The 71,087-nt window shown below is 36.6% G+C and overlaps 5 protein-coding genes and 1 long non-coding RNA gene across 10 annotated transcripts; all 6 read left to right on the top strand.

The window, feature by feature from the left end:
- Positions 1-27,265: 27,265 nt before the first annotated feature.
- Positions 27,266-35,537, top strand: LOC110774676 (glycerophosphodiester phosphodiesterase GDPDL3). Its single transcript, XM_021979234.2, has 9 exons — positions 27,266-27,861; positions 29,204-29,497; positions 30,318-30,433; positions 30,563-31,064; positions 31,662-31,700; positions 31,813-32,097; positions 33,483-33,625; positions 34,339-34,819; positions 34,922-35,537. Exons 1-9 carry the CDS (start codon positions 27,762-27,764, stop codon positions 35,209-35,211), a joined length of 2,250 nt encoding a protein of 749 aa, XP_021834926.2. The 5' UTR covers positions 27,266-27,761; the 3' UTR covers positions 35,212-35,537.
- Positions 35,538-37,236: 1,699 nt separating this feature from the next.
- LOC110774673 (glycerophosphodiester phosphodiesterase GDPDL3) lies at positions 37,237-45,119 on the top strand. 2 transcript variants are annotated; one of them, XM_056841298.1, is made up of 10 exons: positions 37,237-37,459; positions 40,004-40,297; positions 40,965-41,077; positions 41,239-41,740; positions 41,909-41,947; positions 42,206-42,484; positions 43,157-43,299; positions 44,067-44,547; positions 44,625-44,963; positions 44,999-45,119. In XM_056841298.1, the coding sequence occupies exons 1-9, from the start codon at positions 37,345-37,347 to the stop codon at positions 44,930-44,932; spliced, it is 2,274 nt and encodes a 757-aa protein (XP_056697276.1). In that variant the 5' UTR covers positions 37,237-37,344; the 3' UTR covers positions 44,933-44,963; positions 44,999-45,119. The 2 variants fall into 2 exon arrangements, with proteins under 2 accessions (XP_056697276.1, XP_056697275.1); XM_056841297.1 differs by having other exon boundaries at positions 44,625-45,119.
- Positions 45,120-46,401: 1,282 nt separating this feature from the next.
- LOC130459571 (polygalacturonase-like) lies at positions 46,402-49,229 on the top strand. The gene is made up of 4 exons (XM_056827022.1): positions 46,402-46,651; positions 47,183-47,455; positions 48,114-48,623; positions 48,738-49,229. The coding sequence occupies exons 1-4, from the start codon at positions 46,511-46,513 to the stop codon at positions 48,960-48,962; spliced, it is 1,149 nt and encodes a 382-aa protein (XP_056683000.1). The 5' UTR covers positions 46,402-46,510; the 3' UTR covers positions 48,963-49,229.
- Positions 49,230-50,763: 1,534 nt separating this feature from the next.
- LOC130472088 (exopolygalacturonase-like) lies at positions 50,764-54,107 on the top strand. Its single transcript, XM_056842514.1, has 4 exons — positions 50,764-50,898; positions 52,143-52,442; positions 53,230-53,742; positions 53,880-54,107. The coding sequence occupies exons 1-4, from the start codon at positions 50,764-50,766 to the stop codon at positions 54,105-54,107; spliced, it is 1,176 nt and encodes a 391-aa protein (XP_056698492.1).
- Positions 54,108-59,503: 5,396 nt separating this feature from the next.
- LOC130459854 (uncharacterized) lies at positions 59,504-61,900 on the top strand. Its single transcript, XR_008919548.1, has 3 exons — positions 59,504-60,165; positions 60,545-60,608; positions 61,358-61,900. It is a non-coding gene; the product is annotated as an uncharacterized lncRNA (long non-coding RNA).
- An 842-nt stretch (positions 61,901-62,742) lies between these two features.
- On the top strand, positions 62,743-70,353 carry LOC110774678 (uncharacterized protein At4g26450). 4 transcript variants are annotated; one of them, XR_008931934.1, is made up of 6 exons: positions 62,743-63,126; positions 63,544-65,157; positions 65,364-65,550; positions 66,495-66,573; positions 67,116-67,208; positions 69,876-70,353. XR_008931934.1 is itself a non-coding variant. In XM_021979237.2 (6 exons), the coding sequence occupies exons 1-5, from the start codon at positions 63,122-63,124 to the stop codon at positions 67,169-67,171; spliced, it is 1,917 nt and encodes a 638-aa protein (XP_021834929.1). In that variant the 5' UTR covers positions 62,743-63,121; the 3' UTR covers positions 67,172-67,208; positions 69,876-70,353. The 4 variants fall into 4 exon arrangements, 2 of the variants coding, with proteins under 2 accessions (XP_021834929.1, XP_021834928.1); XR_008931933.1 differs by having other exon boundaries at positions 67,113-67,208; XM_021979237.2 differs by having other exon boundaries at positions 66,495-66,549.
- Positions 70,354-71,087: the final 734 nt, after the last annotated feature.

Genomic DNA, 71,087 nt, shown 5'->3' with positions numbered 1-71,087 from the left:
AATACAAATAAATTTAAAAATCAATCAAGTATATGTGATTAAGACTGTATAATTTTTTTTTACTATAGTACTCTATAATATTGTGGAGATGTTTTAGTATTAGATGATTACGCATATGCTTAAGAACGAGTCATAATAATCGATTATACACCGGAGGGGGAGTCATGAAGCAGGGATAAATTTTACTCTGTACCTCCCGAGACAGGGATTGAAAGTGGTGGGTATGGTTCCTATCGTGGATGGAGGGGATGAAGATGAGAATTGTAGGCGGGTATGAATGTGCGGGCCTCGCCTCGCCTCAAAGTCATCTCTAATTAAGTGAATAACTAGATTTTGTCCGTTCTACGCACGGGCTATATTTTAGGAAACTCAATTAAAAAAACTGGTAAATTGACATACCAAAATGATAAAGGTGTAAATGTATAATACTTCACTAAAAACTTTCACTAATAATTTTGATAGTACGTAGACATACTAAAATTCCCAAATATATTGGGTGGAAGCATTACTTTTATGGAATATATTATGAGCTACCCAAGACCACAAATACATTCTTAGTTTTAGAGTATACGAAATATCTTTTTATCCAAGGGGTTTTAAAAAAAATGAGAATAAGATAAGTATGTTAGTACGGAGTAACTAAGTTAAGCATATGTATTCTTTGAATTAAACCAAAGAAATCAACAAATCTTCAATATGCTAAGAAATTCACCATTGTTGTTTTTTGGATTAAAAACTATGTTTCAGTTGCCAATTATACATGAAGTTCCGCACTCTATCCTTTGCATCACAATCAAGAAAAATACCCAAAAGGAAAATGACCTAAGAATTAAGAGTTGTGATCAAGAACGACACATGATATGTCAAAATTCTGGAAAATATCAAAGACTAAACCATTTTTTAAAAACTCGAAATTATGCTTATAGAGTTGGGGGTGTGGTAGTAGTAGATGTCATACAGATTTCAAAATAAAAATGCATCCATGTTTGTCGGTTTTTAAGTCGTTTGTAAAAGAACTTGAAATATGATGACGCTTGAGGCAAGTCAGGTAACGGGATGCAAAGAACATGCACCGTTGATTTAAATGGGCTAAAAAAATGAATATAATGATAACTTTAACTAATACCCACCTCATTGGAAGAAATATTTTTCCATAAAACAATGGGGTGGACATGAATTAGAAGTTCATAACATAATTTTAACTTCCACCCACCTATAGAAAAATAATAAAATTCTTCAAAATGAAGATATTTAGCAAAATAAGTCAGGGAGTAATATCGGTCTATAAAAAATTGTAAACATGTAGGTTTAATAAATAATCAAATTCATTAACCAGAGAATCATAACCATCTGAAACGTTTCTCATTCTTGATTCACCATAACCGCCAATGTATTAATTAATGTCTCTAATTAAATTGTTCTAAACGGTGGTAAACTAAAATTGGAAAGGGACGGATGAAATGTTGAGGTGACTTATTATGTTTTAAATGAAGAATTGATTATGTATTATTGTCCACATGTCTTCTAAGAGGTCATGATTATGTGTCTGCCACGTGTCTTCAAAATGGTGTTGCTTACGTTTCGTAAAAAGGAAGTTGGTTTTCTTTTTTAAATACTAGGTATTGATTAAATGGTGTAGTTAGATGTTAAGAGGCCGGGTAATGAAGTTAATGAGGCGACTATGCGAGTATTAACTGGGTATTACTGCATGTCGATGTGAAGGGTGTATGGGATCATTAAGTTTATTCTTAACACAAGAGGTGAATGAGAAAGAAAATATATTTATTTATGTAGCCTTATTTGTTTTAACTGTTTTAATAAATATGACACCAAACGAGAAATAACAAATTTATCCATCATTAATTATAATTTGGAGGATAGTAAGCTCTATTTTGAAGATAATTGTCTACCATATTTCATATAAGTTTATGTTTAGATTATAAATCGTGCATTGCGCGGGTATTATACTAGTTGTTGTCTAATATTGTTGAGCTCTTTATCCTTTATCATTGTAGGCTACATCTATTTCCAGTTGCCATGTACTCCTTCAGAAATACAAAACACGCATGTTAATAATTATTGTTCCGGTGTTGAAGTGGATGAAACAATGGGCTTCGAATGAAGGCCCTTTCGTGTGTGTTGAAGATCTTGCTAGCTCGAATGTGTCGTGTCCAAGTTAACCTGCACAATGAACAAGTTACTAGCCTCGGGGGTGTTTCCGAGGAAAGCCCCTCCGATGCCTAAGTAAGAACAATGCTCGGATTCTAGAGAGAAGTTCTCTAGAAGAGTAGTCTTAAGGCGTAAAAATGGACGTACCTTGGTATGTGAGCCCTGGCGGCTTATTTATAGTGTTTGTACAATAAATGCCCTTAGGTTATTTATTGCAAGTGGGCCTTGGGCCTTGGTTGGCGGCTGAATAGCCTTTTGGACTGTAGTGGGTTTGATGTTGTTGTTGTGAGCCCTTGGGCTTTGGACTTAATGGCCCAATTGGTATTCAATTGGGAGCCCAAACAACATGCCCCCCAGACCCGGCCCATTTAGAATTAAATGGGTGGGTTTCCAGCTGTGAGAAGCCCAAAGGTTCTCTCTTTTTTCGAAGAGAAGATGATGCGAGTTCGTGGATGAGTGACAAGTGTGGAGAGCGGAAGTTGGGCGGTTTTTAGGACGTGGCCTATAAATACCGCATCTTTTTCCTCATTTCAAACTTTATTCACTCAAACGTTTTCCATATCTTCAAAATTCCGGCGATTTCTTTGGGTGTTTTCTTCAGATCTTTGCATATTCATCGTGAATTTGCTTCGGGACTTTACTTCGTTCGTTTCATCGGCGTTTTTCGCTTCCGGAAAGGTAATTTGTTTTCCGTTTTTGCTTCCTTCTTTTTCTACTCCTTTCTGTGTATCTTCGGCGTTCTTTGTTTCGCCATGGCTGGGGGAAGATGGAAGAAGAAATCCGATGTGGTGTCCTCCTCTAGTGATAAGGAGGATAGGGTTGCTCCCGGGGTTGGTGCTGGAGAGGACTCGGGGAACGAGGCCCGTGCTGAGTCGAGCCAAGGGGCTGGCGTGACGGGTCGTTTTCCTATTCGCTCGCTCTTTCCGAGGCGATGGGAGGAGGTTGATCCTTTGGGGAGGCTTGCTAGCCTCTACGAGGACAAGTCCGAGATTGCTGGCCCGGATGGAGTGGCAGTTGATGGGAAATGGCTAGTGGATGCCAAGAAAGGGAGGTATCATCGGCTTGCCAAGGATTTATATGGAATTCAGCATGCCTTTGGCTACTGGTGCGAGCTCCCGAAGCAGAAAAATGCGAGGGTGACTCGTACTCCTCCGGAGTATGTTCATGTGTATCTCCACCACTTCGACTACGGGCCTCGGTTCCCCTTTGATCCGTTCATCGCCCGTGTGCTGGAGGAGTACAACGTCTCGTTGTGTCAGTTGACCCCGAACTCCATGCTCCATATTGTGGGGTATCGCTGGATGTGCGATTATCTCGGCTACGAGCCGTCGGTCGAGGTTTTCAAAGAGATGCATGAGCTCGTGAGGAACGCGAATGCCGAGGCTGGTTGGTGGGCCATCAACAATAAGAACAAACGGAAAGACGAGGATATTTATATGACCGCTTTTCCGTATGTATCTTCGGTCCATGGGTGGAAAGAACGATGGCTGTTGGTCCGTGTTCCCGTTGATCCGAGGCATCCTCAGTATTTCTCGCCGCCGAAGTGGTTCGTGAAGCCGGATCCCTCGATGTCGCGGGTTGGCCCTGTTGATCGAGAGAATTCCGATCACGCCATGCAGCTGGAGTGGTTTAAAGCCAAGACGGCTCGGGAGCCGATGTATTGGCTTCCGAACCTGCACTATATCACACGGGAGGTCATCCTCGCTGCTGCTGGTCTCAGTAGGATATATGACAGGGGTGAGGTTTTCTTTGCTGAGATCGTGCTTCAGTTGGGGTGTTGGCCTCCCCTTTCTTTACTTCTTTGAATCTCATCTTTTCTATCTCTTTTTTTTGTGTAGATCAAGGCGAGAAAGCTGTTGACCCAGCAGTGCTCGGCTACCAGCTCAACGGAGAAGGGGTTCTTGTTCGCTGCCCTCCCTACGATTTCAAAGCGCAGAATCCTCGGCAGCCGAAGCTCGAGAATCACAAGTTCTCGGATCACGCTCTTGCACATCTGGAAGACGTTCGAGCCGACCCTTGGGATTCTCAGAACCCTGGAGAGGCTGTTCCGAGGCGGACAGTGCTTCCTGAATTGGTAACTACCTCTGATCCGGTAACGCTGATTAGTTCGTTCATTTTGTTTAGAATTACGTTCTGTGGACTCTTGTGGTCTCGATTTTGACCCTGTCTTCGGTGTCTGTTTTTCTTAGGGACCAGAGGTAACAGCCGTTGCGCCTGTCATTTCCTCTGCTTCGTGTCCTCCTTCTTTCGCCGCTCCCGAAGTAAGCGATCTTACATTCGTATTCTGTTTGCCCTCTTTGGTGTTTCGGTCGCTTCTCATGCGCCCTTTCTTTTTGTAGGAGTCGAAGAAGCTAAAGAAGAGGAAGGCTTCGGAGAAAGAGGCTTCTCCTAAGAAGCACAGAAGGGAGAGGTCTCCTTCGAGGTTGAAGAAGAAGTTTGCTTCTTCGTCGAAGGTAACCCCTAGTCCCGAAGTTCTCGAGTTTTTGAGCCGTCGTCCTTATCTGACTGAGGAAAGAATTCGGCAGGTTGTTGCCGCAGATCCCAGTCTAGCTGAGGCGGGCGAACGCTACCTTGCTCGGCAGAGGGAAGAGATGGGTCCACCGCCGAGCCTTAAGAGTAAGCTTCCGCTCCCTGGCCAGAAGCTGAAAAGCGTGACGATTCTGGTACAGGACGAGCCTGTGAACCAGCCCATGGGCGAAGAGTTTACTACACCTTCGCCTCTGAAGCCTGAGTTTACTCCAGTGGGGGGGACTGTCGCTGATGTCACTCCTATGGTGGAGAGGTTTGAGATGGATCCCCCTTTTGGTTCTGCTGAGGCTGCTGGGTCCGAGGACGCTACTGCGGATGGACAGGGGGATGATCTGCAAGATCCCCCGAAGGTGGTTGTCGACCTTACCTCTTCGGGTATTGAGGAAGGTGGTCCTTCGGAAATCAAGGGCGCTGATTTCGCGGTTCCCGAAGGTGGGGAGCTCGGCCCACAACGCGGACTGAAAAGGAAGTTCCGCGAGACTTTGTGCTCCACATCTACTTCGGTGTTGGAGCGTCTGGCCTACCCTTCCTTCGACGTGCCGATCAGGAGGGTTCCTCGGAAGGTGAGGGACACCATGGCTCGGTTTGCTCGTGCTTCTGTTCTGGGTGAAGACCCCGAGGCACACCCCGAGTCCATGATTGGCCCTAGCGCCGCCAGGGAGAACATGCTTCGGGGCATCCCTGACTGGCGTGTCCCTGGGCAGGAGGCGAACCACCCTACTCAAATGGCTCAGTTCCATTTGAACGAGGTAAGCATTATTTCTTTCTTGTGAATTTTTGCTTTTATTCTTCTTTTGTATTCACTGTTCTTTTTTAATCCTCGTAGGCGCACTTCTGGTCTTCCTTCGCTGCGGAATGTCAGTACTTTGACGAAGTGAAGCTGGCCAGATTTGAGGAGCGCTACGATCATGATGTTCCTCTTCTGGATGAGAAGGCGAACACTCTCCTTGCCGAGCTTGAAGAAACAAAGGGCTTGGTTGCCGAGTTTACTCGGGAACAGACGGGCACACTCGAGCTGCTCGGCAAGGGGATTAATGATCTGAAGTCGAAGATGGAGGCTGATGCTCGGGAGCACGAGGCCTTGAGGACGTAGAAAGCCGAGGAGAAGGCTCGCTTTGAGGCTGCGCTGCGGAACAAGGATGCTGTCATCCTGAACCTTCGCGAGAGTGCTCAGAAGTTCACGGCTGCTCTTGAACGGATTCCCGTGCTTGAGCATGAAGCTGATGAACTTAAGGCCAAGGTTCGCCAGCTCGAAGCGGAGAAGGCCTTGCTGTACACTGCCGACCAGTGTCGAGACCAATATTGGGAGGGGATCCTTGGTGCTCGTCGGATGTTCGCCAAGCATATGCCTGACTTCAAGTGGACTGAGCATGTGCCTCAGTGGCTCGAGGCCGAGGACAACTTGGTGGAGTGTCAGGCTGACAGAGACGACGCTGCCAAGGAGCGCAAAGAAGCTGCTAAGGCACAGCAAGCTCGGAAGGTTGCCTCGAAAGGTGATACTACTGCTGGCGCCTCTTCGCCGTCTTCTCCTCAGGGACGTGTTGGTAATGTCCCTTAGGAACTCGGGCAGTCGTCTTCCTCAGAGTCGGTCGGTTCCAGTTGAGGGCCTCCGAACTTGCGCTTTATTATCTCCCTTTTTGCCTTGGTGCTGCGTTGTACTTTAATAATTTCTTTTTGCTTTCCCTTAGTACTTCGGTAGGCCGATGTTTTGTCTGTTGATGGCTGCCGAATTTAGCTTTTTCTTTTGGTCATTTTGTTTTCAATTTTTGAGGACTCCTCGGGCTGTGCCGAGCTTTAGTTGGTATGATTGTACTTGTCCCCCCAAATATTGAATGAAAAATGACTTTGTTGTTTCGTATATTACCGAAGTTTCTGTTTTTTTTGCTTTTGAATCCACCGTTTTGCTAAGTTGTTTCCTCGTTTGCGAGTTCTCCCAATCCGTAGATTTTCTAAGACTCGTTTCGAGTTTTGCTTAGGCTCTGCGGGTGGATTCGGTAGCTTTGGACTTTAGTCTTTGATTTCTTCAGATTCGAGGATCTATTGAAAGGCTACTCTGAGCTTTTTAACACCTGCTTACGTATTTAGAGTCTGCTTTCGAGCTCTTCGGATCCGTGGATCTGTTTAAGAGTCTTCTTTTGAGCTCTTTAACACATGTAGACGTGTTTAGAGTCTGCTTCTGAGCTCTTCAGATCCGTGGATCTGTCGAGTCTGCTTTTGAGCTCTTTTAATGTTAGTAGACATGCTTAGAGTTTGCTTCTGAGCTCTTCAGATCCGTGGATTTGTCGAGTCTGCTTTTGAGCTCTTTTAATGTCTACTTCTGTTCTTCCGACTTCTTGTGGTTCGGAAACCTGGGAAAGAAGTCGCAAGTCTGACTCTTAGTTATGAGTTTCGGGGATCGGTGGATCTGAGCCGAGCTCTTTATAACTGTGTTCGAGAGACTTTGTTGCGAACGGAATATCCCTGGGTATCGCGAATCCGAGGATTTCGGGCGGTACCTTGCGGGTTGTTTTGAGTTAGCTATTTTTTTGGGCTTTTTGACCCCAAGAAATGGCTACTTCGGGTTGATTTTAGCCTCGGATTGATCAGATCCGAAGTTGCATGCATGCGTATAAGAACATAGTGATAGAAAAATAAAGAAGACATAGGGATATGTTTAATGAAACACATGGTGCCAGTGGCTTTCCTCTTCTCATTAAACGACTTACTTAGAGTAAAAAAGGAGGGGTGAGATCATACAAAATATTTCTTGAGAACATCGGCATTCCAATGGTTCTTCAAGATTGTTCCATCTAACTGTTTAAGCATAAAGGTGCCAGTCCTCTTTTCAGAGTGGATGATGTATGGTCCTTCCCATGTTGCCGAGAGTTTCCCGTGGAATTTTCCCTTCTGAACTGCAGCAGCATTTCTGAGCACTAGGTCACCGGCCTTTAGAGGTCTGGCATTGACTCTTCGGTTGTAGTGCTTGCTGACTCTTTGCTGGTAGGCTGCGTTGAGAGTTCTGGCTTCGTCCCGAGCCTCATCTAGTAGATTCAAGGATTCGGACAGAAGTTGATTGTTGCTTTCCCCATGGATTCCATCATACTTGTTGTATGCTTGGACCCTTAGGCTTTCTGTTCCGATTTCTACAGGGATGACAGCTTCGGAACCGTAAACCAAGTGGAAGGGTGTCTTGAAGGAAATAATGCCCTTGGTCCAAGTATGCATTCTATGTTAAGTCTAATAAGTGCGGTTCAGTATTAATTAACAAGTTAATAATTCAGTGAGATCAAGTGAGCTGAATGCCTAGCTAGAGGCCGCTTCAGTTCAAGTGGAATTAATGATATTAATCCACAACTTACTCTTGACTGAACCCGTAGGGTCACACAAATAGTACGTAAACGGATCAAGTATTTAATGGCATTAAATACTCCATCTATGGATATTCGGAATCGACGGATCTTGGTTTCAGTGGGAGCTGAGATCGTCACAGGCAAGAAATGAATACTCCGGAAACGATGATATTGCCGGAAACGGAAATATGGATCGTATCGGAAATATAAATATTATCCAAGTCGTAGATGTTGCCGGAAGCGGAAACATGGTACGTATCGGAAAATATTATCGGAAATGGAAATATTGCCGGAATCGGAAATATTGCCGGAAACGGAAATATTGTCAGAATCGGAAATATTATCGGAATCGGAAAATAATTCCGGAAACGGAAATATTAAATATTTGTTCGAAACGGAAATTAATTCCGGAATCGGAAATGTTAAATATTGTTCGTATCGGAAATGAATTCCGGAATCGGGAAATTAATCGGAAGTGTATCGTACGAATTAGCATCGGACGAGGCCTGCCAGACGAAGGCCCAGCACGAAGCCGGGCCATCGCCCAGCAAGCCAGCGCGCCACAACGCACCAGCCAAGGCTGCGCCAGGCCCACCGCAAGGCAGGCCCAGCGCGCGCCAAGGCTGCGGCAGCGTGTGGGCCTCGTGGCAATGGGCTGCGAGCTCGCGGGCTGCGCGCGCGCGCATGGCGCCCCTCGTGGGCTGCTGTGCGTGCGTGTGTGTGTTTGTGTGCTATACGAATCCTAAAGATATCAGGTTTCAACATATGATTAAATTCCTAAACCTAAAAGGATGAATTAATTAAATAAGAATTCTATTAGGATTCTAGTTTAATTAATTCGTATCCTAATAGGATTCCAGTTCCTTTTCCATACCTCTATAAATAGGTGCCTAGGGTCATAATTTATAGATACAATTCAAGTATTCAAAGTGATTTTTGAGAGCAAAAATTCAGTCATACAATTGCCTACAATAGCCGAAAATTCTAAGTACCTTAAGGGCGATCCTAGTGGTCAAGCTTAAGGCGGATCCGGACGTGCTGTGGACTATCTACGGAGGGACGACATTTGGAGTCCTAAAGACTTGTTCTTGTTCGGTTCGGGCGCAGCTAGGGAAGGCACGCAACAAAGTGTATGCATCTAAACTATGCTAAATGATTATGTGTAAATAATATGCTTTCCTGGATTTATGGTTTTTCCGCATGATTTATGTTTTGTCATATGAATCATAACCTTACAGTGGTATCACGAGCCTCTTATTATTTTCATAATCTAAATTTCATAAACATGGTTAAATATTACAAATTTGCAAGATTCGAAGCCTAACTATGACTTTTGGGAGGTTTTAGTTTTTCGAATGCAAAATTTCGTAAATTTAAGATGTTAAATTAAATATTTGCGATTCTTGTTGATAAATCTTGAATTTTTGATTGACCTACTGTATATGTTTAACAAGTTTGAATGCCTAGCCTTGTTAATTATGCAATCTAATTTGTAATTATGATTAATTTGTTGAAAATTGGAATAATTTAGAATTAATTTGATTTTCATAATTAGTTATAATTTAATTAGATACCTATGATTAAAAACCACCATAAAAATTGTAAATTTATGTTAAATTTTTATGACCTAGACTTGAATCCATGTTAATCGGAAATCAAATAAATAATAAATTTTCGATTTTTCGCCCTAAAATTATGAAATTAATATTATTTATTAATTTGTCATTAATTTTGAATATAAATTTTTAATTTTTATGCGATTCGCTCATATAACTTGCACGCACAAAGCAATGGACGCTACGTGTTACCCTTAAGGGGTGTTGTATAGTGCGGGCATGCGACGACGAGCAAGGGAGCTCGTCGCCCATGCGGTACGAATGCAGCGAGCAAGGGCATGGTGCACGAGCACAAGGCAGCAGCCCTGCCTTGTGTCGTGGGCTGTGAGCAATGGGCGTGTGGGCAGGGGCGAAAGCAAGGCACAACAGTCGCGTGTGGGCAGCAAGCGTGCTGCGCCACAGCGCGCACTGCCTCGCGCAAGCATGCGGAGCCTCGCGCGCAACGAGCGCAAGCTCGCGTGCCACGAGCGCTACGCACAGCGTCGATGCCTCGCGCGCAGCGAGCGCCAGCTCGCATACTGCTGCCTCGTGCGATGAGCGCAAGCTCGCGTGCGGGAAAGGCAGGCGCGCAGCGAGCGATGGCTAGCATGGATCGAGCGCTGGCGAGCGAGCGCAGCGAGCGATGGCTCGCGTGCATCGAGCGCTGGCGCCCGCAGCGAGCACCAGCTCGCGTGATGCCTTGCGATGGTGAGCAGCAGCGATGCGACGCAGCGCATGGGCTGCGCGCACATGGCCAGCGATGGTTGTGTGCGTGTGGCCCATGGGCGTGCGTTGCGTGGGATTGTTGCGTTGCGATTAGATCGTTTTGAAATTTTAATTTGAAATTTTCAGTTTACGTAATTTTAATTAATTTTAAAATTAATAATTTAAATTATTTTCTTGGATTTTAATTTTGAATATTGTAATTATAATAAATTTTATTTATTCTAATTATTTTACTAAAATTAAAATCATGAATTAATTTAAATACGACTGAAATTAAATTAAACTTTTTGGATTCAATTATAAATTTATATGAGCTTTAAATTTTAATTAAATTTGTATGTTTCCGGTTAGACTAGAAATACATTTTTATGTTTAAAATTAGTAAAGCATATGAATTTATTGGTTTAAGTGGGAGCCCTTTTTAGTCATAAACTCTTGATTAGGTCTACAAATCCTTAAGGTTAAAACAACTTGATTAGAATTAATAAGGACTGAATAATTTGTAGATTATTGGTTCCCTTGATTAATTGCTGCAAATGTTTATGTGATGCATAATGTGTTTTACTAACCAGCTATGTGGGCCATTCATGATAATGAATGGGTGAATGGTATATATTGTATATGTACTGTTTTGCAGGTTATGAAGTGACTAGTATGGCCCAAATAGGATAGAAAATATGGTCTGCGTACCATTAATTTGAATGTAATTGGTCTAAAGTACCAAAGTTGTTTTTCAATTCAAATATGGTCTGCGTACCATCAAATAGTTGTAATTAGTTTTAATTATAGCTTATCCTATTTGAAGAAAATGGTGCCTCCCACGGAGATTTTCAAGACGGACTTTGAATTTAAAGCTTCAAGATGAAGTCGGGCCATACTAGATCACATTTATCTTATGCATATTTTAAGTTATTTATTGCTTTTAAATATGTCTTAAAATGCATGAGATCAAAGCTTGATTATGTTGCATGATTAAGGATTTTAGTTCACTTAAAATCTAACCAACATAGTAAGAGCCTTAAGTTCCAAACTTAAAAATTGAGTTAAAAGGTGCCATGCCAAAATATACACTTGCTTGGATATCCTTTACATCAATCTAGTAATAGTTTTCGCTCAGCGAGGTGTTACTTATTGGTCCTAAAGGGGCAAGGTACACAAATAATTGTGAGTACATGTTAGTTTTGGTGAAACTCAACGATATAAGTAAGGAGTCCTTTTATGTCGTGGCAAAATCGATAGGTTTACCTAATAAGTTCTTAGACGTACCTATCAACCAAGAATAGTTTCTAGACTATTAGCAAAAGGCTTTTGCTTACCTAAAATGTTTTAGAATTGAGTCGACAAACTGTGCTTAATTCTTCAATGGTTTTAGGATCTTGGAATCATTTTATTCGCACCTGCCGGAACAATAAATTCGAATAAAATGCTAATAACTTGTTTTAATTGCATGATTGCTTTAATTTTCAAGTTATTACTCATGATAAATGTTTAGACTTTGCATGCTTCAATGTATGTTTTAATTATTGTTTATAATTAAATATCTTGCACCGCAGTAAATCCTTTTAGAAAGGTAACAGTAAATTTCCTCGATTGGTAGTGAATCCAAGAACGATTCACGGAAATGAGAGAAAATGAGCAATTTAAAATGTACGTTTCTTTTAGCGACTTTTATGGTTGTTTTCGAATATCGAAATCGAATGGCAAACCAATTGGTGCTTGTGAATTCAAAATACAATGTAGTTTTGAGATCATAAAGCATTGAGTTTAACAATCAGCTTTACCAATGGTTAACAACCTAAAATCCTTTTTCCATTTAATTCTCGAATGAGTCTAGTTCTTAGACATTCGAATAGATCGATGCTTAGAGAACTTTAGAAGCTTCTGGTAAGATCATCTAGTTGAAACAGAATATTCAACATAAATGGTAAGAACTTTGATAAAATGACATTGGACATGTCTAACAAAGTATAAAAGTCAACACTAGAGAATTCAATTCTTAAGACTATAAGAAAGGGTACAAGAAATAGGAAAACAAAGGAACAAATGAAAGGAATTTACGATTCCGGTTCTACCTATAAGTTTATGTTTAAAGAGAAGTGACCTAGAAATCAAACTTCCTTGGTATCATATACCGCTTGAGGTTCTTACTTCGGTAATAACTCAAACAATGGAAGCTAGGCTACACTAATGGCCTACAAATGGGAAATGAAGCATGGCAATGCTACATTAGTTGTAGGGTCATCTAGTTTGTTTTAAGTCCTTTCAAAGGCTGGAACTTAATGGCTATTTTGTTCCATAATCAGCATACCTAAATTTCTGTTTTCAAACACAGAAAGACTCACATTCAAGAAAAACAAAAACAATATTTGTTTGTTTATTTGAATGAAATGGTCAATTACGGGTTGAGTCAATATGTTTGATTAAAACAAACAACTCTTTAACAATAAAAACTTTACTACGTTCAAATCAACCCCTTGATTTGAGTTCCACTAATCTTTGGCATTGTTGCTTAGACCATATCAACAAGTTAACATTCAAAAGCTCTATTTTGATGGACTTTTGAAAGTTGATTGATTTCAAGATCAATTTAAGACAACTAGTCTTACTTGTTGAAAGTAACAATAGATTTGAACTATTGTTAGAACGCCTAGACAATAGAGTTCAAAGCTAAAGAAAGATTTTATGACTTTATTATTTCACATGGATTTGAGTAAATATAGGTTTATATACTCAAATGTGATATAAGTTGAATCTGTTTGGCTAGTTCAAAGATTCAGAAGTATAAAATCCACTTGGCAAGAAATCATAAAGATCTAGGTTAGATCATGTTGATGATTACTTAAGTCAAGAATGATCATCAATGATTGTGTGAAATAAAATTCACAATCTAGCTCCATAAGATATGGCATATCTAAGTTGGAATGATCGAAGTCGATTAGTACTTGATTCGATCAATGATGAATCATAAAGACTTTTCCTATAATTTCTAAAACAAAATGCTCAACTACCACCAAACTAAACCAAATTCGTCAAAGCTATTGAAAAGTAATTTCAGAATATCTTTTCATAATATATCTAAAGAGTTCTTAAACTCAGTGGGAGCTTAGTGTTTGTTATTCAACAAACTAAGGCCCAAGTATAGATATATGTTTCATTGTGATTTATTCAAATGAGACACAAGGGTATTGTTTCTACCACGAATTTTTGAGAACATAATGTTTGTTTGCTCGAAATAATGTCCTTTTGGAGATTCGTTTCCAAAATGACAAGTGGGAGAAAATAGACCTCGAAAGTCTTCGAGGCGAACAACAAACATAAACGGACATTCCGGAGGCTTTTCGAAGTTCTTTAGAAAATCCGAACACGTATTCTTTAAGGACTTTAGAAGTGGCTTTAAAGAATAGACATCTCTTAGAAGACTTTACAAGTGCTTCAAGGAGAACAGAATATTCAAAGGACTTTCAAGTAGCTATTGATATTCTATTGTTTGATGTTCTATACCCAAGTAGGCATAGAGTTCAGGTCACTGAATCTATGCGATTCTTCTATTAGATAGTGAAGAAACCTACAACTTGCAGTCAAACTATTATCATGTAGGTTAATGAGTTTGTGACCTGTAAGAAAGCTATGACGAAACCCAGATTCCCTAAAATGGTTAGAGGCCATATATAGACTCAAATTTTTTAAATGGCTAGAGGCCATAAAACATACTCAATGTTTTGATGACAAAATTAAAATTTTGTTGATTTGCAAGAATAGTTTCACACCTATTGGTTGCAAGTTTGTTTTAAGGATAAAAACCATCAAACATGAAATTGTGTTCACACACAAAGCTAGATTAGTTGCTAAAGGTTACAAGCAAATTCACGGCGTGGATTATGTTGAAACCTCATGCATAATCGTAATGTTCAAGTCTATAATTCAAGCAATGATTGCATATTGGTAAATATGGCAATGGGATGACAAAACGTATTCCTCAATCAAATGTTGGAATAAACTATGTACATGGTATGTCATAGGATTTGTGGATCCAAATAAATGCTTGAAAAGGAATGCTAACTTATGAAATCTAAGTACAGATTTAAGCAAGCAATTGGGAATTGGAACTGTATTTTAGTGAAGCTAATAAGCATTTTAGTTTCATAAAATATACATGATTCTTATAGATGTATAAGAAGTTTAGTGGGAGTACGTAAAACTTATTTGGTCCTATGTGTATCACACATATCTCTCTATTGTGAAATAACATTCAAATGCTAATGACTTAGGTTTGAAATTATTCATCAATGATGGACCAAGGCGAAACTTAGTACATACTGGGTATTAAGATCTATTTACAAAGATCTTATGATATTTTTTAGTAATGGAATTTACTAAATTAAACACGAAAGACTCCATTGGAGATATTCGATCCATATGAATAAATCTAAGTAATGAATGTTTGAACTATGTATAAGCATTTACTAAGTTAAACATCAAAGAATCTAATGAGATTCTTCACCTATATTATATGTCAAAGAATTTAGTTGGATTCAGTATCTACTGTAACTGAATGAGCTAAACTTACATGAATAAAATTCAATTGGGAATTATTCTGCAAAAGAATTTATCATGTATGATATAATATGAGGATCGCCAAAAACGTATCGTATGACTTTAGGCATGACGAACATATACCAATCTCTATTGATCTAAGTGAAGATCAACTAGATTGAGATCAAGAATACTTATGGTACTTGAAAAGGTACATAGGAATAGTTCTTGATTCAAGGAAATAAAGATATGCTAAATATTGATGCTACATGCATAAACACTGGCAAAGGATCAAGCAAGACCCTTTGGAGTTAACCATTGATAAGGACGAGCTATAGAGCATCGTGTTTTGAAATGACAACATGGATTGGAGACCATGAGTTGTTGCGAGGGATATTAAAATATTAATTTCTATGTTCTAAGATACAGCTGGAAAGTATTCCACATATCTGTGAACTGCTTGGATAAGTAGATCCAAACAAAGCATCACTAGCAACCTATACAGTTGAAGTAAAAGTAATTATTGCCTAAGAAGCAATAAAATATAGTTGTTTATATGAGTTCTTCATTGAACTTGGGAAGATCACATGTCTGTTGACTTAATGGTTCTTCATTGCAAAATGCGTAGAACCACTAATGTAGCAAGAAAGACTAGATCACAAAATAAACATACTCAAAAGTTCTTATCATCATATCTCGAAGAACATTCGATGAAAAGGATGTTAAGATTGGCAAAGCGTGATAACTAAACCTATGCAACAAGTGAGAAGCAACACTCACGTTGTAGCACTGGAAATCAAGCATAGCTTTGAATTCCATGAACTGTTTGAGGCCCATGGTTGTAAACATTGGGGTTGAACATTTATCATATATGAAATGTATTTTCATATTCCATTTAATCTTGGTTTAGTATTAAATGATGAGTCCCTTCAATTTGACGATATATTCAAGATAGACTGTCAGGACCAGTCCTGTGACTAAGAAATGTCTATCAAGTGAACTTGAATGTCAAAGGTTGAAAATGGTCCCTGGTCGGAGTTTTCTATAAAATTGGACGCATAGAAAACGTTAGACGATTAGAATGCAAGATGACTAGTAGTTCTGTTTCTTGAACTATGTGGACATGGCAATGTCATAATCATTTGCATAGATACTTACTTTGGGAAGACTAGTATCGGACAAGACCTATGAAACTTTACTGTAAGAGATGAAAATCTGTCATAAGTAAATTTCATTAAAATTATTAGACACTAAATCCTCAATACCTGAGTGATTTGAGATTACTTGTTTGAGAACTGGTTGCTTTGACGTTGACCAACCGTCGCACCGTAAAAGGAGGCTATAAAGGCAACGCTCAGGTAATCACCTATCAAACGAAGTCTAATCTCAAGATCGCAAGATTGGGATTGTCCTCCCATAAATCGGGATGAGATGCTTAAAAGTTGTACAAGGCCACTCGGAGAGCTAGAAACTGTGAAATGCATGGCCGTGCTCGGATGAATCATAGGCTATGATTATCTGTTTATTTGATCAGTTGAACTCTGAAACCGAGGAACACCTCTGGACATAATAAGGATGACAACTCTTACCTTATGTTCAAGAGCAAGCATCGAGCGACAAAGGAATTAGGAAATGCACACTTGTCCCTAAGGACAAGTGGGAGACTGAAGGAAATAATGCCCTTGGTCCAAGTATGCATTCTATGTTAAGTCTAATAAATGCGGTTCAGTATTAATTAACAAGTTAATAATTCAGTGAGATCAAGTGAGCTGAATGCCTAGCTAGAGGCCGCTTCAGTTCAAGTGGAATTAATGATATTAATCCACAGCTTACTCTTGACTGAACCCGTAGGGTCACACAAATAGTACGTAAACGGATCAAGTATTTAATGGCATTAAATACTCCATCTATGGATATTCGGAATCGACGGATCTTGGTTTCAGTGGGAGCTGAGATCGTCACAGGCAAGAAATGAATACTCCGGAAACGATGATATTGCCGGAAACGGAAATATGGATCGTATCGGAAATATAAATATTATCCAAGTCGTAGATGTTGCCGGAAACGGAAACATGGTACGTATCGGAAAATATTATCGGAAATGGAAATATTGCCGGAATCGGAAATATTGCCGGAAACGGAAATATTGTCAGAATCGGAAATATTATCGGAATCGGAAAATAATTCCGGAAACGGAAATATTAAATATTTGTTCGAAACGGAAATTGATTCCGGAATCGGAAATGTTAAATATTGTTCGTATCGGAAATGAATTCCGGAACCGGGAATTTAATCGGAAGCGTATCGTACGAATAAGCATCGGACGAGGCCTGCCGGACGAGGGCCCAGCACGAAGCCAGGCCATCGCCCAGCAAGCCACACGCATCCAACAACACGCCAATGCCTCGACCAGGCCCAGCGCAAGGCCAGTCCCAGCCAAGGCTGGCACGCGCGCACAAATGGGCTGCGGGCAGTGGGCCTGTGCGCCGTGCGCACAGCGTGGGCCGCAAGGCTTGCGCATGGGCGTGCGATGCTCGTGCGGTGCGTGTGTACGTGCTATACGAATCCTAAAGCTATCGGAATTCGTGCATAGATTAAATCCTAACCCTAAAAGATTAAATTAATTATTTAGAGTTCTAATAGGATTCTAATTAATTAATTAGTATTCTAACAGGATTCGAAATCCTTTCCAAGGTTCTATAAATATATGCCTAGGGTCATAAATTTACACATAAGTTTTCAAGTATTCAAAGCTAAGATTTTTAAGCACAAAAATCAGCCATAACTCTTGCCCATTTAGCCGAAAATAAGTAGCACCTTAAGGGCGATTCTAGTTGGTCAATCTTAAGGCGGATCCGGACGTGCTGTGGACTATCTACGGAGGGACGACACTTGGAGTCCTAAAGACTTGTTCTTGTTCGGTTCGGGCGCAGCTAGGGAAGGCACGCAACAAAGAGTATGCATCTAAACTATGCTAAATGATTATGTGTAAATAATATGTTTTCCTGGCTTTATGGTTTTTCCGCATGATTTATGAATTGTCATATGTATCATAACCTAACAGTTTGGATAGTGCTTCTGCTTGTGCGTTCTGACCTCGGGGGATGAGTATGACTTCGAAGGATCTTAACTTTGACGTTAAGGATTTGATTTTTGCTAGGTAAGCTGTCATGCTTGGCCATTTGGCCTCATACTCCCCTCGGATCTGGTTGGCTACGAGCTGAGAATCAGTCTTGAGACAAACATGTTCGGCTTCCAGAGATAAGCACAACTCTATTCCTGCGATTGCGGCCTCATATTCGGCCTCATTGTTGGTTGCTTTGAAACCGAACTTTAGAGAGTACTCTATGCTCTTTCCCACTGGGGGTATCAGTACTACTCCGGCTCCCGAGCCGTTCACAGTGGAAGATCCGTCAGTGTAGACCTCCCATGTCTTTTTGGTGTCATCTAGTATTTCCTGATATGAGCATTCGGCCAAGAAGTCTGCGAGCGCTTGCGCTTTGATGGCCGTCCTTGGCTGATACTTGATCCCGAACTCAGATAGCTCGAAAGCCCATGCAACCAATCTTCCCGATCTCTCTATTTTGTCTAGCCCTTTTTCCAGTGGTTGGTCAGTTAGCACCACTATTTGATGGGAATCGAAATAGGGTCTCAGTTTCCGAGCTGCTACCACCACCGCGTATGCTACTTTCTCAATGAGTGGGTACCGAGTTTCGGCGTCTGTCAAGGTTCGGCTGGTAAAATAGATTGGCTGTTGTTTCTTTTCCTCCTCCCGGAGGATCACTGCGCTTACGGTTCCGGGGCTAACCGCGACGTATAAGTACAGAGTTTCCCCCTCTTTTGGTCTGGCTAGCGTCGGCAGTTGAGCTAAGTGAGCCCTGAGTTGCTGGAATGCGTCTTTTTGCTCTTGTTCCCATGTCAACTCGGGGTCCACCTTCCTCGGGACGCCTTTCTTTTTGATGGGTTCTGCTTCTCCTCCTGGGAGGGTCTTAGGTTTGAGAGCTTTGAAGAAGGGTGCCCCTTTATCCGAAGCTTTCGATATGAATCTCGACAGTGCGGCTAACCTGCCTGTTAGCCTTTGCACGTCTCTCTTTGTCTTCGGCTCGGGTAAATCTAGCGCGGCCTGGACCTTGTCCGGGTTCGCGTCTATTCCCCTTTCGCTCACCATGAATCCGAGGAACTTCCCTGACTTTACCCCGAAGACACATTTCTTCTGGTTCAATTTCATGTTGTATTTCCTCAGGTTGGCGAAGGTCTCAGCCAAGTCTTTGATGTGATCTTCTTCTTTCACGCTTTTTACTATGGAATCGTCCACATAAACCTCGACGTTCCTTCCCTTTTGATCGGCGAAGACGTGATCAACTAGTCTTTGGTAGGTGGCTCCGGCATTTTTCAATCCGAAGGGCATCATTCTGTAGTTGAACACTCCCGCGCTTGTGATGAAGGCGGTCTTCGCCCTATCGTCGGGGTGCATGAACACTTGGTGGTACCCTGAAAAGGCGTCCATGAAGCTCAGCAATGCATGGCCACTGGTTGAGTCCACTAGCTGATCTATCCTAGGGAGGGGATAACAATCTTTTGGGCAGGCTCGGTTCAGATCTGTGAAATCGACGCACATGCGCCATGAGCCATTCGCTTTCTTGACCATGACCACATTGGCCAACCACTTGGGGTACATGCATGGCTCGATGAAGCCTGCCTCTTGCAGTTTCTTTACCTCCTCGGCGATAGCTTTGTTTTTCTCCGAGGAGTAGTTTCTTTTCTTCTGTTTGATTGGCCGAGCTTCGGGACTGACATCCAGCTTGTGACAGATCATCTTCGGATCTATCCCTGGCATGTCAGCTGCCGACCACACGAAGATGTCTTTGTGATCCCTCAGCAACTGGATCAACTCTATTCGAAGTCCCGAGCCTAGGCCTCCGCCTATTCGGACACTTCTGTCTGAATCATCCTCTAGGGGAATGTCTTCCATTTCTTGGTCTGGTTCAGGGGAAAGGGTCTCTGGTCGAGCATCAACCTCTGCGGGCTTTACCAGACTACTCGGCTCTGCCTTTCTCCTCTTAACCTCTTTTTCTCCACTTGGGGGAGGGCCCTTCTCATCTTCGTCTTCAGGACTGTCTCCTAGCTTCGGCTTTCGGATGGTCGTGTGACAGGTTGATCTTGCCACCTCTTGGTCGCCTTTTATCCGCTCGGCGAAGCCTGCATCCGAGACGTACATCATCATCTGATGGTATGTGGATGGGACTGCCTGTATTTTGTGGATCATGGTTCGTCCCATGATGACGTTATACACTGAGTCGCAGTCCATCACCAGGAATTCTTCTCGGACGTTTCTCGCCGCCAGGCCTTGGCCGATTGTGACGGGTAGGGTGATCTTTCCTCGGGGGATAGCTGCGGATCTGTTGAATCCGATCAATGGGTAGCTGACCTTGGTCAGTGACTCTTCTCCCTCTTCGAGGATGAGCTGCTCGAAACAGTTCCTGAAGATGATATTGACGGCGCTTCCTCCATCGACTAGTACTCTGTGGACATTGTGGTTGTTGAGATCCATTTCGATCACCAACGGGTCGTCATGTTTGTACTGGGTCCCGAGGCAGTCATCAGCAGTGAAGGTCATGTTCGGGCCGGTAGGCGGGTTCTCCCCAACACTGCTGAAGTTGACTCGGTGGGAGAGAGCTCTTAAATGTTTCTTGCTGGCGTGGCCGGACCTTTGTCCTCCGAACACCACGAGAATTGGTTTCTTCTTTTGCCCCTCGGTCTCATGGACTCTTCTCTGGGCTTGCTCTTGTAGCTTTCCAGACGTTGCTTTCTCTTTTTCTTCCCTCTCCGTTCTACGGTCGAGCAAGTATTGCTTTAGGTAGGCTCGGCGGATGAGGTCCTCGATGTTGTCCTTCAGCGAGTTGCATTCCTCAGTGGTATGGCCGAAGTCATCGTGGAACTCACACCACTTGTTCTTGTACCTACGGAGGGGGTTGGATCTGAGCTTGTCTGGTAGTTTCCACTTTTCATCATCTTTGTGGAGATTGAAAATTTCTCTTCGGGGTATGGCGAGTGGATTGTAGTTGGTGTATTTGGGTTGAAATTCACCCTTTTTCCCATCCTTCTTTGGGCTCGCCTCTCTCGCACCCACCTTCTCTTTCCCCTTTCTCGAGTTGCCCTCGGGCTTACTCTGATTTGCTTTGTTTACTTTCGGATCTGAGGATCCTCTTAGCCTTGCTGCGGCCTTGTTGAACTCTTCTGTTCTGATGAACGCATCTGCCATTTGGAGCACGTCCGCTATCTTGGAGGGGTTTTTCATTGTCAGTTTGTCTCGGAATTTTCCCTCCCGTAGCGCGTGCTTCAAGGCGAAGATTGCCACGTCTGGCTGCAGGTTCGGAATGTTGGTGGATTCCTTCATGAATCTGGCCATGAAGTCTCGCAGGCTCTCGTCCCTCTCTTGCTGTATAGAAGTTAACTCGACAGTGGTGGAAAAATAAAGGTGGAAAAATAAAAGCAGAAAATTCTTTAATTGGTGTAGTTTTTTTTTTAAAAAGAAAAAGCTGAAGAGAAAACCAATGAATTTAAAGAAAAAAAAATTGAAAAGAAAAAGAATGAAACAAATATGTTGATTGTTTTAGATTTTTTTTATAAAAGAGTGAAGAGACAACCAATGAATTTATTAGAAAAAACAAATTAAAAAGAAAATGAAAAGACAAATAAGTTGAAAATGAACCAAAATTGATAGCAATGACGGCCTTGGAACCCGTGATCCATGGGTGTTACAATTTAAGACACTAAATCCTACACCGACCATTGAAACACAATCATTTTTTGTGTATGTTTTGTTAAGATTATAAACATAAACGTTGTTTTTTCTTTTGGTACATTTTCAAGTTTTTTTTTCTTTTTTTTCCTCCTGGGGTGGCACGTTCCCTTCTGGTTCCAACCAGAGGCGGATGTACGTTGTACTTAGCGTAGACAAGTGTCTACCATATCCCTCTTTAAAAACAATTTGATGCGTACAATGACAAAGTTTAATTCAAGTTCGAAATTTGGCGTTGACACTTTTGTTATTATGTACTAGTCTTATATGCACGCAAAGCGTGCGAGGTAATAAAAAAAATTTAAAATTGGGTTATTACAATTAATCACCACAAATAATAAGCAAGAAAAAAATGTTTTACAAAGTTCGATCATCTAAAGTTTTTTTTCCTATGAAGTATATAAATGAACTCCTATTAAAACATTTCAATGAAGTTTTCAACATTTATGAATGGTCCTAATTATCGTATTTTTTTTAACATAGTAATTAGGGGTATGCATATTATGAAAGTATTGGTATATAAATTAGTATCTCGATTAAATTTTCCTTCTCTACATCCAAGAGTGTATTCTCGCATATGATATGTTTTCTTCAATTTAGCATTACAAAATGTGAACATTAAATCTAAAACATAAAATTAAGAATTACAATTCAAACAACCAAGTATATGCTCCGTATTATTTTAGATGAATAAACAACTATATACATTTCATAATCAACTTGTGAAAGAATTTAGAGCAAGTTGCGCGCTACGATGGTGTGTTTTTTTCTCGAATTTAGAGGGTTTACAGTAAATAGGGTGGTAAATAATTTGATTTGGCAACTGTAATAATTTTGTAATATTTTTGGTGGTATTATTGACATATTTTACTGAGTTTATGAAGAAAGTGAGAGATTACAGGCATATTTACATTTTACACAACTTTTGATTTCTTTCCTTACTTATACTTTTGCTGGAGATATGATTAGTTTCTTTGTTGACATTCGATAAATACTATGCGTGATTTACTCTTATTTCTTGGTATGTAATACGTTTTTACTGCCTTTTTTGCTTGTACTTTTGCTAAAGAAATGATTTTTTTTTTGTTGACTTTTGAGAAATTCTATGCGTGATTTATTGTAATTGATGTAAATGTTATGTCAATCAATTTCCATATTTAGTCAACGTCAATATTTAGTTAACGTCCATATTATTCTGTATCATTAGTAAACGTCAATATTTAGTTAACGTCCATATTTCATTAATGATCTTGCAATATATATAAAATACATGGAGAATAATATGAGAATGATATGACAGTTGTTATGCCCATCAATTACGTCAATTACGCTAACTAATACTACAACATTTACATCAATTACATCAGTTTTGAAAATTAATCATTAATATGCTTTTTTAATCAATTACTAAGCAGCTGTTTAAATCAACAAATAATAACCTTTTGTAATTGAATTAAATTATTCTTATGTAGAGGATAGTTTAGTCTAATCCTAAGAGGACACCAAAAGTGAATTTACCATAATAACCTCATCCCTTCACTTATATAATAGAGATTTCTATATTTTTTCACCCTATCCTTTAATGGGCTCTATGCCTTTAGGCTCTAGCTAGTTCAAAGACCTATAGTCGTCAACTACGTTGTTTTTCCAATCCACTATTCATAATTAAAACACCTTTATAAGTCTTCCTTTTAGAGTCATTTGTTTTTTATTTATTATGCAACACCAAAAACTTTAAGAGTCCCGTTTTATAACATGAGCAACACGTACTTATAACTGCTATGAGATATTCCACAAAGCATAGCGTGTCTCTTATTGTGACTAGGCTCGTAAACCATACGTGTTGGAATCTCTATGCATCACCTATCTTTCGTAATTATTTATTTAAAAATTTTCTTCTTAAAAGTCAAACGAATTACTTTCGTAATTATTTATTTAAAAATTTATCTTTGACTTGTGAGTACCAAATATGTTGTTTGGAACCAGATAAAAATGAAATCACGTTACCAAACAACATAGATTGGTACCACATGAGAAAATACAACTACTTTTCTTGTACCAAACTATGTGGTTTCGTACTAAATGAAGATGCAGAATATTAGTATACCATTGAAATATTAATATTAGTATATCGAGTATAGAACAAGACTTCCTCCCGTTTTTGCAGCCTACGCCTCTTGTCTATATTTCTTTGCTACTTTTCTTGAAATCCTCTTATTTTAATCTTTAAAAGTCTTGCACGTACAAGGTGAACAATAAATTTATTATACATTGGGATAACTTTTACCAAGTTTTTTTTTGTAACTTTAAATAAGTTTTGATTAATTTTTATATTATGAAAAAAATTAATGGATAAACATTTTAAAGGGTCAAATGGTTACATTTATACTCTCTCTATCAAGGAATACTCGTCCCGGTTTGACCGGCACATAATTTAAGGCAATTTAATTGACTTTTTATTTAATTAGGTGGTACTCCCTCCGTCCCTTAATATTCTTTACATTTTGTATTATGCACACGATTTAACGATAAATTAATGTGCATTGAAATTTCTCTATTTTTTTTAATTCAAACAAGGTAAATTGCATTTATTTATAATGTTTTCACTTTTATCAAAAACTGACATTGGTAAAATGGGAAAGATTTAATGCCCCAATGAAAATTTGTGAGAGATTAAATGTCCAAATGAATTTAATTGGTTAAAATAATCTTTGGCCGAGCACAATTTTTGATAGATTATTAAAGCATATAAAAGAAAATATAAAGAACAAAATAGGACACCCGAAATGGAATAAGTAAAGAACAAAAAGAGATGGAGGGAGTTGTTGATAGTTAGGGATGTCAATGGGGCGGGACGGATACGGATGTAGGTCCCTCCATCCCCATCCCCACCTAAAATTTCCATCCCCATCCTCGCCCCATCACCCATGGCGGGTACAAAATTCATCCCCATTCCCGCCCCAACAGGTACGAACTAAAATACATCCCCGCTCCACCACCGCTTGGGTATCCATTCCCGACTCATCCCCGCCCCATATCCGTGCTAACACCCACCTAGTTTTTTCTTATTTAGCAAACATTATGGAAAAAGTAACTTCCATAACAAAAAATCGGAACAAACAAAATTAAAAGTTTCTCCTTAATTCATATTATGACATACTACAAATAAATCCAAACGAATCAAAAAAATTATTCAACTTTTTATCTTCTTTAAAATTTTCAATTCACACAGAAAATTATACTCGACTAGGGTTGACGAGCATCAAGCGGGGCAAGTGGGGATGGAGCGGGGCGGGCGGGGATGGGGCGGGTCCAACACAAAATCCACACTCGCCCCATCACCCATGACGGATATGATTTTTATACCCATCCCCGCTCCATCACCCGCCAAATATCTCCGCCTACTTGGGACTGATGCGGGGCGGGTCTCCCATATAACCCGTCCCACTGACATCCCTATTGAATATTGATAGTAAAATATTTTTATAATATAGTTAGTGGTTGTATGGAATTGGAATTAAACATACCTAAGCTAATTAAACAATACTCTCCCCAATAGATTAGGTATGTTCAATTCAAATCCACGTTGATCTCTCTACTTTTGAGTTTTAGGTATGTTCAATTCCAATCCTTGTTGATCTCTCTATTTTTGAGTTTTAGGTATGTTCAATGTATTTTAAAAGTTACTCCCTTAGCCGCCTTTTTTTTATTTTTTTACGTTTGGTATTATGTACGTGATTTAACAAATAATATATGTGAATAATTTTTTTTTATTTTTTTTACTTAAATAATGCAAATTATATTTATTAATACTAATGTTTTTACTTTTATCCAAAATTTGACATTGGGAAAATGAGAAGGACTTAAAGTCCAAATACGAAAGTGTGAGAGATTTAATAGCCTAATGAATTTGATTGGTTTAAGTAATTACTCCAATTGGCACGATTTTTGATATATAGAATATTAGGAACTTTTATATTATAATATAAAAGAAAATATTACAAGTGTATAAATTAAAGTGGGACACTAAAAACTGAAAACATAAAGAATAATGGCTCCTTTTGGTAAGGCGTAAAACGTTTTCATTGTAAAACAAATTTCGATAGAAAACATTTTTTAAGGGAAAACGCATTTCCAAACTAATTTTCCTTTGTTTGGTACCTTAAAGGAAAATGGGAGAAGATGGTGAAGATTGAGGGGAAGAAAGGAGAGGGAGGTAAGGAGGAAAGAAGGAAAAGAGTTTTCCACCTTTGAGAGAGTCATGGAAAATTGTTTTTCAATCCTTACCCAACCAAACAATGTAAAATGATTAAAAAGGGGAAAATCATATTTTAATGAAAACGTTTTACGCCCTACCAAACGGAGCCAAAAAGGGACGGAGGGAATAGTTGAAAACAAAAATGACCATTCATAAAAATATCGATATATAGTGTCTTAATTAAAAGTAGAGCATATTACAAGCACCCGGGTGCACGGTGCACCCTCTCACATTTTCTCCTTACATATGTGGAGAAAATGTGGTAGGAAACTAGGAACCACCAATGAACATAAAAATATCGTTGGATGCACGGTGCACCCGAGTGCATCTAATAATTTTCAAATTAAAAGTATTAACCCATTTATAAGTGTAATATTTTTTATTTTAAGAGAATAGTGAGGCTCAAATTTGCATGTACGTGAAACATATTTTCAAATAATATTATGATACCGAGTTTGAAACAAATTAGTGTAATTACAATGTAACCTTTGGGGAAGGCCATGATGGATAGAGGCTTGTCATTTACTCATGTGGATGCAATTTATGAAATATTTGCATGCTCGTCTTGACTCGATCACATGCAGCTAGCTAAGTTGGATTATTGATGACTCCATATTATAATAAAGTTGTATAAAGAATATTCATAACATGAAGTTGATTTATAGAACGACAAAGTATTAATATCAGTTGACATCTTAATTAAGTCATTGTTGTTGTTATGTACACCTATGTTATGTTGTTGTTATGTACACCTATGCAAAGTGAAGCTAATTTTATCAACTTGAATGGGCTGAAGGCTGAGAGAGAGAAAATTCGATAAAGTTTTGATCGATTAATAGATTAAAAATATTAGATATACCTCGTCTAATATTTCGTATATTTTAACCAGTATTATATTGGAGATATCATATAAGTGAATATTGTCACTTAAAATGGTGAAATTTGGGTTAATGATATACTCGTACAAAATATATATCGCAAGTAGTTGCCAATTTTTAGCAAACTTAATCCTTGTAGAGAACAAAATCTGAACATTCCTAGGCTTATTAATCTTGTACTTCATATCAATCCAACTTAATCTTTTAGGGAATAACCACTCATCTCAATTCATAATGTTAGTATATACCGATATACAGAGTATGTAAGAGAAGAAAAAAAAGATAAGTAGAAAATTAGACCTTTATGAGCTCATCAACCCTTATTCAAATTTAATTATCGATCTTTCTTTGAATTTCTTAAATAAGTAAAATCAAAGTGATTAATTTACTTGGTATTTATCTATAAATTTACTTATATATGCGCACCATACTCTCGTATAGTCGTATGTACATCTAAATTGCAATTTTCCTATCCTAATCACGTTATTGCAAGTTCCCTAATCAAGCGGCTTAGCCGTTGAGAAGCCGCCTCTTTTTTTCCTTTCTTCTTTCCCACTATCACATCTCAGCATGGTTGTCTGTGAGTGACAACCTGACTTCCCACAATCATTTTATGAATTTGATCAACCCAAATCTTCACAGTATCGATTTTAATTTTCCTAATTTATAATTCAACACGTAAATCTACAACACTTAAAATCCACTAAAAACCCCACCAACCTGTAAAGTTCCCGATTCTTCACACTCCCTTCTCTCTCTCTCTCTCTCTGTCTGTCTCTCTTTCTCTCTCCTCTTTGGAAGTTGGGAGCTGTATTTTTGTCACCGTTTTTATTCTCAGCTACTTTTCGACAAAATCCGCCGAATACCCACTTCAAGTTAGTGATTAAATCCCGAAATATCGGCCGCCGGCGTTATAATATATCGCCGGGAATTTTTCCGGCAATGGGAAGTTCTAATCATATTAGTGTTGTTGTGATTACTTTAGCTGTTCTACTTCAACTCTCTGTATTTGCTTCTGCCCAGAAATGGCTCACACTTGATGGTACTCTTTTCTATTTTCTCTCTCCTACTTCTCAGCATTTCTGCTTGATGTTTAGTTCTTTTGCATGTTTTAGGAATTTGGGGTTAGTTAATGATTTGATTTTGTGAACTGGGTTGTAGTTATTTTTTGTGATTGTTTACCGATGAAGTTTAATTTTCTGGGTAGATTTGGATTTATTTTAGGATTTTATTGTGTTCATTTTGGTGATTTTGTGACTGAAGTATGTGAGATCTGAAGTGGGAGTTATAACTACTTTTGCTGAATTTTCTGGTTAATTAATCAATGGAATTTTTATGTGGGGTTGAAGATAACACTTGGTAGAGTACTAGATTCAAGATTTGATAATTTGTTGGGATTTTAATATTGGGTGCCATTGTTGCCAACATTGCAATTAATACAAGGTCTTCAAAAGTTAGATTGCGGATCATGTTTTAATTGACAATATTCAATTTAGAGGATTAGCATTTGACAATCATCACTTCATTCCTATGGAGTATGGACTATGTTAGGCTCGGCTAGAAGTGTTTAAATGTGGTCATCTCATGTAAAAATCGCATGATTTTGAGTGTCTTGAATGTCGTACCTGATTACATATGTCCAAGTGTCGACTATCGGACATAAACCCTTGAGGTGAAATGAAGTGCCGGAATAATATAATCTATGGATTATGTCTTATTTGTTGATTTTAGATCCTTCTATATTTGATGCCTGCTCAAGTATATTAGCCTTTTGTCTGAGACGTAAAAAAGGCCTACTCTAGTTGCAGTGAAGCGATGATTATTAATATTTGCAATTTTGGAGTTCTAATTCAGTAATGTTCTAATTTAAATGTTTGCCTTGTGTGCTAAACTGCTAACTGGCTTCAGTCTTTTGCCTTATTTGATGTGGTCAAACCGTCAAAATCATGTTTGGTTAATGGCTTAGCTTAGCTGAAAAGCTTGTATTTAATCTAAAATCAGATTGGTAATCGGAGCAGTCTTTTCTCACTGGCTATTAACTGTTTCGCCCTATTGTTGGTTATGTTGCATATTACCAGACATCTTTGTAAATAGCTAGTACTACCATACAAACAACTAGCACTACTAGATCTTCTAACAATCCCAATTAACCAGCCAACAACATTACCGAACAAGGTCCTTGACTAACCAAATTTGACTAGGTAATATCCATGAAGTTTTTCTTTCATCTTCTTGTATGTCATGTACTTCAGTGCTATTTTTTATCCACGTATGTGCTACAAGTTCAATTTGATTCACATATGATGCATTCTTATCTATTTATTCATGTTAAATGTTTAGCATTACATATTTCTAATCTAATGGGGAAAGAAAACGTTTTTCAGGCTCAGCACCACTGGTTATAGCACGCAATGGATTCTCAGGGTTGTTCCCTCCTGCTAGTTCTTATGCATACAATTTGGCAATGATGACTAGTGTGCCCGATTTGGTCTTATGGTGTGATGTTCAGCTAACAAAGGATGGAGCTGGTATATGCTTCCGAGATATCAGGCTGGACAATTCCTCTTCCATTTCTGTAGCGTATCCAAAGAGAGGGAATTCATATACTCTTAATGGTGTTGCCACACAAGGGTATTTTCCCGTTGATTTTACTCTCAAGGAACTATCACCAGTCACTTGTAAGCTTTCAAAATCTGTTTCTCATGTGTTTCTTGCACTACTTTCCATGTTAGTTCTCTGAAACTTGTTAAGGATTTCCATTTCCATGAGAGACCTTGCTGTCTGCTGTAGCATGCAGTCCCCAGTGCCCAGTTCCCTTTAGAGACAGTACAAGCTAGAAGTCATATTTGACACTCTTTGTCAAACCTTTTCCACTTTAACCTTTATTTTCTATCGTTATATCATTATAAAACTATGTTAATATATTCTTGTATAAGTATCTTACCACTAAAATGCTGCTTGGAATTTGCTAATAACGCAAATACGTTTAGATCACCAAAAGGCAATTATGAACCTAGTGATGATATTTTCACGTCATAGCTCAATGTATAGTTCAGCAAGTTTATGGTCAAAGTTAATGAATTTTGATAAGGGAGGTTAAATTTGCCTACTGCTCTCAGAAGGAGGTAGTATAAGTTTTCAGCACAAATGCACAATATATTTGGTAGGGCCTCTAAGGGCCAAGGACTGAGCTGTTCTGGAATCTGGATATCAAGTTCAAGGAGAAAGGAATAGTGCATGGCTTCTAAATATGGAAACTACACTGTAAAGCTTTTTCAAATTTTTGTTTTGAACTTTTATGTTTCATTTTCTCCTGAAGCACAAATGATATTGTCCTTCGTTTATAGGATGGGAGTTGTGCCTAAGTGGACTCCCCACTTCCATTCATGCATGAGATATATTGTACTGAGGATATATGTGGAGCAGTTCTAGAGTACATTATTTCATTCCATTTCTGTAAACTTGTTTGACAATGATTTCTCTTCTGATATGCTGCAGTAAATCAAGGAATTTACACTCGGAGCCCTGATTTTGATGGTAGTATGTTCGAAATTCAGACTGTAGAGGATGTGTTTATGCAAAACAAACCTGCAGGTTTCTGGTTAAATATTCAGGTATAGCCTGCTTTTAGCAATATAGATATTGATTGTTACATTTTAGATGTTGTCACTAATTGGTCTCATGTAATGTGTCGTTTGACTTGCTTTTAAATATATATCTTTAAGGTTTAATTTTCTGTGCAGAATGATGCTTTCTACAGCCAGCACAAACTGAGCATGAGGAGCTTTGTTATTGGTGCTTCCAAGAGAGTGATAATTAGTCATATTTCATCTTCTGAGATCAGCTTTTTGCGAGGACTTGCTAGGCCATTTGCATCTACCAAAACAAAATTGGTTTTCCAGTTTCTTGACATGGATGCAACAGAACCTTCGACCAACCAGACTTATGGTTCTCTTTTGAAGAATCTTACTATGATTAAGGCATTTGCTGCGGGAATCCTTGTCCCAAAGGCTTACATATGGCCTGTTGATGCAAATTCATATCTGAAACCTCATACTCCTCTGGTGGCAGATGCTCATAAAGTTGGGCTTGAAGTTTTTGCTACAGATTTTGCCAATGATGCTACTTTTGCATACAACTATAGTTACAACCCAGTTGAAGAGTATCTTTCTTTCATCGACAATGGGGACTTCTCTGTGGATGGTTTGCTATCTGACTTCCCGATAACACCATCAGAAGCCAGAGGTAAGCTGTAATTTCGGTCTACTATGCATAATATTTAGGTGTCCTATGCAAAATTAGTAAACTAATTATCCAATAACTGTTATAAGAATAATATTATAGGAGTGTTGCCATAATAAATTAACTGCAAGCATATTAGAAGGTGAGGAGAATTGTATATTGCACAATTTTCCTTTATAGCTGGGTTATGTGAAGATCCCCTCAACAAAACAAACAAAAAGCTGGGTTATGTGAAGATGTTATTCGGAGTAGCTTGTTTTCTGTTTCAAATATGTTTACTTTTTTTCTATTGTTGATAATGGGTGATTAGTGTGGTTCTCACTGTGTACTTCCTCCCTTGGGGTGACAATAACACCACATAAATTCCTAAACCTAATAGCATTAGGAAACTCTACGTAATACAAACACCGAAATTATATCTACATTATAATTCCTAATAACAACTGAAAAGGGATTTTTCACATAAAAAGATTAATGAAGCTTTTACATCTTGAGTTTCCCTATGTAATTCATCTTAATTCCCATGTATTAAAATTTCTTAAGTGTGTGTACCTGATAATTATGTGTGTATGTATGCTAACATTGTGTCAACTCTTGCAGATTGTTTTGCCCATCTAGGCACAAATACATCAGTACAAGGTCTGTGGTTTCCCCCTCACAGGCCTTAACTATTTTTCGTGCTCTGACGTTAATCATCAAAGCATTAACACCGCCAACATTTTGTTTCTGTTCTTGTCTTTTCATCTTTCAGCCAAGCCCTTGGTTATATCGCATCATGGGGCGAGTGGAAACTTCCCTGGTTGTACTGATGTAGCATACGAACAAGCTATTAAAGATGGAGCAGACGTGATTGATTGCACGGTTCAAATGTCGAAGGACGGGATACCTTTCTGTACGAGTACTGTTAATCTCATGAATAGCACGTTGGTCGGTCAAACACAATTCAGGAGTCAAATAGCAACGGTTAAAGATTTCGGGCCAGCTCCTGGAATATATTCGTTCAGTCTGAATTGGGCTGATATTCAAGGCTTGACTCGTAAGTGGTATTGAATAATTGGGCTTCTATCTTGCTTTTCTACCACATGTTTGCTTTATCTTCCTCTGATATCGTTGGTCTCTATGATAAGCTGCTTCCCTGTGACAAAGTTAGAGATGTACAACCATTTTAATTTGGCATTGTAATGAACTAATGACGACTTAAAGGAGTTGTCTGTATCCTAAAATAAATATTCGTAAGGTGTTCTCAAAAACCATTCTGATTATCACTTGTTGCTACATTTAGTTATTTGACTGATTTCTCCTAGTTATTTTGATAAACTATTTATCACTGTGGCATGTTTGCATGTGATTAGTGCTTTCTGGAAAACTTTCTAGAATTTTTGCAACATATGGGAAAAAGGTTGGTTATTTCGAAATGGTTCTGGTAGTCAACCAATTTTCTTTTACCTCTCCGATGTGAGAATCTATGCTCTTTTATAGACCTTATGCTTGAACAATTAAGACGGATGAGACAATATGCTGCTATCCTAACCATCTAATTTCTTTAGTGGACAATTGGACATAGACTCTGCTGAACTTCGTTATTTCTGTTTCTTGGTTATTGAGCTATTTGGAAGGAAGACTGATAACTACATTATGCAGTATGTTACTTTTACCATGAGTTCAATCATCTGGATCATGAAATTAGAATAAGGCTGTTCTGTTGCAGGAAGGTTGTTTCTGTAACGGGCTTTGAACTTGCTTCAGCAATGCAAGTTTTAATCACTCTGCAACATTCGTTATAGACTGTTGCTTTGCTGATTAACAACTTTAACCCTTTTATTGAAAATGTTCAACGCATTGATAAAATAAAATTCGTATTATTATAATAGACGGGAAAATCAAGGAGAAAACAGAAGCCCACTAACATAGCCCAAATGATGTTGCATCTGAAAACCGATTGACAATAGGAGGAGTAGCCCACTTAGGTTATAAAAAAGTAGCTCTTTGCTTCATCTTCTGACGTGGGACACAATACTCACACTTACTTTTTAACACATATACTGTGACATAAGATTTATAGTCATACTTTTAGTCGCTATAAATGTTTAGAACTTTTTATTTCTATGCAAAATTACAATATATTGTTCTAATATGTAGGAGTATATTTTCAGCTATTTCGTATAATATTCCTGTCTTCAAATCTCTTGAATAAAGTGAACCATTTTCAATTTGTCAACTCATGCTGCGACCACGAAGCTTGTTCCATGACATGCTGCTTTGGCGACACTGCTGACTTTTTTTTTCCTGTGATATAAATGCTTGCCAGATGCCCATTGTTTCCCCTCATTCTTTATCTGCTGATTGATTTTAGAAACTTGTAGCAGTCTAACACTATAGCAGTGCATTGACATCTCTGTAATTTCTTTTCCCTGCTTGCAGCTGTGTTATCGAACCCGTACACTGATTATTTCCTGTACAGAGATCCTAATAACAAACATGCTGGGAAAATTGTATCCTTGGAGGACTTCTTGAACATTGCCAAAAATGCTACATCACTATATGGTGTGTTGATCAGGATTGAGGTAAGTGTATTTGAATTTTGAACGCCTGTATCGCGTTCATTCTTTAATTAAGTTGTGGCTACTATTCCACTTCTAGTTCTTTTCAGCAAAATTCTTGGTTTTTCAATCTCATATCTTTCTGTGTGTGACATCTGGCAGTAGAATGCATAGCATGCTGCGAGGCTCCCAATGGGTGTTTTAACTAATAATGGATGTAGTTAGCTACTGGAACACGAAATAAAAACAAATGTAATGCAGTTCTAACAAATTGTTAAAAGCGAAAGTGCAACATATTCGATTCTAAGCAGCGTCACACTGGTGTGACTTAAGAGTTAAGACATATTTTTCTTTAGTATGGATCATCTGACTATCTGTATTGTCACGGCACAAAGAAGCTTAATACAGATATTACTTTGTCTGTCACAGAACTACAGAAGAGTATTTTTTTTTTTTACTAAGTGGAGGCAATGGGGTAATGATAATGATGATGATGGAGGCATTGGAAATTATTGTGGGTTTGTTGATTATCATGATAGTATGGTAGTTAAGCTATTTCATTACTGTCTTTGGAAGTGTAATTCATTTCTGACAACTTAAAATAAAAACAATGAAAGTGTCTTTGGGACAAAGGTAGGGCATGTGAGTTGTTTTTGTCGCTGCTCTTTCGTACAACACTGAAAATATACCAAGTTTGAAATGAGGTCTAATCCTTTGTTTTCTTGATGGTGATCTAGAATGCAAATTACCTTGCTCTAAACGCGGGCCTCAGTATAACTGATGCGGTTACTGATGCCTTGGCAAAAGCTGGGTACAATGGCACGACAGCCAAAAAGGTTATGATTCAGTCCACCAATAGCTCGGTCCTGAAGGCGATGAAGGGGAAGAAATATGAACTTGTTTACGAAGTGGATGAGTCTATTAGAGGAGCTCCAAGAGATGCCATCACCTTAATGAAGACATTTGCTGATTCTGTAGTTGTCAACAAGCAGTCCATCTTGCCAACAAGTGGGGGATTCCTCACTGCTGCAACTGATGTTGTAAAGCAGTTAAAGTCAGTGAAGCTTCCCGTGTATGTTCAAATTCTCAGAAATGAATTTGTCAGCCAAGCATACGACTTTTTCTCTGACCCAATTGTCGAGATCAATTCATATGTTGTTGAAGGTGGAGTTGACGGCATCGTTACAGACTTTCCAAAAACTGCATCTGACTACAAGAGTAAGTTTTAACAGTTTCTTGTTTACTGTAGTTCCTGTGAGAACAGCAGGAATGATCCATATTGGTTAGTTCTGGTGATTAAATTAATGTAAATATTTGCAGAAAATCTGTGTTTAAAGATGAAAAACACACCGGCATACATGAGCCCCGTTCAGGCTGGTCAACTGACGCAACTGATAACCCCGGGTTTCCTGCCTCCGGCTGAGGCTCCTAATCCACTCCTGAATGTTGCTGATCTGCAAGAGTCACCTCTGCCGGCTCCTGTGGAGAATACCTCGGCTCCAGCAACAGCAGAAACCCCGAGAACATCACGAAACAGCCAGCATCAGATTTCAGCTTCGGTAATATTATCTTTCTTGGCTATCATTGTAGCTGCTGCACTGCTGTTTTGATAGGAGTTCATATACAAGGCACTGACTTGATTGTTTAAGGAGTTTGGTGCTGCAGATCGATGTTCATCATAATCCAAGTTTTTCCTCGTAGCTAAATAATGTGATTTTGTTTCTATCCTTACGGAAGCGTTTAGGTTATGTCCATTCTTAATCATTTCTAGGAGTTGCAAAATGAAGTACATACCATCTCAGATACTCAAAAATTCACTCACTCCTTGTATCTTCCTATTTTCATTTGTATTGCTGTAAGTCTAGTCTGTAAGATAAATTAAGTGATACTGTAGTTATTCTTTGAGTATGATTCTCTCTATTGATTCTCTCTTTCATTGTTGCTTTCTACATTGGCTTGTTCATTCACACCATTTTATTTTCCTCAGAGAGATGGTGTTTTTGTTTACAGATGATGTATCTGTAATTCTGCAGTAGTTGAAGTCCAGCCTTTCATTTAGGCTAAGGCTCATAACTTAGAAATCCTATCAAATCAATCAACCAATCAATCATCGCCAACACAATCATTCATTCTTAATTAAATTACTCATACTTCACATAAGCCAGCGAAGGTATCTCTAATGATTACACAAGTCGGTCCAAGACACTTCCAATCTCCCTCATACACTCAAATCGCATGATGTCTTTACGTAGTGATTAAGACAGATGATTTGTGCGCAATTCCTCCATTTGTAATTTGTCACACCAAAAAAAAAAAAAATAATAGCCCCTTGCCTCCCCCCTAAACAAATCGTTATCCTCACTCCTCAATGCATTAAGGACATGTAGATTGGTAGAAGCTGGCTGAACTTCAAATGATCAACAAAGATTGAAAAATAAGATCCAAGCATGCCATTAACTGCCTATGTAAACGGAATAATTCTAGTCATTCTACCATGTGTTTTTAGTGTTAACTATGACTATTACTTTTGGACTGAATTGAAAAGTAGACTCTACTTAGAGCATCAATTATAAGGGTCACTCTTATTTATCCACTCTTAATCTCTCTCTTTATCCACCTCATCACCCTCTCTTAATAAGAGTTACCTATCAAAAAATCCAAGAAATAACTACTCCGTATCTCTTAGTTACTCCCTCTTAAACAACTTTTACATGTATTTATTTTTATTTTTTGTAACAAAAATGTCAAAAAATGGTTTAATATTCCCACAATCATCCACCTCATCCCACTCTTATTTATAAGAGTTACCTCTTATTTAGAGGATGTCTTAATCAACCTCTAAATAAGAGCCTCTAAATAAGAGGTAGCTAAGAGTTAGCTCTTTTTTATTAAGAGATAACTCTTAAAATTTCTCTCTCTGTAAGAGTGGGCTAAGAGTCCACTACAATTGATGCTCTTATATGTCATTACAATTGGTAAAGCTGACAGTATCTGAATACACAAGTCTACCCCAAATTATACAATATTGAGTCGATTTTAACTAAAAATGAAACTAAAATGATGGAACAAATTACTCAACTTGAAAATTAAAGTCTATTTACAATTGATTAGTCAGTGTATCATTATAATAATCGACAACACTTGAATATGACCCAAAATCAAGTTTAATCGACAAAGTTTCCTAAAAGAATAAGAAGTTGAATCGACTAAAACTAAGTGTGATTCTATTCATTCATTCAAAGGGCACAATTGTCACCTCAGCCAGTAGCACTTTTCATTCTCTTAATTCATTAAGATTTTGTTTGGTATGCTCACCAGTTGGCTTATAAGTTACAAGTTGTCAATGCCGGCTGCAGATAGATGATAGATGATAGATGATAGATGATAGATGATTGATGATTGATGATAGATGATGAATCTCCTTTGTAATATTATGACTTGTTCATTTAATAATCAAATTCAAAACAAATATACGTGCTACCGCGTTTTGCTCCAAAACATGGACCGTATGAATGTTTTGCCTCAATTCATTTTTTATATTTTCTTTTTTTGTTGTTTAGCTATTTCATACACGTAATTTATACGATGTTAGTATTTAATACACATCCAACATATATAAAGTCTTCCTCCTTACATCCTTGCCACTTCTCTCTAATAATCTCTCTCCTCTCTTCTGAGCTCTGGAAACTTTTATCAAAAAAAATACATAAAAATCTAGAAAACTAAAAAAAACATTTTAAAAAATGTTCTCCAGGAAAAAAATTCAGGTTTTAGGAGGTTTAATTCTGGTTCTTCAGTTATTTGTGTTTACTTCTGCTCAACGACGCAGTTCTAACCCTGAATGGTTGACACTTGACGGTATGTATGTACAACTCTTTAATTTCTCTTGTTTTTCTGTCATTTTTCCTATGGAGTGTGTACTCTTTTTGCTAAAGAGCTACAAGTAGGCCTGTCAAACGGGTCGGGTCGGTCTGGTCGGGTTGTAAAATATTATTTTCGGGTTCGGGTTGAATCGGGTCGGTCGCTTTCGGGTTCGAGTTTACAAATGCTTGTTCAAGACTCAGAACTTTCGGGTTCGGGTCGACCCAACGGGTTGAGAGATTTTAAAACGCGCATTATATTTTCATTAATTTAGGTGATAAATATACTAAATATGGGCACAAATTAACAAAATTTCCTACACAAGTTTATATTTACTCAAATTCAACCTTATATGACGTATAATTCAAATTAAAATCATATTACACACAACAATGGTAACGTGTTTATTATGCTTAAATTTTCTCATAATCTCGTTTATACTATAAATACGATGATTTTCAATCGATCGGGTCAAAAATGGTTTCGGTTGGATTACTTTTCGGGTTGTTCGGGTTTTTCGGGTTGGGATAAAATCGGGTTACGGATCACAAAATCTTGTTTAAGACCCAGTATTTTCGGGTCGGATTCGGATCGGGTCGATTTTTGATGGGTCTAGCTACAAGCCTACAACATTGCCAACCATTTAACATGAGAACGATGAAATCCGACTGCGGAAAATAATTAAATAATATAGATATATGATGTCATTTCTGTTGGTGACATTCAATATATAGCTGTCATCTATTTATTTATTAAATTTATAAGTATTAATTATTGTTTTCCGTCAAAAGAATGGAATTGAAAATTAGTGGAAGGTTTTTATGAAAAAGGTAAGCATCGATCTGTATTAGTTTGGTCAAGGTGTAGGAACTTCTAGAAGACATCCAAAGAATGGAGCTACATTTATTTGAACACCAAGAAAGTGTACTTTCCACCAACAAAGAATAAATACTCATGGAGAAATTGAGCCTCGATATCATCTAAATTTTTTTTACTCCGTATTTCATTTTCTGATAAAAGTATCATTAAGGAAATATTATACTCCGTAACAAGATTTTTTGGTGCAAACGAGTCACAAGGGTGGGGATGAGAATTGATCTCAGAATCACCTACTAAACCTGTCAAATGGGTCGTTCGGGTCGGGTTGTAAAAAAATATTTTCAGTCTCGGGTTGAACCGGGTCGGTCGCTTTCGGGTTTGGGTTTACAAATGCTTGTTCAAGACCCAAAACTTTCGGGTTCGGGTCGACTCAACGGGTTGAGAGATTTTAAAACGCGCATTATATTTTCATTAATTAATTTAGGTGATATATATACAAATTTTGGGCACAAGTTAACAAATTTTTCTACACAAGTTTATTAAATGCAATCCTAAAATGGCGTATAATTCAAATTAAAATCCTATTACACACAACAATAGTAAATACAACGTGCTTATTATGCTTAAATTTTCTCATAATCTCATTTATCACTATAAATACAATGATTTTCAATCGGTTGGATCCAAAACGGGTTCAGTCGGATTTTGACCCATTATTTTTTGGATTGCTCGGGTTTGGATAAAACCGGGTTATGGGTCACAAAATCTTGTTCAAGACCCAATATTTTTGGGTCGGTTTTCGAATCGGGTCGATTTTTGACATGTCTGCCGTCGACCCATAATTTACAAAAGAGTTAATACCATTTGTTAATTTATGGCAAGGTAAATCGGAGTAACACTTTCCGATCTTACCTAACAGAGTGTTGTAATCTAAATTTCAAGTTAATTTATTTTCATAAATGTCACTCGGTAATATTTGAAGTCGAGTCGATGACAACCAAACCTTTCAAAAGTCAAATCTCCCAGTTAATCTTTCACACATTATTGGAAGAAGGTTTCTCTCAAGTATAGAGATTAGAGACCTATTACAATCATGCATGTCATGTGCGCTTAACACTGCATGGTGCATGCCAATATGCCATGCCGCACAAAAGATGCAGCTTCTAAGTTCTAACCCAGAAAAGATGATGAATCACGAAGAACCCTAAAACTCAGACAAACTCCCTCTTTTAAATGGGCAAACTCAACTGGAAATCAACTAAAAATGTTTCCCACTTCGCACACATAATTGGGTTAGCTTTCTGTCTTTATGTTTACAATTAATACAATTTTAATCAATTTTTTTTGGTTATTTGTTAAAATTGAATTGGGAATTTCTTAAAGTATATTTCTTCACTGGCATTCATGGTAAATTTAATGGTTTTTCATTGGTTTACTTGCTAACTTATTCGAATTGAATTGGGAATATCTTAAAAATCATAACTTCATTTGAATTCTTGGTCAAATGTAATGATATTAATTGAATTCATTTGCTAATTTGTTCAAATTGAATTGGGTATTTCACTGTTAATTGTAATGATAATTCATTTAGTTAATTAGCTAACATGTTCAAATTGACCTGGGTATTTCTTAAGCTACATTTTTACATTGTAAGTTGTAAAATTTATTGAATTTTGATAATATCTAATACCTAAAAAATTTGGATTGTTGTTCAATATGCAGGATCCCCTCCTTTAGTAATTGCACGAGGTGGATTTTCAGGGTTGTTTCCAGATTCTAGTGCAACTGCATACCAGTTTGCAGTTGGGGTTAGTGTGCCTGATTTGGTGGTATGGTGTGATGTTCAATTATCAAGAGATGGAATTGGAATATGCTTCCCTAATATCAAACTGGACAATTCCTCTGCCATTCAAAATGTATTTCCAAATGCGAGTAATTCGTATGATGTTAATGGTGTACCTACAAATGGGTATTTCTCCATCGATTTTACTTTTGAGGAACTATCAACAGTCCCTTGTAAGTTTGCCGAAATCTCCTCATTCATGTGTTTTGTTTGTTACATTTCCTACTTTGTTCATCTGAAATGTACATCTTACTTGGGGGACTATGGTGGCTTAACGGTCAAGTTCGGATTTTCCAAAGATTTTAGTTAAAATAACCAGAGTTTGAATTGTTGCTGTATCTGAACACTAGTAGCCGAGTCTGAATAACATAGCTTTTGAACATGTATGAAAAACTCAATACGACAATAGATTGAGAAATTAACATGTGCTTTTTCATTGAGATATTTGGAGAATCCAGAACTTCTTGAGTACTTTTTTTGTTGGTGTTCGAACTAATACTGTAAATGAATGTGGATGTCAAGTCCAAAAATAAAGGACAAGAGTAGTAGTGCATGTCTCCTAAATTTGAGCAGTTATATTAAGGATATTTGTAGCATCCCTTTTCTCTTTATGTTTCATTTTTTCTTCTGACACTTTAAATTAAGTTTTCTAATATTAAAAGATGGGGAAATTCGTGAAAACATGTACTGCGTATAAGTAGACTTCCTCACCTTCATTCTTGTGTGAGGGATGAATCACTGAATCGTTGAGGAAGTACTTGTGAAGCGTTTCCTGAATTCATTGTCTGTATTTCTTTACTTTTGATGTTTGGTACTGACTTCTACTCTGATATCCTGCAGTAACTCAAGGAATATATACTCGAAGTCCTGCTTTTGATGGTGCATTCCCAATTCAGAGTGTTGAGGAGGTGTTTATACAAAGCGAACCTGCAGGTTTCTGGTTAAATGTTCAGGTAGGACTTGCTTAGTGTTTAGTTCAATATAAAAGGCTTGTTTATTAGCTATATATTGGGCGCCTTAAATGTTGGAAATAATTGTTCTAAGACCTTTAAAACTTAAAAAACTTAGAATTATATATAACTTTTTTATACTTTATAATTGGTATTCTCTGCAGCATGATGAATTCTATAGCCAGCACAATTTGAGCATGAGGAGCTTTATCCTTAATGCTTCACAGAACATTAGCATAAGCCATATCTCATCACCTGAGGTCAACTTTTTGCGAGGACTTGGAAGGCCATTGGCATCAACCAGAACAAAATTGGTTTTACGGTTTCTTGACGAGGATGCAATAGAACCTTCAACCAACCAGACTTATGGTTCTCTTTTGACAAATCTCTCCATGATTACGACATTCGCTTCTGGGATCCTTGTCCCGAAGGCATATATATGGCCTCTCGATGCAACATCGTATCTGCTACCTCATACTTCTCTGGTGGAAGATGCTCATAGAGTTGGGCTTGAAGTTTTTGCTGCAGATTTTGCAAACGATGTATCTATTGCCTACAACTACAGTTACAACCCAGTTGCCGAGTATGGTTTTTTCATTGACAATGGGGACTTTTCTGTGGATGGTGTGCTGTCTGACTTCCCAATAACACCATCAGAAGCCAGAGGTGAGCTGTATTCTTTTTTTCTTTTCTTTTTTTTCTGTGTTCCATGCCGCTTTTCGTTTTTTTAATCGCAATCAACTAGGGCCATAATGTATAGATTTGGACCTAACTGTATACGGTGTAAGAATTTCTTAGTTAATTATATGCTAATTTTGTATTAACTTTTTGCAGATTGCTTTGCCCATCTTGGCTCAAATGCATCAGCACAAGGTTTGTAGCTTTTCTTTTATTGAATTTCAATTTGTGTTTTTGTGTCTTGAGATATCAAGCATTAACATGATGAACTAGTAACTAAACTAAGGAAATGAACAAACAGTTCCAATTCAGGGGTGTTTTGCAAAATCATCTGTTAGAAGTTGCTTATTTATTCAACTTCTAACTGTTACCTTAACCAAAATGATGGTTGATCTATCATTCCTTGTATTAACATCAATTAGATTTTTCCTATCTGTATCTGTTGGATTTCAGCTAAGCCCTTGGTTATATCTCACGATGGAGCTAGTGGGGACTTCCCTGGTTGTACTGATGAAGCATATGCACATGCTATTAGAGATGGTGCAGATGTGATTGACTGCCCAGTTCAAATGTCAAATGATGGCGTACCTTTCTGTTTGAGCTCTGTCAATCTCTTGAATAACACATTAGCCACACAATTCAGGACCCTTATGTCAACTGTTGATGAAATTCAGCCAGCTCCTGGATTATTCACATTTAGTCTCAGCTGGACTGATATTCAAGGCTTGACTCGTAAGTGGGATTTTCTACCAATTGTTACATTTATGTACTATATATATATATCATACTTGACTTCGAATTATTAGTGTCTGGAATTCTGCATGCTATATGATTATGATTGTTCCATTAACGCAAGCAAGGTATAGTTGCAGAGTGTCTTCTGCTGCTGCATACAAAAAGTTCAGATTTTTTTTATTAAGCATCCTAATGCTGGCTTAAGTAACAAAACTAACTTTTGATAGTCATTACTGTTTTATTTATGAATTTTTCCGAGTACTTCTGATGGTCACTGCTTCATGTAATGCATCCGTTCTGGAACTGAAAGTAATATTAAAATATAGTGACACGTTTGAAAAATCTAGGATCAAGAGATTGAAGTAGTCAATCATTATTCTTGCTATTTTTATGTAAGATCTTGTTCTTGTATCATACTACATAGATCATTACTTTAGTGAACGACCTAGGCATATAAACTGATTCATCACATAAAACTTCATAGAACTTTATTTTGGACTTCCTTGTTCATTGAGCTATTTGAAAGGTCAGCTGATCTTTGCCATTGTCGCCAGTCGCTCACTAAGTTACCTGCTTCTTCTTTATCTGTTGGTTGTATTAGAGAAAAGTAACATTATAATATTATTACTGTTAATTGACATTTTACTCGTTACTTGTCCTTGCTTGCAGCTGTGATATCCAGTCCATACTCAGATTCATTACTTCTGAGAAACCCAAAATTCAGGACTGCCGGAAGAATTGTGTCCTTGGCCGATTTCTTGAACTTAGCGAAAAATTCTTCTTCGCTCTCTGGTGTGTTGATTAAGATAGAGGTAAGTAAGAAGTCATAGCTGTGATTAGTCCAGATGGACCGTTCTTTTCTCCTTTAATTTCCTCTGGCAAAGTTTCTGATTTACAATTTGGAATCATCCTGAGTATAATATTTAGAAGTAGCATGCAGTCGAAAAATAGATGGAACATGGAGTAAGTGTGTAGCCTGTTAGGGAATTATAGACATTAGTATGGACCTAAATGTAAGTAACGGATTTAATTAAAATGGTTTATAAGTTAAAGAAAGATTCATCATTTTTGAACTTCAGGACTACAGTGAACTATATAAGTTAAAAATGGTTTACTGAACTTGCTGTACCTCTTATCTACCGTGAAGTAGCAAACCATCATCGTATTTAAAATAACCTTTCTATTTTCGTAGAGCGAAGGCCTAAGTGCTAAGGCTGCATCTTTACACTACTTAAGGCAGGACCGCAGGTACCTCTTAAGAGGCATTTGGGTAATGTTAATTTTGATGTAGTAGGATTTGATAAAGCTTGTGCTTTTGCAGTTGCTGCTGTTTCTTTCGTAATAGTACGACATTCCTGACCTTCGTAGTTCAGATATGCTATGATTTTACAAAAAGACCCTTCGTAATAGTTGCGTTATTTTTATCGTCTTCCCATCACTTAATCTAGTAATGTAATATTAGGAAATTTTACCATAAAACTTTACTGTAATAGGAAAGGTGACATAAAATAATATACTCTGTATGTGACATAAAGCTCAATGGAATCTGATCGGCTGTTTTACTGATGTTAATGTTCAGAACGCACAATACCTGGCAGTTAATCAGGGGATGAGTATAACTGATGCTGTTTCGGATGCTTTAGACGAAGCTGGTTATAACAGTTCAACAGCAACAAAGGTTATGATTCAGTCCACCAGCAGCTCAGTACTCAAGGCAATGAGGAGGGATAATTATGAGCTTGTCTACGAAGTCGATGAGACAATTAGTGGAGCCCTGAATGACACCATTGCAGATATCCAGACTTTTGCTGATTCTGTTGTTGTGGACAGGATGTCTGTCCTTCCATTTAAAGCAGGGTTCCTTCAAAATATGACAGATGTTGTGTCACAGTTTCAAGCATTTAATCTTTCTGTGTATGTTCAGGTTCTCATGAATGAGTTTAGTAGCATACCATTCGACGCCTTCTCTGATCCTATAGTCCAGATTAATACATTCGTTAATGCTGCTAATGTTGATGGTGTCATTACGGACTTCCCCAAAACTGCTGCTGCATACAAGAGTAAGTTCAATTTTGATGTCCCTTCATCTTTTCATCTCAAATTTATTTGACCTTACTAAAATTTTGATGTTGTGCAGGGAATCTATGTCTGAAGATGGATGAGACACCAGCTTACATGATGCCAGCTCAACCTGGTGCTCTGATGTCACTGGTTGGGCCTGCTCCTGGGCCTACTGCTGGGCCTGCTCCTGCAGCAGCTCCTACACCACTCCTCACAGTGGAAGACGTGGCAGAGCCACCTCTTCCCGCGGTGGTGCCATCAAGTGCTTCATCCCCACCAGAAGCAACCCCGACATCAAGACCGACAAATGGCCAACAACAAGTTGCTGTTTCTGGCTTGTTATCCCTTCTAGCTTTAATCGTGGCAGCTGCTCTTCTCTTCTGATAGGATTCGTGTTCTTCGTACATACATGATTGTTTTGCAGAGTATTAATTCCTCCCATACATGATTTTTTGAATTTGTTTCCTTGTTCATCCCTTTTCCCTCTCCCTCCAAATGTGGAGCTTTTAGGGTATATTTATAACATTTGTATTACGATTTATAATTTAATGAGTCTTCTTTTTGTTTGAAATTGTGAGTAAATACCTCAATATACAATTTCACAACGTAATCTTGTTTTATTTTCCAAGTCTCCTTTCAAGTTATGAGTCACTGTTTTTAGTTATTGGTAGTTAATAGAAATCTCAACTCTCAAGTGAGATTGTCATATTCACTCTGGCATGCTTAGCTAGATTTTCTAATATGAAGTACAAAGTCTACTCACCGAGTTTTCTTGGAACCCGGGCTGGAAACTTTGAGGTGAGAATGTAGTATCTTTGTTCTCTTCCATTTCTTTTCTTCATCTCGGAATCTATATTTCATCCCAAAGGGCAAAGGGTGAGCTAGGTAGTCCGCATAGTTTTATTTCCTTATCAAAAAAAAATCACGTAACTTCTAGTTTTCATACGAAGTACTCTGTATATGATAATATCGGAATACATAATCATAATCATAATTGTGTCTATACAATCATTTATATAATTGATCTTTAGTCATATTACTAAGAGTGAACCTAACGATTCTGTACATGAACATAATCTCAATATCATGATATTAAGCACATAAGTACATAGTTTTGAGACAAATTGTTACAAATGGATTTTTTTATTTTCATTGTAAACCATCACTGTGTTTAATGACAGCTCTACATTATTTTGAGTGTGCGCTAATACAATTTCACATTTATTTTCTCCTTAATCCTTATATTGAAAATTTGAGGAACACTCGGATTAGGTTATCCATATCGGACACGGATACGTGTCCAAGTGTACGTATAGAATCATTGTTAATGCACATGTCCAGGCGTTGAGTAACAGACACGGGTACTTGAGATATAATGAAGAGTTCAAGTAATATAAGAAAACACTAGTGCGGAGTATTATGATACGAAGTAATTATTTTTTGGGCCGACATAGGTAGAAAATTATAAATGACTTATAAAATGAGGATAAATAGTTTAAACAATATCAACAATTTTTTTTTTTAATATTTCATAAAAGGTCAAATAAAGAAACATTTTATTTAAAATATCAAGAATATAACATTGATTTCCATATTTTTCAAATAAAGAAACATTTTATTTAGAATCAAACAATCATGCAAAGAAATTATTATTCAAAGAAGTCCAGATTTTATCACTCAATCACTAATGATTTCATTTATTTATGGTAAAAATATCCTTAAAAGGAAATAAATAATCAAATTATACCTCAAAAATTAAAAGAATTTGACCTCCCAATTATACATAAACATGATCAACCTTAGGATAAATAATTGATCACCTCTTATATATATATAAAGCAAAAATTTCTACCAAAATGTATCCTAGAGCTTCATAGAGTTTATCAAACAATTCTTTCATAGACTCGGGTTGAGTTTCATATACAATTTCTTACATACACCCGAGTAGTATATATAGTTAAGATGGGTTTTAAATCGAGTATTTCAAATTTTACTCTGTTAGTGTTGTTAATCTTGTGCCTAATTACAGGGCAGTGTCACTCAAGAGTCTTCCGTTTGGAGGATTATGGTGCTGTTAATGGTGGAAAAGTTGACAGCAGTCAGGTAATTAAGTCATTTTCTCCGGCCATCCCTAATTACTGTTTAAACTTTAAACTTATACATTGCTGATTAATTATATACTTCCTCCGTTCTTTTTTAAATGACACAATTATTTAGGCACGTTTGTCAATGACGATTTCAAACATTAATGTCTCCAATTTTGGAAAAGAAAAAATTATAAAAAGTTGATATTTAAAAAATATTTATTGAGATAAATCTAATAAAACCATACATAACTATGTTTTTTCTAAAGTATAAACCACAAAATCAAGTCAAAGGAGCATGTGTGAATAATTTCCAAAATTCAATTGTGTTATATAAACAAGAACAGGAGAAGTATATTGGATGTGGTACAACCTCACAAGTCACAACCATACAAAACCATAGAACTAAACTCATACGGGTATTTTCTTTTTGTTTCTAAATTCGAAAACCCTTAATAAGGGGTACTTTTTAGAGGTTGTGAGGGAGTTGCGATTTCCGTTACTTTACTTTTTCAATAATTAGTTTTTCTAAACCCAAAACTTTTGCTAGGCACTGCTGAAAGCATGGCATGATGCATGCAAATGGAAGGGTAGATCCAAATTGGCTATATATTCGGGTACTTACTTGGTGAATTCAGTGTCACTTTCTGGCCCATGTAATGGCCCAATAGAGTTTCAGAACTCAGGCATTCTAAAGGCTCCATTGGGCCTACAAGGGAACACTTGGATCGAGTTTCGGTATATTCATGGGCTGACCCTAAGCGGAGGTGGAACATTTGACGGTCAAGGCCGACCAAAACAAGGCTCTCCAGATCTTCCAACAGTAAGTTGTATAAGCACTCTTTTTTTTATTTCCTTATTACATGATGTGTTTAGTTCACCCGATTTTTAGCAATATAAAATTATAAGTTCAGATAAATGAAACTATTTCAGATTTATCTCAATTAATTTGACTTTTATAATAAATTATTATTTCCCTTAACGTTATTTTTGTAAGATGAACCGAACAAGGACTTTTGGTATTATGCACTATCAAAATAAAAGTCAAAATATTTTAATGTTTAGACTTCAGATATTTAAGATCTTTAAAAAAAAATACTGAATAGTGTGCTAAAAAGAATGATATCCTAGTTAGGAATATAGGATATAATCATTAAAGTATCTCTTGATGTTTAGATATTTTAAAAATTATTTAACAATATGTTTCCATTTTATCAAGATGTCCAATTAATTATTTATCTTCAAATCAAATTGCACTATTTTGTTTATCAAGCAGATTAATTAAGAAAATTAACAAATTATACAAAGTAAATTTATTTCTATTATACTACGTATTCCATATAAGTCAACTCTTGAGATGTTTGGTTGGTGTCCACCTGAAATCCAAAAATATCATACACGTGTTATTGAAATGTGAATATAGACAGAACAAATGGTTTAATAAGAATCTAAACATGTAATATTGACATATATTGTTTCAGCTGGTGAGATTTAGCTTTGTGACAAACTCAAAGGCACAAAATGTGAAGCTTATCAACAGCAGAAGCACACACTTGAACTTATTTGGATGCAACAACACAACATTAAACCAAATAACAATATCATCACCAGCAGATAGCCCTAACACTGATGGCATTAAGATCGGACATTCAAACGGTATTAAAATTTATGACTCCTCTATAGCTTCTGGGGATGATTGTGTTGCGATTTTAACGGGCTCGAAAAACATTAGTGTTAATAGAGTTAATTGTGGTCCTGGTCATGGGATTAGCATTGGAAGTTTAGGATGGTCACCTAATGAACAAGTTGAACAAATCTTTGTTCAAAATTGTAACTTGTATGGTACTACTAATGGTTTGAGGATCAAGACTAAGGCTACCAATATGCCTGGGATGGTTTCTAATGTTCGATATGAGAATATTTTCATGAAGTATGTGGATAACCCTATTATTATTGACCAGAATTATTGTCCCCCAAAAACTTGTGCCAAGGTACGTACATATATATACATACAAATATTAATTCGCATTTTATTAATATGAACGATCTTGACGTAACGTTATTGAGGTTGAATGTATATATATATATATAATTATTAATTACAGGGTAATTCAAGAGTTGAAATAAGAGATGTGAAGTTCAGAAACATACACGGGACGTCGAAGACGAATGTAGCAGTGAATATAAAGTGCAGTGGGAGTAATCCATGCGGTGAAATCGAGTTAAGGGACATTAACATTAAGGGGTCTGGATTTCCTACAATTTCAACTTGTTCATATGCTAGTGGTAAGGCGTATGGTATGCAAGTGCCTAAACCTTGTATTTCATGATCATAACAACGTACATCATACTTAAATTAGGTCAGGGATCGGAGATCCGGCCTTTTAATTGTACCATGCACCCAATGGTATTTTTATGCCTATTGTGGTGGTTAGGATACGCCGGGTGTATTTTAGATGTACGGATCGACCAATGTACGTACATGATCTCAATTGTTTCCCTTTGTTTAAATGTAATCGTAGGATGAGGGCTCCCCGCACTTTTTTTTTGGGTTTGAAATGATATATTGATGCATGAATAAATTGTGTGATTGGAAATTGTCCGGGGTCACGTTTTCTAATATACTCCCTCCGCCTCTATATCCTGTCCCAATACAACTTTTTGGGTCCATAAATTAGAAATAATATAATAATATTGAGTGTTGTTAGAATAGTTTCAATATTTGAATATCAACTTTTATAATGTTATGCGTGTATAATTAGTGATATTCATGTTTCAAGTCGTATCTTAGAGACTGTAAAATGTCAAATGGGACAATCTTTAGAGTTCTAGGGAATGGAGGGAGTATACAAATTTTAGCACTAAATATATATCCAAATTGAAAAGAAAAAAAAATAGAATATTTAAGGAATTAGTTGATTGTTTTTTTCTATGACACCTCGCAACTAAAGGCTTATTTGACATCACTGTCAATTTTGAATTTTTGGTTTCATTTGTTTGAAAATTATACTTCCTCCATCTTTTAATATTCGCAACGTTTGTTAGTTTCACGCATGCCGATGTATAACTTTGATCATTTATATCTTAAATTCTCTTTATGCAAAAATTATAAAAAGTTGATATTTTAAAAATACACATTGAGACGAATCTAACAAGATCCCACATGACTATGTTTTATCTTATATAAAAAATACTACGAATAGTCAAAGTATATTATATGAATAGTGGCAAAAGTCCAAACGTTGCGAGTATGAAGTATTATTTGAGTTAAATAACCAATTTAAATTTAGTCACACCTATAGTAGTAATATTAAATCTGAAAACTGACAACAAAAACTAGAAACAAAGGTTTGATTTCACAAAAAAAATTATATAAGGTCCTTTCTCGCAAAATTTGGGCTATAAAACGTTTAGTCTCCTATCAGACCATATAAACTTACACAGTTACACTTATGCTTAATATATAGAGCATATTAGATGCACTCGGGTGTACTGTGTACTCAATCAACTTTCTCCTTACATATGAGGAGAAAATGTGGTAGAAACCACCAATGGATCGTACATCAAAATATCCTTGGGTGCACGATTCACTCGGGCATATTTCTTCCATTCTTTTTACTTGGATCATTTGATGTTTTACGTTTGCCAATGCAAATTTGTAGTTATCTCAAAAGACACATTACCTAAAATTATAAAAAGTTCATATTTTGAAAATATATATTGAGACGAATCTAACAAGATTTTACATGACTATATAATTCATTATATATAAATCACAAAAAAGGGAAAAACAGTTTGAATTGTAACAAATTTTTTGTAAAAGGGTGATTTATCATTAATTTCAATTTGTTGGTACGCAACAATGCATGCACAATTGTACACACATGCAAAAGGTCAAATGAGAAACGTTGGTTCAAGTAGGAAACCGAACAAAGAGGATTTCAAGTAAATTTAAAAGTCTGAATAAAATATAATAAAAATAATATTGAAATCAGCGAAATCATTCCATCCATTTCTATATATAATGAAGAAGCCGTTTGCTGTTGATGACACAGATTATTACATAACAATCTAAGAGTAGCAATTTCATTTATGCTCAAAAAATAAGAAAAAAGAAGAAAAAGAAAAAAAATGACAAGAAAGGGAGATGTTTTAAGTGTGCTACTAATCCTCATAATGTGGTTCTCACAAGGTGTTAAGGGGGTGAAATTCTTCAATGTTAAAGATTTTGGTGCTATTGGTGATGACCATTTTGATTCTACAAAGGTAATATCATCGTACCTTGCGTGCGCCTAATTCAATACTCAGTAATTGCATGCTATTTATAGTTCGATGTGGAGGTTAGTGAATTTTGTTGGTGTTTTTCTTTTATTACCAATGAGGTATTAAACTAGTGGTAAAGACCGAGAATTTGTGTGCAATAGATATTAGGTTCGAAAACCCCCACCACCGTTTGTAATTTATTACCCTTGTAAGTTGGACTCATTTGTACAAAAACAAACACTTTCTATTTTTCTTCTACTTTTGTTGTACACATACCTAGTCTTATATATGTGCTTTTTTTTAGAAAGATAAATAACTGACCCTTCCTTTCCTGAATTATCTCACAAATAAGCCTCTTAGGTTTTGTTTGGTTCAACTTTAATTATTATCTCAAAACTTAATTTGGGTGAAAAAACTTCTTTTGCATGAAAATGTCTGGATTTTTTTTTAATTTATTTGAAATATGTAAAAAATTAACTTTTTTTTTTTTGAAATATTAAAAATTAAAATATGTAATATGTAAAAAATTAACTTAAGATAAGTTGAACTGAACAAACTCTTATGGTGAGTTCTTTTTAACTTAAAAAATATAAGTTATTTATCCGATGAAAAGAACGCATCCTTAAAGTAATCTGTAATAGATTTCGGCGCTGGGACTTAAAACACAAATATGGAATAAGATAGAGCAAAATCTTCATTTCAATCCAGCTTTTTGAGATTTTTACTAATTTTTATTCCGTGTAATACACGAGTTTCTTAATTTAAAAATTTGGTTATACTTCGTATTGTGTATGTAATACTATGGGAGATGATACAAAAATTTGGAAACGACATAAACAGATGCATTCGGAGTGTGATAAAACTTAAATAGGAATGTGAAACAAATACAAATAATTGTATGAGAAAATATATAGAATGATACGGAGTGTCATGAGGAGAATACGTAAAGAGCAAAATAAATTATGATTTTTTTATTAAAAAATGATATGTGGCACCATTAATAAAAATTCTGCTACGTATGTTTTAAAATATTAGTGTAGATTTATTTAACCTTTTTCCAAAAGCATACAAAGTACAACATTAATGTAGTGGACGGGCCGCTAGGCAGGATCACATACAGCGATACAGGGATACACCTTTTTTTTTTATGTTCAAATAAACAATAGTTTTTATTAAACAAAAGAAATGAAGTTTTTTTCTTTATTGAGTAGGATAATTTGAGTGGTGAAATTTGTTTCAACTCTCAGGCCTTTCAGAGCTCGTGGAATGAAGCATGCAAATGGAGGGAGAAAGCGGTAATTGAAATCCCACGTGGGAATTACTTGTTGAGAAATCTATTGTTTCAAGGCCCATGTATGGGCCCAATAAATTTCCATAATTCAGGCACTCTGAAGGCCCATAAAATCAATCTTGGGCTCAACTATTGGGTTGAGTTTAGATATGTAGATGGATTGGCTATCAATGGTGGTGGGTACTTTGATGGGCAAGGCTCAGAATCATGGCTCAAGATCATGGAAGACACAACCCCCATGAACTTCCTCCCTATAGTAACTTCTCTCCACCTTTTCTTCTTCGATTTACAATTTCAGTTTATTTATCAGTTTTAGTCGTGTTTGGCAAATTGATTCGATTCCAACATCAAATTACTACTCCCTCCGTTTCTTTTTGTTTGTTACGTATTCCTTTTAGAGTGTTTCACAATGTTTGTTTAGATAAGAAAGAATACCCCTAAAAGAATACCAAAGAAAATCCGGTGCCCATCTAAGTAGATGAGCCTGTTTCACAATGTTTGTTACGTGAGAGAATATTTCTTTTTATAAACTTATCATATTATCATTTTTTGTGCCAACTTTAATTTTAATTGTCCAATCTTTTCAACTCATTAAATTTCTTTACAATTTCCCAAATAGGTTAAGTTAGCAATCTTTTTGCTTTTCCATTATTGGTTCATTTTGATAAATAAAACAATCTTATTGGTTGTTTTATTGATTAGTGGATTGAGGTTTTACTTGAGTTTATTTTTTTAATAAAAAAGAAAAATAATCTTTATTATACGTTAATAAACGTGTAAAAGTTCAAACGTAACAAACAAAAAGAAACGGAGGGAGTACAAAGTACTTTTGTACTCCGCAATTAACTTATATTCAATATTATCGTTCGATAATGCACATTTAAACTAACTTTACCATTTCAATTGATTTATCAATTTTTAGTCCCCGTTTTATTTAAAAAAAATTATTCAACTATCTTATTCTATTTTGTGCTCATTTAAATTGACATTTTTGTAATTATCAAAGTACTCCTATCTAATGTTGGTCTCATTTTTGTGTCTAGACATTGATGTTAGATTTTGCAAACAATACAAGGATTGAAAACATGAATTTCATCAACAGCAAAGGTAGCCACATCAAACTAAATGGGTGCAAAAATATTAGTGTTAACCAAATTACGATTTTAGCCCCTGAAAATAGCCCTAACACTGATGGGATCAACATTGCCCTCTCAAGGCAAATCCAAGTATCAAATTCCAAGATTTCTACGGGAGATGATTGTATTTCAATCCTTCCTGGAACCGAAGATGTTAACATCACCGGCACTCGTTGCGGGCCGGGCCATGGGATTAGTATCGGAAGCATGGGTTTGGATCCAAATGAGCTTGCCGTTAAGGGAGTGAATGTAAAGAATTGTAACTTCACTAATACCCAAAATGGTGTAAGGATTAAGACATGGGCTACTAAAAATATTGGCAAAGTTGCTCACATTTCATTTGAGAGCATTGTTGTTAACAATGCAAGCAATCCTATCATCATTGATCAGAATTATTGTCCGTCACATCAATGTCCTAAGGTAATTCGTCGCATTTTAATAAAACACTTTTTATACAAAGTATATTAATTTAATTGCAAAGTTTTAGTTTATCGAGTTTATGATATTAGAAGATGATTTGTCGTTTTCTAATTATTTGAATGTTTTGTTTGTTGAAGGGGGATTCTCATATTCAAATTAACGACGTGAAATTCGTGGATATAATGGGAGTTTCACAGACGTATGTTGCGGTTAATTTTAGATGTAGTAAATACAAACCATGTGAAGTTGAGACAAGGAATATAAATTTGAAGTATGGAAGCAATAAAGGACCAACAATTTCATCATGTTTCAACGTCAAGGGCGTTGCTTCTGGTTACCAAAAGCCACCTTCCTGTATTTCTTAGCATCATTTTTGTCATTTAAAGAATGTAATATCGATCATGTGATGCAACTATTTGGATTCATGAATAAAGCAATTATTTTTTCCTAAAAGTTACTCCCTCCGTTTCTTTTTGTTTATTACGTATTCTTTTCAGGGTGTTTCAAAATGTTTGTTACGTGGAAAAATCTTTCCTTTTATAAACTTATTATACTATCATTTTTTGTGCGAGCTTTTAATTTTAATTAGTCCAATTTTTTCAACTCATTAAATTTCTTTACAATTTCCCAACTCATTAAATTTTAATTGGTCCAATCTTTGTGCTTTTTCATTATTGGTTTCATTTTGATAAATAAAACAATCTTATTGGTTGTTGTAATGATTAGTGGATTGAGATTTACTTGGGTTTATTTTTTTAATAAAAAGAAAAAGAATCTTTATTATACGTTAATAAACGTGCAAAAGTCCAAACGTAACAAAACAAAAAAAAACAAAAGGAGTAGTATCATTATAAAAGTCAATAAATAATACTCTTCCATATTAAATCACATTTTGCAACTTTTTATTAAGGACCAAATTTTGCAACTTGTGTAAAGTGACTAGCTAAAATACGAATAAAGATCAATTGTATAATTTCTCTACTAAGATAAAACAAACCTAAATTCTTTTATTACATGTAAGGTGAATGACTTAGTGGACTCAAATTCTCATGAATAGTGGTAAGTTGAATGACCCAACTATACAAGGTGCAGTTTGACATAAATCATAAAGGATTTTTTACTTTTATTAAACAACTAATGGCTTTTGTCCTACAATCAAACTTCGACCACTTGGACTCTTGGACTGTCACTAGAACAATTTCATAATTTTACGTGATCAACTTAGATGATACAAAGTACTCCACCTTTCCAAATTATAGGGATAATTTATTTTTTCACGCTTATCGATGTAAATATTTGGACATTAATATCCCTAATTTTATATTCGTAAAAATTATAAAAGGTTCATATTCCAAAAGCACATATCAAGAAGAATCAAACAAGACCCCACACGATTATATTTTTCCTTACCCATAAATCACAAATGATAGTCAAATTGAAATTTGTGAACAGTGTTAAAAGTCAAAGTGTCCCTATTATTACGAAACAGAAGTAGTATTATGTACCAATTATAAGCATGTTTTGACGAAATATAAAATGTCAATCATTATTTAAGTGTATGGATTATTTTTAGGTTAGTTACTCCTTTATTCCTTTTCATTTGGAGCTTTTGCAAAAACACAATAATTTAGGAAGTGGATATGCTCTTGTTCTTAGGGATGTCAATGGGGAGGAACGGATGCGGATGTAGGTCCCTTAATTCATCTCCATCCCCACCTAAAATTTACATCCCCATTCCCGCCCCGACCATCACCCATGACGGGTACTAAATTCATCCCCGCCCCAACGGGTACAAACTAAAATTCATCCCCGCCCCATCACCCACCTGGGTATCCATCCCAGCCCCATATCCGCGCCAACACCCACCTAGTTTTTCTTATTTAACAAACATTATGAAAAAAAATTAACTTCCATAAAAAAAAAGTTCGAACAAACAAAATTAAAATTATCGCCTAAATTCATATTATGACATATTACAAACAAATTCAAACGCATAAAAAGATTGTTCAACTTTTTATATATCTTCTTTAAAATTTTCAATTCACGTAGAAAATGATACTCGGGTAGGGTTGACGAGTATCAAGCAAGGCGGTTGGGGATGGTGCGGGCGAGGATGGAGCGGGTCCAACACAAAATCCACATCCGCCCCATCACCCATGGCGGGTATGATTTTTATACCCAACCTCGCCTCATCACCCGCAAAACCTCCCTCCATCCCCGCCTATATACTTGGGGCGGATGCGGGGCGGATTTCTCATAAAACCCTCGCCCACTGACATCCCTACTTGTTCTAAAGAAATATTTTTAAAGTGTCATTAATTAGGATTCTCTTTATTTCTCATAATCTAGACTATTACTAAAACTTCAAGACAAAGAATGTCATCATCTCGCCACATGTCGTTTCTTATATAACGATCATCTTTGACATCCCAACTCGATCATAGAATTTTCTTGATCATGAAAAAATGTTATTTATAGGTTTCAAACCTGTGACCTCTCATTTGATAGGCACATATTTCAACCACTACGCCACAACTCATTTTTTTGTTTCTTAAAAGTTCAAAATTATACGGAGTATTAAATAAATATAATTAAAAAAGTGATGTGATTTATTTCTTAATAGTCTCACATCACTAATTATTCATTGCTTTTCCGAGTTACTAATCCTTACATGATAAAATTTATTACAGCATACTCAAAGTAAGATACATTGTAATCTAACAAATTAAATTAGACTCTAGATGAATTATATAATAATCGATCGGGGCATTGCCAGGAACACTAACTAGTTTTCTCTTATAAATACTCTAATTTTACATATTTTTTTTGCATATTAATTTCATAATAACAATGTGCAATTTAATGTGGAAGTGGTGTAGATTTATAACTAAAAATGAATTAACAAAGTTAGTTAAAGCGACAATTAAAAAGGTACAAGGAAATTACTCGATAAGATCACATTTCATAATTATATTATTGATATTATTCTCCGTTTGACTTTCTTTGATAAGTTTATACAAACTTCAAGAAAGCAAGCAACATATACGCATTTTAAAATCCGTCATTACCTATTAACCTGATATCAAAATGCTTCAGTTTAATACATATTCTTATAAGAACCATTTTGTTTAAACTAGGGTAGTTAGGCTTTGTTATTTTGGATTAAAATTTCTTGAAACGAAATTAAATTAACTGAACTATAACTTAATTAACTAAATGCACCTGAACAAAAACTAAATTAATAAAAAGTAATGAAATAATAATAATAATTAGTATTATTAGTATTATAATATTAACAAGCATAATAATTATGCTAATAAGAATAATAAAAATTATTAATAAAAATTAATAATAATAATAATAAGAATAATTATTATTATTATAGTTAATAACGATAAATATAAAAATTTGAATTCGTATAATAATAATAATAATAATAATAATAATAATAATTTTGAATTGAACTGAAATTAAATTAATTAAACTGAAATTAGATGAAATTAAAGTAAATTAACTGAAATTAAAAATAGAAATAAGGCATTATAAGCTTAAAAGAGCAGGGAAATGGCTGCTACAAAGAAGTTGTAATTTGGGAGGTGTGGAGGGTGATTCTAGCGGCTGCCACAAAGAAGTTGAGGTGACATGGGAGGTGGAAATGGTCGCCGTTCGTTTTGGTCTACAGTTGGCTCGACGGCTGGGATATGACAAGGTATGGATGGAAGGAGATGCACTTACTGTAGTAAAGAAGGTGAATGGAAATGACAGGGGCTACACTGCCGTTTATTTGATATACGATGATATTGACAAGCTAGTATCGGAATGTAATGCATATGTTTTTCTCATGTTAAAAGAGCAGAAAATGTCGTAGCTCATCTTGTGGTTAGGTAGGATACGAAAGGTTGTACTGAGTTAGCAAGTTTGAACTCTTTCCCTCAAAACATATTAGCTTTGCCAAACCTTAACTTGAGCATAGTCTTAGTATTATTTCACAATATTCCCCATAATATCGATCAATACCTAGTATTTAAAAAAGATAACCATCTTTATTTTAAAGACACGTAAGCAACATCGTTATGAAGACATGTGGCGGACACATCAACATCACCCATCTTCCCTTTTACCTTCTTGTGAGCATTCAATTGTTCCTCTCTAATTAAACCTTCAGTTCAAACTTCATTCATACTCGATTCTATTAAACCTTTAATTCAATCCTTTAATCTACTCTCATTAACTCTACCGTTGTAATTTAATTCCCAATTTCCGCTAGAACTTCAACCAATCCCACCATCTTCTCTCTTCCCCCAATATTATTCAATATAATTAATTCAATCCCTTAACTTTCTCCTCTGCAATTAGCAACTCAGTAGTTTCAATTTATACTATCATTCACTAACTATTTATAGTTGAGACAATTTAGTTGTGAAATTCATATCCCCAAGTATCCAACCTTTCCAAATACCACTTATGGAGGCTTAACACCTTCGCTAATGGAATCAAAAGAAAGCAATAAGCGTTATTGCACGTGCAAACTGTCAATCCACGATTCTGATCAAATCCAATATACATTATTTATAAACAACACAAACTACCAAAATATCTTGCGCAACCATATCAAATTGTAATAGAATGTGTGAAAGTGTGGGTTAGGCGGTAGAAAATCAGGAGATGAATAACAATTATCAGATGAATAACAATTATCCAACCTTTCCAAATACCACTTATGGAGGCTTAACACCTTCACTAATGGAATCAAAAGAAAACATTATTGCACGTGCAAACTATCAATCCACGATTCCGATCAAATCCAATATATTTACAAAAATATCTTGCACAACCATATCAAATTATAATAGAATGTGTGACAGTGTGGGTTAGGCGGTAGAAAATCAGGAGATGAATAACAATATCAGATGATTTTACAGATAAATTGTTATAGAATGTGAGAGTTCAGGCGGTAGAATGTGCGAAATGGAAATTAATTTGTGGTTTACAGTAGTGACGAAGAACAATGAAGAGAGAGTGATCGGATAGAGCACGAAAGTGTGTGCAGGGGGTATTCTAATTTTCTAGAGGATTTTTTATTTTTCACTTTTTTGTAATTTGTTTTATAGTAAGGGATCCTGTAATACCCCGAATTTTTAAAACTCGATTAATATGCTTAATTATTATTTTTTTAGCTTAAAATCGTTTTAAATCCTAAATTTCGAACTTTATTTTTTTTAGTTAGTTAACGAAGTTTTATTTCGCTTGAATTTTTAATATTATTACACGATTTATTAATTTTTAGATTCTATGATTAAATTTTAAATTTTACGAGCTTAAGCTACTTTTTAAAAATCTAAATTATTCCGTGATTTATTTCGGATTTTTAATAATTTCGAAACGTTCTTATTCGAAAACTAAATTTATTTTTCGTTAACGATATTTTTATAAATAATTATTTTAAAACTTGGTTTTAATTAAACTTTTCTATTCCAATTATTTTTCTAAAAATAGAGAACAATTTTCAGAAATCTTGCCTAACTAAGTGAAATGACCAAAATGCCCCTAAGGAACAAATTGGCATCTTTCCTTCTCTTTCCTTGCTATTCACGTACAAACAACAACATACAAACAACAACAAGAATGAAGGAATTCCTTCATTCCTTCCTACCCACAATTCAGACTACATTCATGCCTTGATTCCCAAGGATTTCACTCAATTCAACACTATAAATAAGCCACACATTGTCACCATTTTTCCAACCAAAATCAGTTTAACCAAACCTGAAAACCAACCCTCCCTTGTTTCCTGCCTTATTCGAACCACCACCATCAGTGGCTGCCTTCCACAGAAACCACCACCACCATTAACCGCCTCACCTACCACCCCTACCACCACTGACTATCACCAACACCACTCGACCACCGCACGCACCACAACTCCCACCCTCCTCCTCCTCCCGCGCACTCCCCTGCTCTCTCTTTCCTTTCCCCTGCTGCGCCACCACGCCACCAGGCCATCATACCACAACCACCATCATCAATTGATCTCCGTCCCAATCCCCGGTGAGCCGCCGGAAAGAACCGACCCGAGACACCTCTCCCTAAAAAAAAAAAAAAAAAAAAGAAATCCCCTGCCTCTCCTCTTCTATTCGCACAAACATCCCCTTCCCTCTCGCTATTCTGCCATCGTGAAACGCCATTCAACCACCGCCACCGTCGCCTTTCTCCGGCGCGGTTCCGCGCCTTTGCGCCGCCCAAGCCCAGGCTGCGGCCACCTCCCTTCCCTCTCTCCTTCCCCTTCGTCCGTTCTCCCCTGTTCTTCGCCCCTGCTTCGTGCCTAGTTCCGCGAGAAACAGGTTCCAATATTGGAACTTTGTTCCTTTAATTATTCAAGCAAGCCCAACTTTCCTTTTAGCCCAATAGCTCAAGTGAATTTAGGTAACATGTCCATATACTTACTAATCTTAATACTTTATGAAAATAAATGATTACTTAAGCCTTGAAATAAAATGGATTTTTAAATGATGATTATATATATATATAAATATATATACTTTGACTGAAAATTTGATTTAAATAACATTTTCGTTAATTTATGAAATTAAATAATATTCATGTAAATCGATTTATGAAATTTTGATTGAAATTTCGTTTATTAATATTTTCAATAATTTATAAAAATTGTATTTTTATTAAATTCATTATTTCAAAATTCACTATCAATGAATTCATTATTTATAAACTTAATATTTATAAAATATCGATTTTAGATTATTTGTCGATTTAATACTAATTCAATAACTCGATATTTTGAAAGAAATCAGACTCGGGGCTCAGGAAGAACGAACCAACGAAAAGGCTTAGCAAATCGCGGAATTGAGGTAACGGTTATTGCTAGTACCCGCAATCCCTTCGAAATGTATTTATGAATAATGTTGTGAATGATTGATGTTTTATAATGATGTTTTATGATTTGCGGGATTACAAGTATGATTTGATTGAATTGTTTTATGATAATGCAGCTTTATGCAAAGTATTGATTTAATGAATTATTGTTCCTGAAAGTAATGATTTTATGAAATAACGAGATTTAATGGTTTTATTGAACAATCCTGAATGAATGAGATGAGATTTTCCTGATTAATGTTCAACTAAAAGAAATGTAAACATGATAAATGAAAGTGTAAGAACTGGTCAAGTTCCCCTGATAATAAGCACTGGCTTCCCCTGATATGGAACCAAGGTTCCCCCTGATAAGAAGCACTGGCTTCCCCTGATATGGAACCAAGGTTCCCCCTGATAAGAAGCACTGGCTTCCCCTGTTATGGAGCATTGGCTCCCCCTGTTCGTAGGAGACGTCCTACTATGTTTTCCTGTAAAGTCATGACGACCAGAATAATACTGTTAAAAGGAAAAAGATTAATGAAATAATGTTCCTGAAACGATGTTCCTGAAATTAATGTTCCTGAAATGATATTTTCGAAATGATGCTTCTGAAATGTTGATTTATTAAATGTCTTACTATATTCTATTCTCCCTGTTTATTAAATAAAATGAATTGAAATGATGTTACGATGCTAGGGTAACTCGTTACTAAGTCTTAGGCTCACCGTTTTGTTTTCCGTTTTAGGTACTGCTGGGGACCACGGAAACGAGTAGTGGCGAGGATTTCACTGTTACCAAGTTCACCTAAGTTAATGTTAAGTTGTAACAAGTTTAAGTAAAGATTCTTGATTAAGTTACGTACTTTTATTAAGGAATTAAAAGGATTATTATGTTAATTTTTGGAGTTTAATAGCTTATGATTGATAGTTGCCTTGTAATTCCCAAGAGGGAGTTACGGCAGGTGATGTCCCGACCGAATTAGGTTAATTCCGCTGCTAAGTATTCCTTAATAAGTGATTTAGAGGTCGGGGTGTTACAGATCCTCCTTTTCTTTTTCTTAATAGCAACGTTTGATGTTTCACACTTCACAATAATGCATAGATTTAACCAGTAATATCTTAGAGTTGGAGGTACAATACGAATTAGTTATTAGTATATATGCATTAATTCAAATGAGGTATCGGTCTAATGGTAAAGACGGAGGGAATGTGCACGATAATTCCAAGGTTTATTTCTCCTCCTCCAATTGTAATTTGTATTGTCTTTGTGCTCATCACACACTCTAAAGAAAAATTATTAATTTCGTTGCTCGATCTTCTTATTTACAGTTTTAAATATTACTCCCTCCGTTTCTTTTTGTTGTATCCGTTTCCATTTTAAGCGTTTCATATTGTTGTATCCAGTTAGAATCTATTCTATTTTTGGACATACATTTTATCCTAAAATACCCTTACATTTCTATCTAATTACCAAAATACCTAAAGATTCTACCCATATTTCCACCTAATTTTCCCCACCCATAATATTTAATTCTTTTCCCTTCCCCATATACCCACTCTCTCACCTCCTTTATCACCCATCATTATCACTCCTCTCTCTTACCTTATTTCTTTATTATTTTCTCACTCCTTTATTTATTATAATCTCTTACACCCAATCATTTCTCTTACACCCAATCATTACACTTATACCCATACAAACCAATATTCCAATTTTCTTAAAAACCACACCAGATTCCAAATGGATACATCAAAAAGAAATGGAGGTAGTACTACCTATTAATTTAATGTAACTTTTACCAGTTATGCACAAGACGTCTCCAATATTGTAAGTTTGTAACTTTTCAACATTCCCTATAACAATGCTTAGTATAACCTTACTTTCTTACAAGAATTCACATTTTCCTTACTACTAGCCTGTTCGTTGAACGGGCCATAAAACTAGTTCCTTTTAGTACATACTTCCTGTGATATTTGTTAAGAGTATTTACTCTATTTAACTTATTACAACTTCCCGTCCAAAAAAAAAAACCCTTATTACAACCACACTAAAAATCCAATTCCAAAAAAAAAAAAAAAAAAGACAAAAAAAACGTGCAGAAAATAAATAAGAAATTCAGACCAAAAATCGCAACTTTAGCCACTGTTGAACCCTAAGCTCTCACATCGATACAAAATCAATTCGGAAAATATAAAAAACAAATTCAAAAGGAAACACAAAAAAAGGGAAATTTTTCTCATCAAATCAGTTAATCCATCTTCTCCAACCTAGTAATTACCCACTTTCTCTCTCCTCCGGGATTCTGCATTTTTTTCAGTGGAAGTTTTTTGTCCCTTTTCCTAGATGATCTGTTTTTTATTCATCCATTTTCATTACTTCAGCTGCTGAAATTCGCACTTTCGTTAGCTGGGTTTTTTCCCCTGATGATTTGATTTTTTAATGGGAATAGATAGTATTGTGAAGACATTTCAAGTTTGAATTCCTTTAGCCCTCAAAATAAAGATCAAATATGAGGTAATTTTCTCTATTTTTGCATCTAATTTGTTTAGGGTATTCTTGATTTTGCTTTCTTTTCACGCTAGTTTGAGGTTCTCATGCGCTTATTGATGTGATAATTTAAATCATCTTCTGGGTATTTCAGATGATTTCATTTCTATCGTTTTTTTTCGATATTTTCCCCCATTTTTTGGGGTCAGTATTGCTAATTCTGGGACAATATATGCCATTTATTGTTGGAAGTTCTGCAAGATATTCAGTTAAGTTGAACCTTGAACGCATTGGGATCATTCAGTTATTAGTGTAGTGATTATGAGTTTGATTGTTGGATATGCCCATCTCTGATTTAGAAGAATTGTAATTGTGCTACCATTATGAGAAAGGATAGTGTGTAATTTGGTTTTAGTGTATGTTAATATGTGTAAATGGATGCAGGTCTAACATGACAGGAATAGGGTTCTACAACTCGGAACCACGAAATTTCAACCGTGGTTTTGGGCGTGGAATTCCAAAACCCTTTCAACCATCTCAGCGTCATCCATCCCCGCAGCCATCTCGTAAAGGCGACCTTTTCATCGAGGCTGGTAAACTAGCAGTCGAGTATTTGGTTTCGCGTGGATTGTTGTCTTCAAATGTGCTCCCTGGCAAATATCAAAATGGCAGTTTGAGAAATAATTCTGGGGAACCACATGATCTTCGCAGTTCTCTGGATAGGGATAGTAATAGAAGGTCCTCACTTGATTTGGATATAACCATGTCAAGGAGTTACTCGAGGGAGAAGAGAAGACTTGGGCCTTCTAGGAGTTTTAGCTCTGACTGGAGCCGTGAAAATGAAAAGGAAGGTTCTTTGACTGAAGAAGCTATTCCTGCAAGGACCATGGAAGTTGATAATGACACATTTCACAAGGATACTACCAAAGATGCTGATACCTTTGTCCAGAATTCTCATCCAGTTGAGCCTGCTGCCAAAGATGATAGCCATACTGAGTTAGAGGATGACATTGCAAAGGGCTGTTCTCTTGGTGATTTAGACTCAGCGATGACTTCTTTGGTAAAAAACGAGGATGATAAAGAGGTCATGAAAGTTTCTGATTCAGTGAACACCATGTTTGAGGAGAGTAAAACTAGCAATGAGAATCATGACATGGAGAAAGATACTGCCGTGGATAATTTGGCAATTCAGCTAGGTGAAGAGAAGAGCACTGCTTCTCCTTTGATTAACAACCACCCAGATAGCAATCCAACTTTGATCAGCAATGAGATCAAGGTTACTGAGACCGGACATGATTCTCTCGACTCCCAAAAATATGATACCATGAATAATTCGGAAGAGATTCTTAATTCCAAGGGCCTTGGTACAGATGTATCTGATCACTCTTTCAGCGAGGCAGGAGGACTGAGCCCTGTATACCCTGTTGATCAGCAAGGATTTATGGATTCCCTGCCTTTTACTGATAAAACATTTTCTTTTGAACAAAAGTCTAGTGGATTGCCTGTGCTAGGAATGTGCAATTCCATTTCTAAAGATAGAGGTGAAAAACGACCCATTGAGGAGGATAACATGATGGAGGGAGTAAAGAAAGCTAAACATCAATGGCTTTCTGTTGCTCAAAGTGATGAGTACTCACACCTTTCAGATCTGAGCGACAAGCATTCCGTTTCACCAGAAAAAGGGGCTATGAACATTTTTAATGTGTCTGCTAGCCAGGACAGCTTTACCAATGTCTCGTTGGATCTAAAAGGCGGTGTTGAAGCCAATTTAAACCAAGGAGAGAAGCAGCTGCTGTCAAACTCATTTAAAATTTGTGACCTCAATCTTATGGAAGCCTCTGATATGCATGAGAATCATGAAATTCCTGCTTTGTTGTATCCCACAATTCCAGGTCCAAGACGAGATTTACCAGTTGATATTGATCTGTCCGTAAATAACAGTTGCAATTTAACTAATGATTTTAACGACTCCGGATCAATGAGAAAAGATATTGAAATAATTGATCTGGAAAGTACATCTTTGGAGGGATGCAAAAGCCCAAATACTTCCCTGAAAAAGTATGATATTCTTTTCCTTTCAACAATCAATTTTCTTTTTCTTGATTCCCCCCCTCCCCCCTCCTTTTATTAAGAGCATCACACGTTATTGCTGATATTGCTTTAGTTTGTTTTTTGATCGCCATTGCATGTGAAGCCTTAGGATTTCTTGTCTTGATGAGATGTAATTGAGCTTATGTTTCATTGTATGCTTCATCAATGAGCAGTAATGAGGCTGGTATCACAAGCATGGAGAGCTTTCAAAATCCACAAAACTCTACTGAGAATCCAGATGGTCAGGATGGGTATGGGTTCATGATATCAGAGCTTCTTGGTAATGATGTCCCAAATTGTTCTTCAGTTCAGCCTGATATGAATTCTTTGCACAATGGCATGGGACTTAATCATGGAGAGGTACAAACCCTGATGTTTGAAAAAAAAATGTTTGATCTCATTACATTATTGATTTGTTTCCATAATGGTTCCCTTTATTCACGGGGAGGTCCCTTTAATGTGGATGTTGAATTAGTTGGAGACTAGATGATCGTTGTGGAACAGAGCAGAATAAGAGTAATACTTCCGTGACTTTCTGTTGTGTATGTAAATAAGTATACTTAGTGAGTTAGTGGACACTAGTATTTTGGTAAAATTACATAGTTGATACTTCCTCCGTCTTTTAATACTCGCAACGTTTGTTAGTTTCACGCATGCCAATGCACAACTTTGATCATTTATATCTTAAATTCTCTTTATGCAAAAATTATAAAAAGTTGATATTTTGAAAATACACATTGAGACGAATCTAACAAGATCCCACATGACTATGTTTTATCTTATACAAAAAACACTACGAATAGTCAAAGTAGATTATATGAATAGTGGCAAAAGTCCAAACGTTGCGAGTATTAAAAGACGGAGGAAGTATATGAATAAGGTAAGCCCTTCTGGATGAGCTCTAATTAGGAGGTCTCATTTCTCTGTAGATAGCTTTGAGTTGTCAAAGTAGGCATCGAGGACGGGTTGCCCAGGCTAATTGCAGCTAAGATGAGCTGACAACTTCCTGTCCATGGAAATTATTAATTTTACTGTGTATTGTTTTATCTTGGTGCTTCAAATGGCAGCTTATTGCTTGAGTGTTAGTGTAGACTATGTTGATATGCATGTCAAAAGAATAAAAAATAAAAGACTATGGTTATATGCCTCGTTTTTTCATACTCTGAATTTTTATTTGTTCTACTGGGTCCTGTAATGGAGACATGGAGTACTTAGTTTTCTTTGTATCGAGAAAATATGATTTAGTCTTCTCTTCTTTAATTGCTGGTGATTTGGCTAATTTTTTTTGGTGTTGAATATTGCAGGGAATGTTCAGTGAAGATGATCCAATCTACATGTCCCTGGGAGAAATTCCTCTAAGTATGCCAGATATTTAAATTGCTGGTATTATTGTTTTCTTATATGTAGAAACATTTAGCTTATTCCATCTGAGTCCGAAGCTGTTGCTTGGGAAAATAAGCCAAACATGCTGGGACCGTCTAGGTTTGGAATATTTCAGTAGTAAATTGATACTTATAGACTCCCTTTTTGGTATTAGGAGTCTACCTATGCCTTTACAATCATCGTTTGTTGGAACCTTTTTTTGTTCAACTCTTTCTTTGACCGAGAAGGTACTCTTAAACTTGAAATTTTGCAACTCTTTCACAACAGCTAATGATTGCTTGTGAAAGTGATATTGTGTCCATAGTAACCCCCCCCCCCCCACCCCCCCACCACCACCACCACCCATAAAACATCTTGGCTTGGGGAGCAATCTCTGAGAAAGCTTTTCCTGAACGATTCTAGTAATAGCTGAGTGATATAAGATTGCTGCTTTAGCTATTGAGCTTCTATTTGTTGTTGGTGATAGATCTTGATGTTGTATCATGTGTAAATAGTATCAGTTGATTGCTGGCATTTTATGTTTGAATCTTGATTTGCAGCAGGTCTGTTACGTGATTGGGAACAGCCTACACAAGAGAGAAATCCTTTTGAACTGTAGCTCAATAATCATGGGTCTCAGATATCCCTGTAATCAGGTATTATGTCTCTTCATTTTATAACTCTAGTTGTTTGTAAATAAATTCGGGGAGCATCTTTTCTGAGTCCAAACTCCTGAGAAGCTAGGGTGTTTCTATGGGTGCCATGCTAGTATTTTGGGGCCTATGCTTACATATTTCAAGTCGTAGGTAGGAAGGTAGCTAACTTAGATACCATTAATGGCAGAAATAAAGAGGAAGAAGATGATTTTGATTAAGAAACTGGAAATTACAAAAAACATTAGGATATCCAAGCTTTCGAGAGGCCTGATTCCCTCCTAAATTAATCAGCACTCTAAACGCTAAACAAAACACTCATCAATATTTGACATCTCTCTCTAAGCTTTATTATTGGGCTTTCGAAACTATCTTCTTATTGAAGCCAGCACTAACTGAGTTATATTCCTCCTCCCTAAATTGCCCTTCCCTTTATATTGATTCTTTGCAGTTATTTCAAGTTTAAGAGGCACATTTTGTTGCCTTAGTGACCGTCATCTTAGCACTTACGGTCCTACGCTAATACACTGATTGAGGGGCTAGTTTGTTGTAATAAGTTTGGCTTGGTAGAAGACCTAAGTTATTCGCCTACTCGGACTCTGATGTCAGACACAGATGCATGTCCAAATGTCAAACTTATCACTGGCCCATTGTGTTTAGGCCCAAAATTAAATGTGAAGGCTCTATACTCAAGTTGGAGGCCAAAGATCTGACACAAATGTTTGTACACATCAGATTTAATCTGAGAAACATAATTGGAGATAATGTCTTCGGTGATAGTAATTGTAGGAACATTTACTGATTTATTGTTCTGATGTCATGGAAATTTACCTTTTACAATGGACTTGAGTCTTAACTAGTTTTTGATCCCAGACGATGCCCCGGATTATATGAAAAACCATATTTATGCCATGACATACAAAAAACATGATTGGATGCTACTATTATTTTATTATCTTTACTATTTGTCATTTACTATATTTTATTCAAGAAAGAAAGACATCAAATATGACTTATAGCTTGGTGGATAAGTCTTATTATTTGAAACTTAAGGTCAAGAGTTCGATTCTTGTATAGCCACATGGCAGATGAACTTGATTATAAACCCTAAAGAGGGGATTGCTTAAATTTTGAATATGCCTTTGCTATGCTAAAGTGGCAGTTTTATAGCAAGATTGGGGTTTTAGACTAAATTGAAATGAAAATTCTCTCTGTTTTCATCTTGAGATGCCATGGTGGTGGGGGGTCTCAACTCTCAACTGGCCAGTATTTATTGCTGGAACATAAAAGTTCCATGCATTAAAGCAATTGTCTCAAATCAAGATTGGATTAAAAATGAAGAAATTCAGAACAGTGTAGTGTAAAATCTTAGATCCTAGTTGCTTTGTCCAAATTTAACGGGGAGTTTTTGAGTGGTGAATAAAAATGGGGTTAAGTGGAGCACTGGTGATCATCACCAAGTGCCAACAGGATAGTATTAGTAGGAGACCAGTGCCACTTGGGGACTGCTGATTGAGGTCTAAATTCCTAGCTCCCAAGTTCTGAGGTCGAGTATTCATATCCCACATCTCTTGCTCACAAATTTCCAGATTCATTGGACATCTTAGTTTGTGTGAACTTATTGAAATCTGCGTATATACAAATCATTACTTGTTACACTTGTAGTGTTTGCCAGGATACGTCTTGTCCGAGATGTTTTGCTGACTTACTTGGCTACATTACTTTCTCATTGTGATTCGTTTTTGGTAGTGATGGAAATCCGGTCCTTGGAGGTCAGGTTTCGTTGGTCAATTGATTTGGGGACGTATTGAAGTATGAGACATTTGGTGCACTTCTGGGTCTGTCGTATTTGGGTCTCATCTCTCATGTCAATAACTTATTATGGTAACTCAATCAATATTAGTCAATTTGGGTTGGGTCGATATGGTTTGTTTAACTGCCTTACCGGTTACAGGAAAGTTTTGCCAGGTCCAGAATTGTGGAAAAAAAATGTCTATGATGATCTTAACACTAATTTGCGTGGAAGATTTATGGAAATTATTTATTAAATGAAAGCTGGTAATCATCATGGAAGAAAGCTTGGGTTAGGAGCTTAGGACGTATGAGCACTAGGGAGAATGGCCTTAGGATTTAGGAGGATGCTTTGAGATTTATTTTCTTGTAAATAGAGTAACCACTATGAAGTTGACTATTTATTTTCTTGTAAATAGAGTGACCAATTCCCTTGAGATTTAGGCTGATTGTGTCTTTGGCCTGGTTTCCTGTTCTATTGTGTGCTGCTTGTAAGTGGAGTATGTGAAAATCTAATTACTAGAGAGTGGAAAATGACTTCCGTGAGGAGTACATTGGTTGGTTTGTGTAGACGGAATGGAAATGAAAAGATCACAAGTTTCATAGTTGGAAATTAATAAACATTCGCCCTTCCGCCCTCCTCTTTCATTCCCATATCCACCAGTCATTTCCAGATACGAATGAGCCATAGTTGATGCATAAAACTCACTCTATTATCTCTATGCTACGTGGGTGCATGAAATTTCACGAACTCCAGATTTTTTGTTTGATTTATGCTCTTGAATTTACTTTTATGCGTTTATACATAATACATTTTAGTAAAACTAATGAATTGTGGTTTCTCCTTTTGTTTGTTCGTTTGTTTCCCATCAATGAAAGGCTATGCGCATGCTGCAATCACGAGTGTGAAGTCCGCCAAGACAATGAGATTTCATAGGCACAGATTGCAGCAGTTAACCTCATAGTGCTGCTAGCCGTGTAAAAACACACTGTACTGAAGGATGTGCAAGTTAAAGGGTTCTTGTGTATGATTGTAAGCCAGTGCGATAAGAGGAGGTTTAGAGGCATTTAGATGTAGTTACAAATTTGCCAATAAGCACCCTTTTCAAATGCAAATCCCCGTTTGTAATCTGTGTATATGTGCATTGCCTACAAAATAACTGGAAATGCACCCATGTTTAAAGGGGAATTACCAGTTATAACGGTTTTATTGATATTAGAGAATTAAAACCAATTTGTTCTTCATGGAGGGAAGACCAGTCCTTGTACTCTGTTCTGAAGTAAAATGCTATACATTTTACAATACTGTGACGCTTTTCTTATAGTTCGTAAGTTTATTGGCATGTGTGTTGCTTCATTGCTAGTATGTCTGAAATTATATCTGCTTCATCTTTGGTTAGAAGTTCTTCGCTCCCTCCGTCCCTAAAGATTGTCTTAAATTGCATTTGTCATTTATCAAGGAAGGCAAAAGAAAAGCAAGTAGGTTGGTAGGTGTTTTTTTTTTTTTTTTTTTTTTTTGTGCTAAATTAAATATTTCCATTGTTTTTTAATATTCACAACGTACGTTTGGACTTTTTACACCGTTCACATATTCTACTTTGAATATTGTTGGTGATTTATAGAATTATAGGTAAATATATTCATGTGAGATCGTGTTAGATTTGTAAAGAGAATTAAAAATATTAATGAATAGTTGTTTATTGGCATGCATGAAAGTGATCAAAGATGCGAGTAAAAGCGAACAGGGGAAATACTTCATGCGGAGTAGTTTGTTAAAGAAAACATGTAGTTTGTTAAAGAAAACATGTAAGGACCATATTATAAATTATACGGAGCAAACTTAAAGAGACATACCGAATAGGAAATAAGATAATAATGGGCTAGTAATACTTATTTATAACGTTTCTCTCTCTTTTCTAGTTCTTTGTTACTTTGTAACATATAATTCCTCGATCTCTGTTTTTTCGTTACGAAAAAATCAAATTAGAAACTGATGTTCTTATGCATGAGACGCGTGCACATTTAATTGATCACGATTAAATAAAAGAGTCTACACGTTATTGCATGAAAAAAATAAAAACTAATCAAGTT

The sequence above is a fragment of the Spinacia oleracea genome, chromosome 4 (assembly GCF_020520425.1).
Source record: "Spinacia oleracea cultivar Varoflay chromosome 4, BTI_SOV_V1, whole genome shotgun sequence".
In the NCBI taxonomy this organism is placed as follows: domain Eukaryota; kingdom Viridiplantae; phylum Streptophyta; class Magnoliopsida; order Caryophyllales; family Amaranthaceae; genus Spinacia; species Spinacia oleracea.
This window is presented reverse-complemented; position numbering and strand designations above follow the sequence as displayed.

What these genes read in the sequence shown, in the direction of transcription:
- LOC130459571 (XM_056827022.1), top strand. Translation starts at nt 46,511, where the DNA reads ATGGGTTTTAAATCGAGTATTTCAAATTTTACTCTGTTAGTGTTGTTA. An exon ending in GAAAAGTTGACAGCAGTCAG is followed by an intron (nt 46,652 to 47,182) that starts GTAATTAAGTCA and finishes AACTTTTGCTAG; the next exon opens with GCACTGCTGAAAGCATGGCA. An exon ending in GCTCTCCAGATCTTCCAACA is followed by an intron (nt 47,456 to 48,113) that starts GTAAGTTGTATA and finishes ATATTGTTTCAG; the next exon opens with CTGGTGAGATTTAGCTTTGT.
- LOC110774676 (XM_021979234.2), top strand. Translation starts at nt 27,762, where the DNA reads ATGGGAAGTTCTAATCATATTAGTGTTGTTGTGATTACTTTAGCTGTT. An exon ending in GAAATGGCTCACACTTGATG is followed by an intron (nt 27,862 to 29,203) that starts GTACTCTTTTCT and finishes AACGTTTTTCAG; the next exon opens with GCTCAGCACCACTGGTTATA. An exon ending in TGATATTCAAGGCTTGACTC is followed by an intron (nt 32,098 to 33,482) that starts GTAAGTGGTATT and finishes CCCTGCTTGCAG; the next exon opens with CTGTGTTATCGAACCCGTAC.
- LOC130472088 (XM_056842514.1), top strand. Translation starts at nt 50,764, where the DNA reads ATGACAAGAAAGGGAGATGTTTTAAGTGTGCTACTAATCCTCATAATG. An exon ending in ACCATTTTGATTCTACAAAG is followed by an intron (nt 50,899 to 52,142) that starts GTAATATCATCG and finishes TTCAACTCTCAG; the next exon opens with GCCTTTCAGAGCTCGTGGAA. An exon ending in CGTCACATCAATGTCCTAAG is followed by an intron (nt 53,743 to 53,879) that starts GTAATTCGTCGC and finishes TGTTTGTTGAAG; the next exon opens with GGGGATTCTCATATTCAAAT.
- LOC110774678 (XM_021979236.2), top strand. An exon ending in CCAAATACTTCCCTGAAAAA is followed by an intron (nt 65,158 to 65,363) that starts GTATGATATTCT and finishes ATCAATGAGCAG; the next exon opens with TAATGAGGCTGGTATCACAA. An exon ending in TGGGACTTAATCATGGAGAG is followed by an intron (nt 65,551 to 66,494) that starts GTACAAACCCTG and finishes TGAATATTGCAG; the next exon opens with GGAATGTTCAGTGAAGATGA.
- LOC110774673 (XM_056841298.1), top strand. Translation starts at nt 37,345, where the DNA reads ATGTTCTCCAGGAAAAAAATTCAGGTTTTAGGAGGTTTAATTCTGGTT. An exon ending in GGAACTATCAACAGTCCCTT is followed by an intron (nt 40,298 to 40,964) that starts GTAAGTTTGCCG and finishes GATATCCTGCAG; the next exon opens with TAACTCAAGGAATATATACT. An exon ending in GTTTCTGGTTAAATGTTCAG is followed by an intron (nt 41,078 to 41,238) that starts GTAGGACTTGCT and finishes TATTCTCTGCAG; the next exon opens with CATGATGAATTCTATAGCCA.